We start from the raw sequence: 72,089 nt of genomic DNA on the forward strand, positions 1-72,089 counted from the left end.
AGGTTTAGCCATTCATTCGTTTTTAAAAAGACCATTAGAGCATCCCCAAACCATTAAGCTCAGGTACTGTTACAAGATGAAACAATAAATTAATGAAATTACGTTAGATGATGTGAAATATTCTTCAAATGGGTTTTACACTGCCGTCATGCAAACATGCATTTCAGGCGTCAGACATGAGCCACTTTATTTCAAATGACTGAATGCCACAGATTAGAAAAGAGAAAATCTGAGATCAGATCAACAAATATAAATATCTCATTTCCATGTTTATACCACAGGACCCTCATTAGGCAGATCTCTCAGATTTCTTTGTTTGTGCTGCCACATTATGATCAGCAGCAGCCATTTTGAAAGGTTTATGGAATCTGATAACAACTTCAGAACAAAAATGTTCCTCTCACCCACATTGTTCAAGTGCTGCAACACAATGGTAGCCCAGGGACATTATTTGCATATCGTCAGAGTGTGAATGCGGCTTAGGAGATGAGAAATTACATCAGCCACAAAGAAAAGCAATGGTCTGTGACCAAATGCTCCATCTTCTGTGCATATCCTATCTGAAATTGAGGGGTTTTGTCATCGTATAAATGCAAATGCTAAACTCGTGCATAAGATGTAATGCACAATTATCGTTAAAATAAGCAAATGTACTGATACTGCTCCACTTTGGTGTTCTGTAAAGTATGAGCTTCAGTGGATGGTTTCATGGAAATCCCATAAATGTGAGTTGAGATCATTCACAAAATGTTTGATTGCTTTTTCAGGATTTGTTGAAGGTGGTTTATCTCCTTGAAAAACAGCAAATATTCCTGATTAGAAGTAAATCGTGGCTAAAAAGCAAGAATGATCCTGATGTTCATTTTAATTTTTCTCTCAGTTTTCTCACTCAGAGTGGCCTGTACCTTCAGGGTGGAAACATCCTCATGACCAGTGTCAGGGAGATACACTGCAGCCCACTCTATGACCCCGAAAAGAAACAACAGTTATACTAACAAGAAGAAAGAAAGAATCTTTATATGTTAGTTTACAATGTTGTAGCTCATGGTTTAGATCTGCAAGGAAAAAAAGTGCAAAGACTTGTAATAAAGTAAAGTTACCTCTGGGTGGTGCAGTTTCTCTTTCAGTCTTTTTCCTACTAACAAGCATCATGAATTACACATGTTCACAGACACCCAAATGGAAAATAAGTCATTCATCTCATTGCCGTTATCAGATTTGTATTTACTTAAACACCAAAATGCAGTGCAGGAATATTGTACTTTATAAAGAAATTTCAGAACTGACTGGATATGTGCGGTGTTGATGATACTGTGAAAGTCACATGTGGGGTGGACTTTCTGTTTGGCAGCAAAATCTTTCTGTTGATTTTGTCTTTATTGTAAAACAAGCAGCCATGTACATAAAGAGTGTATCTGTCCCCTTCATTTCTGTTTTCTTTGTTTTCTACTCATTGGTTCTGCAATGGACTCGTGACCTCTCCAGATTGTACTCTGCCTATAAGCTCAACCCACTGGGACCCTGAAAAGGGTTAAAAGTGTAAATAGAAATATTGGACATAAAAGTGTAATTATAGCTTTTCTATGGATACCGGTTTAACTGGAAGACAAACAAAGACCAGTCTTTCAAATGACCCTTATTGGAGTTGTGGTTATGAGAGTTCAACAGAAGTGTTACACTGGTGTAAATTTAGTCGGCAGTGAAAAGAACTCATGATTAATGATGGATGCAGCAATTACTTTAGACTGGAGCACAATAAATCAGTAAATCCTTCTCAACTCTCTAAAGGTCTCCCAACATTGTAAATGAATATCTTCGAAGTCACCAGTTTTTGCAATATAAGATGAACTGGGCTCACCAAACAGAATGTGCCACATCATGATGAAAGTTTACTCAACCATTTTTCAGGTTTACTGACATCCGTTAAAAGTTATATGACCCAGTTATGTAGTTACCAAACAGCTTACATCTTGTCTGAGCTATTTTGTACCGTAAAAACAAGATATTAAGAGAAAGGGAAAGCGGTTTTGTGCATGAAGAACTTGATTTTCAATAAACTGAATGATTGACTTTAGAACATGTGGACCTTAAATAAGTCATACATATTAAAAGAAATTCTTGGGAAATACAGTTATCTCATCTTGGGGAAAGGCAGATGGATGATGGTGAAGTGGAGTTTCATATCCAGGAGCTCTGAGACAAAGCTACTTGGATTGGTACATGACAGTATATTACAAAGTGAGTCCTCCCTTCTCCCCAGATAACAACTACTTTATTCAGATAAGGCAAGTTTATTTGTAAAACACGTACAAGACAATTCAAAGTGCTTTACTTAAAACATTTAACTCATTACAGCAGGGTGCAGAAGGAGCATTGAAAAGTACAGTTTGAGGACTCAGCAGCTGTTTTTCACTTCTGTTAGACCCCTGTTGGTGCCAGGCCTTCTGTTTTCACTACACACCTTCTCACTCCGTGCAGTCGTTAGCTCTCATGGCTTCTCCTACCACTGCAATGGAGATGCCACACAGTTTTTCCTTTCCTTCCCACCTGATGATACAACCATCTCAATGTGAATATCAGCATGCCTTGCTGATGTCTCTGCATGGATGACGAATCACTCCCTTCGGCGAAATCTGTCCAATTCTGAGCTTATTGTCTGTCCAGCCAATCCTTCCTTACCTCTGCAAATAAGCAAATAACAAGAATGTTGAATTTATCACACTTGTGTCTACATCTTCTACCAGGAATGTTGGTGTCATGGTAGACAACCAGCTGACCTTTGACGTCCTTGTTGCCTCAGTTGCCCGGTCTTTGTTTTGATTTCTTCAACCGTAGAAGCCAACTCAACCTGACAGAACACACAACATAGCTCTTGGTTCAGGTTTTAGTCATTCCACAAGTTGACTACTGCGATTCCTTACTGGTGAGCCTGCCTGGTCAGTTAAACCCCTGCAGATGATTGAGAATGCAGCAGCACGTTTGGTCTTCAACCAGCTGAAAAGAGCTCATGTCACTCTGCCGCTGATCACACTTCACTGGCCTCAGTTGCAGCATGCATCACATTCAAAGCTCTGCTTCTGGTTTACAAAATATTAACCTAAACGTCAGGCAGCAAGGTGACATAGTGGTTAGCACACAACACCACATCAAGAAGGTTGCTGGTTCGATCTTTGGCTGGGGCGAGGCTTGGACAGGGGGCCTTTCAGTGTGGAATTGGCATGTTCTCCCCCGTGTGGGGGTTCCTCCCACCATCCAAAGAATGTCCAAAGACATGCATGTTAGGTTAATTGGTTTCTATAGATTGTCCCTGTGAGTGAGTGGTTGCTTGTCTCTATGTGGTCCTGCAATGGACTGGCAAGCCAATTAGGATATACCCTGCCTTTCACCCAAAGACTGCTGGGATAGGCTCTAGCTTCCCCGCGACCCTTCATTGGACTAAGCGGTTAGATAATGAATGAGTGTTAACCTAAACATCTTCTGTCTGCCTTCACTCCTAACAAAAGAAAATGCACAGCATTGCAGCACCTTTGTCCAATTGGACTAACAGTAGTTTGACTACCACTTATCATAATAAGTGATAGTCAACTTACCCCCCCCCCCCTTGAGTTTGTCTCACTCAGATGTAAAATGTTGTGGGGAAGGCATGTGCTAAATGAAAGTGTAGGATAAATGTCAGCAAATATGAATGTAGTCTCTTCATGTTTAGTTTCAGACTCTGGAACAGAAAGTGGGCCTGACCCTGATGACCTGAGGGAGTTGGTTGGTTTAATAATAAACTTAAAGATCCTGAAAGGGGTTTTCCTCTAAAAAAAAAAAAAAAAAAAAACATTGAAAATTAGCAGCAGTATTTTGAAGTAAATCCTTAGAAAAACAAGAAGATCTGAGGACTTGACTTGTAATCCACTCTCTTGGTCTTAGTCCACATCTGCTCCCAGATTTCTGGCTTGGTTGTTGTTTTTGAACATTATTGTTTGAAGTTGACTTTTATTCTATCTCCAAAAAAAACTCTTTCATTTTTTTCCCATTTTTCCAGATATACAATATTTCTTCCACCTAGTTACAAAATTCTGCAGGTTGTGCTGGGTGTCGGGGAAAGAAATCCAGAAACTGTGTTTGTCAGTGCAAATACTGTGATGTGATGCTTCTATGTTAGATTTTAAAATGTGTTTAAGGAGTTTGGGACTCTTAGACACCAAACGCTGGAAAATCTATTAATGTGAAGATCATGTTTCTAAAGGCGGATGGCAGCAAGTACCGGAAATATGCAAGTCATCAATACTGCATTGGTATCTCCCTGCAATATGAGCATAATGAAATGCAGTCTGTCTGCCTTGTGTTCCATTTTCCTCTATCGTAAACTGTGTTGTATTTTCACCATAAGGTCTAAGAAATCAGGAACAATGTTCACAGTTCTAGATGATCTAACAGCACTGGCAAACTTCAGCTTCACCATGGAAAAGAAAACGTCTTATAGCAAAAAACAATGTCATCAAAAGGTTGTTTCGGAGCTGCAGTAGTTTCTTAGACTAACATAAACACACAAAAGGATTTCTTATTAAATATATCCTTTGTTATTCTTTTTGGAGCTTCTAAATAAGCACAAAATAAACATTATCCAGTCATCACAAGTAGATCAAGAGGATTAGCATCCAGCAAATTGGAATAACAGTCAAAAATAGCAACAATGTCTGCCAAAATTTGAAAATGAACAGCCTTTACAGAAATGTAATATTGTTTATTTGCTTTGTTTATTGTGTTTCTTTTAGTGTCATGAGCTATTGGGGACCACAGTCTAACAATGTCCTTTAAACTACACATGCCACAGCTGTTGTTGCAGGCAGCTGGAGACACTGACCGCTGTTTAGAAACAGAAATGATGATGTTGAAAGATGGCAAAGATTTGTCCATTAAAACTAACTAGTAAAGTCATTTCCCACCTTTTAGTCCATTCAGCTCAATCTCCAAAAGAAAAAAAGTTTTCAAGTCTGAATAAGTAATTTCATGGGCTGTAGGTAACACGAGTTATGGTGTGTTTTTTGTTCTACTACACTTTGTATTAAAGATAAGAAATCTTAGAATGTACCTTCTGTCAACCATGTTACTGTGAAATAAAAGTCTGGAAATGAAACTTTTTTAAATGAGTCTTTCCAGGTGGAACTACACACAATGTTTCCCTCATTGGCCAATTACGCTACTTTTCATAAAGTTCAGAAACATCCCTAATCAATTTTGTACAAGTACTCTGAGATGTATTGTTAAATGATACCAAATGACAGTCTACATGTGGCACAGTGCTCTGTGCTACTTGCTCTTGCACAGAGGTCTGAATGACCTCAACTCAATATCCGGTTTCCTATCAATGAGATTAAGCAGGTATGTTAACAACAGGAAATTTGCCCTCACAGGGATTGACCAACAGTCATCTATAGTAACGCATGACTCAGAGGTAAGTCATTGCAGCGCCTCTTCCAGCTGCACTGTTAGACAAACATGGATTCTAAATTCAGTCAGCCGATTATCACCAAGACTGTCTTTCACATGGTGAGTCACAGTTCAAGTGGAGATAAACGTAACACTGCAGCTACTAAAGTTAAATTCACTGGACTGTAAAAGGAGAGAGAAAACACCTATCTTGTTGTGAGTTATGTGCTGGGTTCCCTCATGTGAGCTCATGTTGTATCACCGAGAAGGAATATCAGCAAAGTCACATTGTGTTGATGAGCAAGAAACATATGACTGAACTGTACCAGTCTGTGGCAAAAAGAGTCAAAATAATCCTCAAGAAAGAAAACAAGGGGAGAAAAAAGAAGAATACTGACTGTGACAGATTTTTAATGTCCGTCCCACTGCAAAATTCAGGTTTTTTGTTTTTTTTCCCATAAATTACAATACAATTAAACAATAAGCACTAAGTATTAGATTTATTTTTTTTTTTTTTTAAATCGGTTTTTAAATTTCACTTACTTAAGGTCCAAAAAGATCCCAATGATTGATGGGATAGGCTCCAGCTTCCTGCAACTTATAATTGAACTAAGGCCCAAAAAGAACTAAATTAGCACTGAGCAAAAGTTCCCAACAAGGACAATAGAGCAGTAAAATGAATAGATTAACAGAATTAAAGGAAAATCAAATGATTAAACATTAAAAGAACATTAAGATTCTCCCAATCCAAACAGATTTCTCTTTGTTGCCAGTATACTTTGAGTACATTGAGCCAGCAGCATACAGTAGTATAAAACTGAGCTAATTTCTTACTCTAAATCAAAACCTAACATTTAACATGTCTTTAAAAAAGATGAGTTGCACTATCAGGGCCCAAAATGAGAACAAGTCTTTACAAGATGACTGTGTAAACGAATACATGTCACCGCAATATGAGTCATACAAGTGCAGACGTATGTACATAACACAGAGTCATGAACACAGACATAAAAGAGCATAAACACCCATCCATGGTCACAATGACCTGAGAGAGAAAAGCAGTTCCAAATTCTCCTAGTTAATCTTCTTGATTATTTTTCATTTTTTAAAAAAGAAAAAAATGGGACATGAAATTATGAGGAAGTGTTTCCCCAGTGTTACTAAGTGCTTGCTGACAAGGAGTTGCCCAGTTTTTACTTTACAAAAAGTGGCCTCGGATAATTTTTGTTGAGAATATAAATGACATATGACAGAAAATGAACCCAACTAAAGACATATGTGTCACTTTGTAGCCCTATCATTGCTGAATGCATCCCTCCAACAATCACTCACTGGAACATGTAACTATGAGAGTCGGCCGTTCAGAATGACACCTGACTGTTGGGAAGTTGTGCCAACATATCATAGCTTTTATTTTTCTCACTACTTACTTCTCTGTTTTAAATTTAGTGAATGAGATTTAGCAAGGCTAATTATATTATCATGAAAACAGTTGCAAAAACCTCAAAACTGAACTGACCCTGATGTAGGCTGTTTCATAAAACACAGTCTGCATGACACACTTTCACAACAAATTTAAAATAAATTCAATTAGATTAAATTAAATCAACCTGTAACCCTGAACTGGAATAAGTGGTAAAATGGATGAAAATGGAGAGAGGGATGGATTGAAGGATGGATTAAATTAAAAACACATTATTAATCCCCAAATCATTAACTGTCAAAGAAATAATTTCAGTATTGTCAGATAAATGTGTTAATATTAGATCAGCTGACAAATAAATTGCTAATCTCTAAATGCATAGGTCATAAAATCAAAACGGGGCTATGTGTCTTATTTCTTTATTACTTACTGGTATTGTCTGTTGGTATGCAGCGTGTAGGATATTTGAGCATAGGATATTTTCCATTAAAATTCATTTCCAAAGATTAGAATTTGAAAAAAAAAGAAAAAGAAAAGATAGCAAAAAAATGTAATTGATTACAGAATTTCTCATCAATGCATATTCAGGAAGTCTTGAATTAAAGAAGCCTCTGCCTTTGCAGAGTTTTCTGGGTGACATGTAGTTAGACTGAGATGAAAAATAGCTGTCTTCCTGTTATTCATAACACAGCGAGTTGTGCAACAGCATGAAGTTTCAAAGGATTTGCTACAAAAGGCTTGAACCAAGAACAGTTTTCTCTGCATAAGTGGATTATCAGGTGTGAGCAATGGTCGCAGACTCATTTCCAGAGGTATATTTGAAAAGAAAAAAGTGTTTGTGAAGGGAGCATAAACAAAAGCGAAAGAGCAGGAAGGGAAAATAAACTGTCATCTATAGGGGACAGAAATGAGAAAGGAGGGGCTGGTTGCTTGTGGAAGAGTGTGTTTTGTGTGTGTGCGTGTGCATGCATGTATATGTGTGTGAGAAGAATGGTTACGATGTTGAGCCTCTGGTACACCATGTACTCTAACATCGCTGGAGGAGCTGTCAGGAGCTGTTGAGCGATTGATGGCTGTCTTCGAGAGAAAGCACAGTATTTTGTTATTGCCAAGCAGCTCAGTGAAAACACTTTTACATGGTTGTCAGCAGTTTGCCCTGAGCTCCGTTTGCTCATAAAACGGTGTAGTGCAAGCACACACAAACACATGCATGCATGCAAACCCATTTACACGCTGAACCTGAAGCAAGATATTCACAATATATCTACATTTTTTATGGTACCATTTGAATGTTAGCTTTAGTATTATTGTGGGATTCATATCTTCAAACCAGAATGTATTTAAGCATACTTTTGTAGCAGTGGTGGTTTATTTTAATGTCTCAAATAGCAACATTATTTTTGATCAGGATACTACACCATGATATTAATGTTGCTATTTTCACTTTTATTTAAGCAGAAGGACATGTTATTGAGATTAAAAATCTATTTCGCAAGAGTCCTGATAAACAGCAGAAAAATAAGCAACAGCCAACGACCAGTGATGAAAACGGTAATGTTATTCTAAGTTAATGAATATATGATTCTGTAATAATAAATTAACAACAAAAACTGTAATCATTATAAAGAAACATAACAGACAATGATTAATTTGAATAAAAAATTATCTGAATGTTCTTGGTTTTGAGCCTGATTACCAAGCAGAAGGGGCATTAAAATGTTCTCTTTTTTACAGAGATTATAGGTTAATAGGCAGAACAAGGAGTAAAGAAAGTAACTTTATGTACCTCTCTGTAGGGTATAGGTCTGCAGAATGGAAGCAGATCAAGAACAGCTTTAAAAACTGCTTTACTTTTAAGACTCAAAAGTCTGCAGGAGAGCACAGTGAACCATTCATACACAATATTCAACATTTCTTTTATATCAATCATTACTGATTGCTTTACAGTTATTGTTTCTCTACCCGAACATTTAATCTTATCAAAAAATGTTAAGCTTTGCTGCTAAAATTAACTGTGAGATCTCATGAAGATTAGATTTTTGCTTCACATAAGCAGCTACACTTAAGTACTGAACGTTTAACATCACTGACATACTTAATCAGTGCTTTTGTATTCAGGTATTTTGGTGTACTTTCTCAAAAGCCTTTGCATACTGTGTAATTAGTTTTTAAACAGATGAAGTCTGCAAAGGTTCTTTGTAGCGCTCTCTCTTGAACGAAGGGGGAGTGAGAGGTTGTCTGCCAAGCAAATGTCTGTTTTAATCCAAATGGTAAACGGACAGTATGTTGGGCAGCTGCTGCTCAGGTTTGTTTAGCAAACAAAAGGTCAGTGATTCAATCTCTGGCCTCCCTAGTGCATACACTGAAGCATCCTTGATGCTTTGTAAGACACTGAATCCCACTTTGCCTCTGACATGTTCATTCATGTGTTAGTACCTGATTGAAAGTGAAAAAACACTTTGTGTTTTCTTTGAGACTGCACAGTCTAAGAAGTGTTGTGTGAATGAGTAACTTTGGCTTGCAGTGAAAAGTGCTCTGACTGATATTTAAAAGTAGAAAAGTGTTATAAATCAGTGTTCCTTTAACTTCAGTCACTGTCTGAGATTAACTGTTTCTAATAAAGACCTGTTAAATCTCCCAGTTGAAAGTAAATTGTGAAACATTTGTCATATTTGCTTTCATACACATTTGAAGAAAAATAAAAAATTTTAAATCAAGGTTTGATGTGAATTAAAGTGCTTGAATGTAAAAAAAAGTTAAAGGCAGTGTCTGGAACATATTTTTATTATAGTTTAAGTTTGGACTTTTATATATGTTGAAATTAAGTCGCAAAATATTCAGTTTACTCAGCATAATTTCATACACTGGTCATCTGCTTCCTTATCAGAATCATGCAGAGACTCGTGATTTCTGTGCTTTGTGTCTTCTCCACTGGGACACCAGCTGACTTTGTGCACATGCACAAATACGCACACACACATACACACAGTCACACACTCTGGCCTAAGTCCCCTGAGGTTCAAGTAAGCACAATCTCATTATCATCCATCGGATTGTACATGGTCATTGCATTCAGTGCCTTTTGTGCTCAGTAATTCTTCTCACAGAAGCACCCCCGCTCCCCCTAAACTCTGTCTAACCCCCCATCTATTGCAGCCCATCTGTAATCCCTTCCCCCACGCTGCTACCCTACATCCACCCTGTCTCGCTCTGCACTTCTCCAAAACAAACCAGCTGTCTTGGCCGGTCGTGTCCCTGGGGGCGTAAACAGGTGTCGAGAGGGCCGTAGGGTCTCAACATGTGACACATGGCAGCACGCTCCTGCAGCCTTCTCTTCCAACCTGCCAACACACTACAGAGGCAGAGACTGGTGTGTTTTACTGCTGGAGACTTGATTATTGCTGCAGACAGGGAGCTGCTGGTAATTTATAGTGCAAAAACTTCTGCAATTAAGCTGTCTCACTGGATTCAAGCTTTCATTTACATTAATATATGTGATGGAGCTTGTTTAAATATATATATTTTCGAATGCCCTAATCTAAAAGGAAATTCCACAACAATTAGCTGCCAAATTGATTAGTGGCCTTTTATTAAAGCTGATTACATTCTGCATATGAAGAAAGAACTGTGACATGCTTTTAGTAGGAATAAAAACTGCACTGCAATGTAACCAAAATAGATGAAAGGAAGGCGTTTGTCCTGCTGAACCCAAAGCCACCTGTATTTTTAGCACACACTACACACTGTGCACTGTGAGGATAGCTGCTGGATGCAGGTCAATGTGCCTGCACACATATACCAAATTGGTAACCACAAATCAATGATACTGTTCTAATGTGACTATGAGCTGTCAGTGGAGGCTTTGACTGCAGGTCTGCACTAAGTCACAATCCAGTTTCTGACTGTGGGCAATTTAACCATGGAAGTCATTCCTTTTTTCTTTCCTTTTTTTACTCTAAGTAGTGCAGTGGAAATCCCAGGGAGTGCAGCAGCTACTCTGTGCAGAGCATTAACAACATTTACAACTCTTTCAAGAACTTGCTAATAAGACACCCACTTTTGCTCTCGAATGCAATAAAGTCTTTCTTTTGAACCCTGAAGAACAAAAGTAACTTCACACCCCACACCAGCCCACCTTCACTCTCTCTGTGGTGAACTCAGCAGTACTGCACACTCCATTGTACATCTGGCACTTGACTCTTTGACACTTGGTGCATATTAACTCGTGTGTGCGTGCGTGTGTGTGTGTGTGTGTGTGTGTGTGTGTGTGTGTGTGTGTGTGTATGTACCCGTGTGTGTGTGTGAAGGAAGGAGTCTGCATAAATATATGAGAGGGTGAACATATGCCTGCTTATAGTTGTTGTTTAGATGCTAAGGCAAGCCACAAACTCAATTGCCACCTTGTTAAGTAGCAGTGCTCTGTTTGTGTCTCAGGCAGGCTGAGGCAAGTTAGTGGCTCATCTTTGCGTGCATGCAGTGACTTCCAGCACCTTCCATCTTACAGCACCTTCCATTATTCACTTATGAGGAGACAAACGATTCAGGAGAAATTACTGGAAAGGTTTTGTTCTGGATATGCCTACACCTCAAGTCTGTATACAACAAACATATGCAAGTGTTATTCTTATGCAACTGCAGCCATCTGAATGCTAAGAAGACCATTGGGAATATATAGATATCTAAAAATAAGAAATACAGAAAAAAGTGTGTTCCTGTACTTTATCACATGGTGGAGTGAAAAAACAACTTAATGGCACTCTGTGAACGTTACATGTGTTACATATATAAACAAAAAGTGACTAATTTGGAATACAATTATAACACCATGTGCTTGTAGAACTAAACCTTTTGCATGTTTTCAACATCCCATCCATACTGTGTATACCCTATCTATTTATACAAAGATAAATCAGCTCAAGACCACAGTTTTATCAAACTTTCTAAATGGCCAGTGTTACATAACGAGTCAAATGATTTGTGTATGTGTCTGACTGTGACAGCTCATTTAGACAACCATGTGCATGTTTATGAGCAAGTAGAGAAAAGGCACTGCTTGTGCAATATCAGCACAGCCCATTTGGCCAGCTGCTAACACTGGACTGCCACAAGTCTGCTGCACAGTCTGAAGCCTGAATGGAGAGTCTCAGCAGCAGCTCCTGCATTTGCATTTGATGCAGACTTCAGTCGGCGGACCACCACACGGCGGACGATTCTGAACTTCACTAAACTTTGCAATTCGTGGATTACGTTATCCTAAAAAAGAAAACGCAATCATATTCGCAGTAATTTCAGTGTTAGCTTAATGAACAAATTCTGAATGTGTCTCGAAGCAGAATTATTTGAAATAGCCCCGGCTTGATTAAATCCAGACAGAACTAGATTTTCTGGCGGAGTAGCACCAAATCCTCCGCACAACACACACTACTGGTGCTCAGTCCAACGCTTAGCTCGAACCAAGCGGACCGAGTGCGCTAAAACTGGAGTGTTTGACCTCGAGATGCTCGTGCGTGGCGTTTAATAAACAACAACAACAACAACTATTTTTAAAACAAACAACGCATTAGGTTTAGCTGTTTGGACCTCAGAGGGGGAGTTATTTTGGGGTATTTTCTTCTTTACTCGCGGACTTTTCGACACTGGACGGACTTAAGTGAACTCAAGATGTCAATTTTGCCTTTCACTCCCCCCATTGTCAAAAGACTTTTGGGCTGGAAGAAGGGAGAACAGAACGGCCAGGAGGAGAAGTGGTGTGAAAAAGCGGTGAAAAGTCTGGTGAAAAAGCTGAAGAAGACGGGGCAGTTAGATGAATTGGAGAAAGCAATCACCACCCAGAATATCAACACAAAATGCATCACTATACCGAGGTAAGGAGAGTTTGAGGTTGTTGATGTTGACCGTGTGGTCAGCATCTTAGTCAGCTCAAGTTGTGTCTCTGTCTTTTTTTTTATCTGTTATTTGTTTCCACACGTATTACAGCTTTGTTACAAAGAGCTTCGTCGTCTTTGCTATCTGTTGCACCTTAAGGCATCATTACTTGACAGAAGTTGACATTTCCAGTTCCTCTCTTGCGTCAAAGTGTGAAACTGATTTCCTTCACGTTTAGTTTGCTGAAACGTGGTGGGTAACGTGATGCTTATTGAGCTAGCAGACATTTGTGACCAAGGCTAGCAAATCGTCTTGTCGATTAGCTACCTTGCCATCCACCAGATGTACACAGTACTTTAAGTAGACTGAAACAGCTCTTATCAGCTTGTAATGACCGAAGTCAAGATGTGGAAAACATTTTACAGGTTGTGCATTAACTAGCATACCGTACACATGCAATGCAAAAGCACCAATGTAGTCCAAGTTATATAACTTGGCCTTAATCTGAGACGCTTTCAAGCGTTGTTAGTGCGTAGGCGAGTGTGTGGAGCTAGTCTCTCTTCTTCCACTGCCTCCATGCAGACTATTTGTCTATCAACTAATCATTTATAATAAATAATCAACATTGACGTTTGACATTAAATTACTGCTGAAATCTTTCAGTTATTCTGCTCTGTAAGGGGCAATAACTCTCCTTCCCTGATCAAAGGCTGTCACAGACACACTTATGGGCTGGATGATTGCACTCATGAGTTGCAAACACACACACACACACACACACACACACACACACACACACACACACACACACACACACACATGTGCAAAAATAAAAAAAGAAGGCAGGTGTGATGACAATAGATTAAAATGACAAAAACAGATGCTGTACACACTAGATGCATTTACATTAGCTCCAAAAGACTCACTTAAGTGGCCATATGACCACAGTGTACCTTGTATTAAAGTTTTACTTAATCCTGTTGCAGCATTTATGTCAAAATGATCAAGCAAACATGGTTACATGGATTAGAAAATATTCTTTTGTGATATGAAATAAGGTTTGTAAAGAAATGTACAACCCAGCTACAGAAATATACATAGTGAATGTTTTTTCTTACTGCTGATGGGCACACTGCATCTGGTGCTGAAGGCATAGCTATAAAAGGAGCAACTGATTGTAAAATCATGATATTACTAAGCTTTTTAAAACAAAATGTGTTTCCCAGTTTCATAAAATGCGTGATTGGAAAATTTATGGGCTTTCAGTTTGGACATGAACCTAAAGGACCAAACATCACATTGACTATGTGAATTTTTTAATATAATCTTAAGCATTTAAAATGCTGATCAGATGTTGCTTAAGTCATTACGACATAATTGGCAGAATAGAGTATAAAATAATTTTTAAAAAGGAAAAGATAAACTAAATTAGAAACAAAATAACAAAATGCTTTTCGGTTTTTCTTTTGCCTATTGAAAATGACAGTAAAGTTGGATGACCACCATTATGTGGTTTGACCTTCTCAGTCAGGTGTAACTCATCTAATTTAGTTAGCTGTTTTCTCAAAGTCTCTTTTATTTTTACATATTGTGTAAGATGACAAATGAAAGCCCCAGAATGTTTGGTCACATCCACCATATCTTACATGCATGGGTGGGCCATTCAAATTTAATAGCATGCTGTGTTAGATGAAAGCTGAACCCCTAACAGGGCACACCCACATTCTTGATTGACACAAGTGTGCATATCACAACTTGCACAAGCCAGGGCCAGCATTTAGAGCTAAGCCTACCTGGGAAGTTAAATAATGTTTGCCATGATCCAGGTTTCATATTTCTCACCACTAATGCCAAAGGGAAGAGACAGAGCGCATTAAGATGACCCCAGAACTCAGAACTGGTTGTCAGTATGGGCTACCAGTGTCCCTGGAGAGCTGCTGTTTCTATTAATTCCCCTACTCTCTGGCTTGCTGACAGCAGCTGCCTGCATGTTCAGGCCTGTCCATGGGGAGGTCAGTTCCTACCTACTCTGACACATGAAGTTTCTGATGAGGCTTATTGCTACCACTCTTGATGATGTTTTGCATTGATACTGAGTGAGGAAGGAAGCCAGTGCTGTATATTGATTGAGTCCATTGTTGCTTCTTGTGGTGGGATAGTTGGTATACTGCATCATATCATGTATCACTGTAGAGTTATTGGAAAAATGGAAAATGGATGTCTTAAAGAGCCAAATACCACAAAATCATACAGAAATGTGAAATACAAGATGTTTTGGGCCACACAAAGTCATTAGTGTAATCTGTCTGTCCCTTTTGTACAACCATAGCTTTGGAAAGGGTTTTTAAAGAACTGTGACTTGCTACAATAACTGAAGTAATTCTGGCTACAAAGATGTAGTATTGCAACATATGAGTTTGCTTTGAGCATTATTTTTAAGTATGAGTATTTGTTCTGTGCAGTGGTGCTGTGAATTTGTGTGTGTTTGTATTGTATGTCCAAATAGGTTCACACTAAAGATAAACTTCAGATGCCTTGAAAAACCATCAGTAACAACCCCTTTGACTTGGATTTCAATTTGAGGCCCAAACAAGGTTTACCACCCTTTTACTATCACTTGGGCAGGGCAGTTGCTTTACTTGCCTGACAGTTCATTGTGGTTTTGGCAATGAGCAGTTTAACTTTTTAAAGACATAATAGGCAGAGTGAAAGCTTTATATCCTGGACCAATTCAAATCTTACTCACTCAACAACAAGTTATTTGGGTATTGTGGTATTGACCTTCCCTCATTCGCTCGCTATGTTTCTGTCTATAAAATCCCCTCTTCCTGTGAGCTGCAAAGTTGGGTTAGTCACAAACATTGGCTTGCAAAGTTTATAGTGATCTACCAGCTTGTGATGTTCATAAAATGACTCAGACATGCTTTCTCTCTGTTATATGTATAAATATAAGTAAACTGTGTTGTTATGTTTGTAAATTCAAAGCAAAGTGGGTAAAAGTCAAAAAGTCACTAGAGGGAAAAAGGTTCGGTTGGTTGTAAGAGTCAACAAACAAACAAATATTTGGTTAGAGACGACTGGTATTCAGTTCCTGCTCCCTAACACAACAGTTAAGGTTGTTTCTCTTTACCATGGCCATGATTTGTTACCCAAGTTTGATTAAGTTCATGAGTTTCCTCTAACAATAAGGATGATGATGGTGATTATGCTTCCATGAACATTTCTCTTATCTTGACCAAGCCAGTTGTTGCCTAGACCTGCCCAAGCATTAAACTATAGTGGTGTCTGATCAAGATATGGTTGAATTTTTATTTTCTGAAGGATTTTTTTTGGGAATGGCTTACATTTAATGTTTCCCTGCCGACAACAAAATGCTTAATTACAATCATCATGTTTCTACAAACATTGTTCGGCTTTCATCCATTGATCGTAACTGGTTAATCAGATTCAGAGTCACAAGGGGGAGCTGAAGCCTACCTAGCTTCCTTTGCTTGAGAAGAAAAGTACAACCTGGGCAGGTTGCCAGTCCATCACAGAGTCATGGAGATCCTCTGTGTCAGGGAAGCAGCGCCTGTTTGACTGACAGGGTCTTTGTGGCAGGAGTCATCCTGGTGGGGGTGTTGGTAGGGGTTCTACACTGCAGCCATATGGCTGTGGTGTGGACCCTGGCCTGCCCCGGCCTGGGCGTTCCTGGTGGCTGTCTCTCAGTTGGTCACTCCTGGGGAGACTCCTGACATGGACAGATTCATTTGGTAGTAATAATGATTGAAATAAATTGTAAATTATTTGATTTTCTGTTGTATATACATCCATTATGCTCATTCTAGTTTATTATAGATGAATATTATTGGTACCTTGCTAGTTATTGGAGTTAACAGGGAAAGTTTGCAGACAAGTTGTTACAGAAAAAAATCACAAGTATGTGTTGCATTTTTGTTGTCTATGAGTCTTGTGCTATTTCTCAGAACTTAGGGGAGTGAATTCCTCACACCGGCCTATCTTAACTCACTCTGGGTTTGGGCCAGTGCTGAAGTGTGAATTTATTTGTCCAACTTGGCGGTATGAGTGTACACTGATTCATACTTTTGCATGTCAGGACAGGAAAGTGTTCAGAAAAATGAATGAAGTGAGAATATCAGGAAAAATAATAGAGTAAGGGGCTGCACGGTGGCGCAGTGGTTAGCACTGTGGCCTCACAGCAAGAAGGTCGCTGGTTCGAGTGAATTCCTCACACCGGCCTATCTTAACTCACTCTGGGTTTGGGCCAGTGCTGAAGTGTGAATTTATTTGTCCAACTTGGCGGTATGAGTGTACACTGATTCATACTTTTGCATGTCAGGACAGGAAAGTGTTCAGAAAAATGAATGAAGTGAGAATATCAGGAAAAATAATAGAGTAAGGGGCTGCACGGTGGCGCAGTGGTTAGCACTGTGGCCTCACAGCAAGAAGGTCACTGGTTCGATCCTTGGCTGGTTTGGTCAGTGGCCTTTCTGTGTGGAGTTTGCATGTTCTCCCCGTGTATGCATGGGTTCTCTCCAGGTACTCCGGCTTCCTCCCACCATCCAAAGACATGCATGATAGGTTAATTGGTCACTCTAAATTGCCCCTAGTGTGAGTGTGGTTGTTTGTCTCTCTGTGTGTGGCCCTGCGATGGACTGGCGAGCTGTCCAGGGTGTACCCTGCCTGTCGCCCAAAGCCGGCTGGGATAGGCTCCAGCTTCCCCACGACCCTGAATTGCGGTTTGGAAAATGAATGAATGAATGAATAATAGAGTAAGAATGAGAGCACTGGTAAAAGTGTTTATAAGAAAGAATGAACACAGAAAGGAGTACTTTATAAGAGTGACTTTATACACAATAAAATGTTACTTTTCATTAGACAAGATCTAAAACTCGACATTTTAGTGTTAAACAGATTAGCTTGTTTGCTGATTTGTTGCAGATTCTGCTGATAATTTGGTTTAAATTTGGATTTTTTTTCCTCCAAATTTATGGATGTGTTTTGTCATGTATATTGAGTGTGTCTTTGTGATCCAGACAAAATTTTGTGAAAACACTAAAATCTGTATAAATATATTGAAAATTTGTTTTGTTGAGACTCCTTACCATAACCAAACAACTTGTTTTTCATGTTTATGTTGTATGATTGAGTCATAGGTGTAATTAGGGAAAGTATGCACAAGATAAAAGAGGATTACTGACTTCTGAAGACGAATGGGGAATTCCCAGTTTTATGTCTGGTGCTGGAAGGAAATTTGTGATCTTATGATGGAAGAATGTGCTTTAGTAGTGGGTTATGAGATGTGAACAACCTAAAAGAAGAAAAAGAAATTAATTAAAAAACACACATGCAAAAAGATTAATGTGTGATTAAGAAAAAGAAAGTTAAAGCTGAACCAGAAAGCTAAGGTTTCGATTTGTGTGTTTTGCATGAAGAAAACAAATACTAATTGCTTCAGAAAGAACTGGTTTGTTTTCAGTCAAGACAGCAGGTCAGCATCAAAAGAAGTGTGTCAGCATGTGTCTGGGTGACATACTACATAAAATACACACACTAACACACTGCAGCTGCTCTGCCAAGGACACACTTCAGATACCCGCACAGCTTCACACTCCAAATGCTTAAATGGCAGATATATTTAAGCAGAACAGTTTGCACTGTGATCTTATAAATTGATTATAGGATGATGATTATGATTGATTATGATTGCGTGTGAACTCTCATTGTCATGTCGCTTAGCACTTTGTTGGAAACGTTTAGATAGATCATGATTTGATTTGACTACGTTTCAGATGGTTGTTGTGTTTGTAAAATAATAATTGATTAATCTTTGTCTTCCTGTGTCTAGACTGGTACTTCTTTCTAAATGGTGATGTGTTTTATAGTTTTCTCATATTTGTCAAGAAAAACAACAGAAGAAAACTCCATCAACTATTCAGAAATGCAGGACAACTTTAGTTTCCAAAACAAAACATTAAAACATGGAGGTACATTAGATCCTGGTGGTTTTTGGTTCTACAGAATTCCTCCATGTCTGGCTTTGAACTGCTTATTGTCCCACATATGTATATGTTTTGGTTGTGTTGAACCCACTGTGTCCTTTGCTTTGTAGTCCGCTTAGATGGACCAGAGTTCATCTCTTTGTTTTGCATCAGATTTCGTTTGTGCATTCACGCCTCCCCAAACAAACCAAACTTTCTGAGCAAATTAGGCTGCATACATATGCTAAAGTACTCATAACCCAGCTTTAAAGCAAATGGCTTCTGTCATATTTCATGTTCTGCAATGAAGTTATTTGCACTTCAGCAGTTTTCCGCTTTTTTGTGTTCCTCAATATTACATTAACAGTTTAGTCATTTCATTTTTTTTTTATAAACGTTTACACAAATTACAAATTGTCCACATCTGCATGTGTATATAAACCTGAATTAGAATGTGCACTAAACATGCTTAGGTTCCTGGTGACACCAGTTAACAACATGGGTCTGATACTGTTTTAATATTTTAGAGATGCTGTTGTGATCATTTTAACCCTTCAGCAAGTGATTACTGTCATGATGTGTTAATCTGTCAAGTAAATACGGACACAATAAATAAGATGTTTGGCATTTTTATTTTAGACTATTCAAATGCTTATAGCAAATCCTCATTCTATCTTATGAAAGCCAAACTAAACTCAAGTTTCTTTAAACTGTAGAAAAAAACCAGCAGGTCATTACTTTTTAGGAGCTAAGTCTATTAAATGTTTTACATATTAGCTTAAAAATGGCAGAAAACAACAAATCCTGATCAATTATCAGTGCAACCAGTGGATCACCATTTAATTTACATCAGTTTCAATGATAAGCAGCATACGAGAGGTGAGGCATTGATCTATTAATGGAGCCGTTAGTATATCCATGAAAACACTCCAGTTCACTAGTTGGCAATAGTGCTTCTCTGAGCTGATTTATAACTTCCAAAAAAGCCTAAAATGTGGGAAATACTGTACCTCACCACAAAAATAATGACTTCCAGGCAGACTGAGTAAAGAAACTGAGTGGAAACATTGGGGTGAATGTGTGTAGATAAGATTAAAACTAAACTTACATTATTTTCCCAAATTATCAAAGTAGTTGACAGAAAAGTCCAACTAGGTGATGCCATTTGTGGTCTTTGTTATTGTACTTTTGAAAGTGACACTATTAACAAACTTTATATCATGAACAAGATCAAGATTAATAAAATACAGTAAATAATATTGTAATATAATATTTTTGCGGGCTGCACATTGGCATAGTGGTTCACACTGTGGTCTCACAGCAAGAAGGTTGCTGGTTCAATCCTTAAATGGGGTGAGGTGAGGACAGTGGCCTTTCTGTGTGGCGTTTGCATGTTCTCTCCGGATACTCCAGCTTCCTCCCACTGTCCAAAGACATGCATGTTAGGTTGATTGGTTACTCTAAATTACCCATAGGAGTGAGCGTGAGTGGTTGTTTGTCTCTGTGTGGACCTGCAACAGACTGGCGAGCTCTCCAGGGTGTACCCTGCCTTTTGCCCAAAGACTGCTGAGATAGGCTCCAGTTCCCTCGTGACCCTTCATAGGATTAAGCGGTTAGGTTAGGTAAATGAATGAATAATTTTTGCTTTGTGAACTGGAGTGTACTGAGAGATACACAGAAGTTGTAGTATCTTAATCACACTTCCAGAGTCACCTCCATGTTGCATCTTAAATGAAGAGAATACTAATTTTTCAGAACATGCACAGCTTAAGCTTCAACAAATGCAGAAGTAGCCATCATAAATACATAAACGCTTTTAGTCAGGCCCCGATAGGCTTTTCATTTTTAATGGCAAGTTTCTCATACCTGCTTGTAATGAAGAATGTAGAGGTCCTTCTGTTGGGTGCACTTTAAAGTCCAGTACTTCTTTGACATTTATAAAAGAATGACTTCATTATGTCAAGCAGCTGAAATGACTTTTGAGAAATGAAATTCTTATTTTGAGACGTTGTTTACTTCAATAAAGTTTCTTCTTAGGAGATTCTTGCTGGTTCCCTTTTAATTTTCTCACCTTTAGTTTAACTATGCATGCTTGGGTGTGTTCAGTTTGTCATTTTCTTCTTACACAGGCAGTCTTTATCACTTAGGCAGACTTTATGTCAAGAATCACACCTGAGTCATCCGAGACAGCGTTGTTCAACAAGGACGAGGTGCAAGACAGGTCAAAGAAAGTTTATGTATATTGTCTGTCTGTTTGTGTCTCCCGGCTCTAATGACGGTAATTATTTGCCCTCTTCATTTTCGTTGCTGTCACAGTTTGATTTGCTTGAAAGACGTGAGTCATAAGACATATATGTATATATAAACTGTGTGTCTGTGTGTGTTTGCTTGTTTGAAGACTGTATTATTGTGTTTATTACTTCATTCTGACTAAATGAATCACACTTTAGCATCCTCATTTACTGAATACTACTGGACACTTATTTCACACAGCGATCATAGCATTACAACTATTTTGCTGCAGAAACAACAAAATGATATGCAAAACTGCCAGTGGATAGATAAATTCACTTAAAAGAAAAATACAGTGAGGATTTTATGTAATTGTACTTGTGTTTGTACTTGTGGTTAGTCAACTCTGAGGAATGCTACTTCTGCCTGCCAGGGCTTTGAGGAGGGCGTGGGCTGCTGTTTGGTTTGTGGCTTCCACCACAGGTGGAGGGGTTAGAGACAACTCTGCCTCGACTTGGTCCTGGCCGTCTAACTATCTGCGGGGGAGTGCACATGCACAAGGAAAAAACACACACACAGTCACACGCACACACAGACACATTCACCAGACAACAAATGCTCCTTTGTGCTGTGCTGGCTGCTACTGCTGCCGCTTGTGCTTGTGCTTAACTACAGCTGGGTAAAAACAACTGGATATGAAAGAGCAGGAGTTTAAAAGTAAAGAGGGACATTAGTTTTCAGAAATGATTTCAAGGACAGTTCTAGTATAGAAAATAAATGACAAATTGCCAGAGAAGCTGGTGATATATTGAGGATCAGAAACATCCCACACTGAGTAAATGAAACAGGGCTCCAGAACTCATTGAAAACCATGTTGGATGAGTCAGTGAAGGTCTATTAATATGACTATTCAAAGAAGCACCAAAGAAGAAAGAACTCCTTTAGTCTCAGGAAAAAGAAACAGAAACTGGTGGTGCTAAGAGATCCTCATGCACATGTAATCATAGCAAAATAGACCACAAGGTCACATATGGGAAGATTTTGATTAGAGGGTTTTCTGGGATTTTTTTTTTTTTTTGTATGTTATGTAATCAGTATTCAAGGTTCATCTTGATTCTTTCAGCAAGCCAGTGCTTTGTGTGCTTGATTTAGTCTTATTTTTCTGGACTGCAAGGAACCCCCAGATGCTCTGGTTCCCTCCCACATTTCCAAAGCCTGTGAGCTGGGTGGAGTGGAGAGGGTTATCAGATTGCATTAGATTCATACCTTTAGTTCCTTTGTTTTTGATGAACTGGGTGATTATTTCAATCTAAAAATTGTTTTAGATCTTTAAATTGATGGCCACTAGTATTAGGAAAGTTTCATTACTAGATATGAAAAAATATATCTCACAACAAACAAAATTTAAACTTAAATTTGTGTCATTGTGAGTTATGATAACTATGAAGTAGTTAATGTAGTTTGTCGTACTCAACTGTCAATTTGAAAAACTAGGTTTTCTTTCATATTTTTATTTTTTTATTCTTTGTGAAATATAGTATAACAGTACTGACTGATTCACCCATTCTTTCAGCAGGCCTGTCTACAGTCCATCTGACTGTCGGAAGAAAGTTTGACTGGACATCAGACTGCACAGAGAAAATTTATTGATCATCATATTTTGAATATTGTCAAACATCATCATTCTTTACACAGAGACAAGCGGCTCAGCTCATGGACTAATGGTAAAATAAATGGTTCCCAGTTGGCCATTTTCTCCCCAGTTTTCAAATCCAGACTGTTATATGTCATCTAGCTCCACTGATCGTCTGTCTTCTGGTTTCACATTTCACATAAGGCCTTCCTTCCTTGGTCCCAGCACACTCCGACCCTGTATGATCTCACCTACAGTATGTGTCACAGTCAGACTTTCTTTTCTCTCACATTGTATGGTCGGTCGGCCCAGTCCCCCTTCCCCAGCTCCACCTTTGTTAGAAAAAGAGAAGTCTGATGGCTTTTCCAGAGAGTGTGAGTGATGTATGTGGAATATGTTTCTCTGCTTGAGCCTCACCACTGCTGGAATGCAATCACAAGCCAACATTTGTGCAAGTTTTTCTATGATTAAGATGATTGCAGCTGGTGGTTAAAAAAAGAAGAAAAAAAAAACCCAGAAAAAACAAGATGTAACACAAAACCTTTACAAGCTTCTTTTTTATGATACTGATTTGTCTCTGGAATATTTTCATAATCAGTGTATTGCATGTTGTATGAATCTTTTTTTTTTTTTTTTACATCATTCAGTTTGTTAGAAGATTAAAACCCCTCTAAATAGATTTAAAACCTCATAATTTTGTGTCTGAATATCAGACTTTTTGTGAACTATAAATGGAAACCATTGCCTAATATGATGAGGTTAGAAGCAATTATTATATTTAGAAAAATATTTCATTCCTGCATGATTTTGTCTTTGAGATTTTATGACTTTGAAATATTCCAAGACCATTGCTGACCTTGTTTGCTGATAAAATCCCCACTTATCATGTACTGAGCTTGATCTTGCATCATTAATTTCTCGTATGATACACATTACCACTCTTGAGGTAACCCTGATCCTAAAATGCAGTAAAGGCAAATACACCATTTCCTAGTAACTGATGGATCTGACACTATTCTCGCTATACTGCTTAATTTTCTCAGGACTATAAACCACAACATGCTCTTCTTTTTAATAAATCAGTGATGTAATTAAGTCTGACTGATACCGCAGTTCCAGATTATATGAAAAGTGGCAGAACAAGGGATTAAGATGTGATAACAAGTCATTTGCATCTGACTTACTTGTTTCTCTATGCTTAGGGAAGCAGAAATAACCATTTGTTGGGAAAGCCCTGAAATCATTTGAATTTCAGTATTAGATCAGTAGCCATGTGTCAAACCTAGATAACTATGGCACTCCCTTCTCCAACAATTAACAAATTTTTGACTCTTCACAATTAGCAGAAATCCTCTGGTAAATATCAGTGCTGTGAAGACCTCTCAGTCATGGCGTGACCAACTGGCCACAGACTTTATGAAAAGCACAAAGGCTATTTCAGCCCTCTCCCTCCCACTTCCACCACCCTCACCCCCTCTCCTAGAGCTGGAGGCTGGGATGGTGGGACAGACGAAGGGGGGTGTTTGGGGGCTCAGTCACAGACACTCTGAGCTGAGTGAGCTGTTCAGACTTATTGTCCAGCAGCACCCTCCTTTCTTTGTCCGTCACCCAGTCTCCTCTACAATTTTTGCTCTGAGAGGACAGATTGTGACCTGTGATCCTGATGTTTATGTATACTTAAAGTAGCTCCAAATATTTTTTTTTTTACTCTTTTGAGGAAAAGACACGTTATCTTCTGAACGTAGATGTTAGCTGTCAACATTGGTTGACATAAAAGTAGACTGAAAGGCACTATGGTTTTCACTGTGCGTTCAAGCATCTTTTTAAATGGCATTTGCGTGTGAAGCTTTGCAAAGAGTTGTAAAAAAGTCCATGTCATGATATCCAAGCTCACGTGGAGGAAGTATGTATTCTTAGCCTTATTCGGACCGTTGCCAGCCTGAATACACAAACACAGTGTATATGTTTGTGTCTGTGAGTGTAACTAAGCATGCTTGGTAGTATTTACTTTGCCCCCCTCCTCCTCAGCTTAGTGAAGCTCAATCTGCTCTGTCTGAGGATGTTTAGTGTGTCAGCCAAAAGCATACTGGATCAAAATTAATGTATCTGCTAATCTTCACCATCACTCTTCCTTTTTCTTATTTCATAAAAAAAATCACTTTATAGGGAAAAATACAAAATTTGTCAGTACTTCTAATGTGTACTTTTTTCATCCCTCCTGCTTCTTCATGTTTGTTTGCGCACACAAAATGCACTGCCTGCTTTTTGCACAAGCATACATGTTTGGTTGTAAGGTCAGACTAAGCATCAGCTTCGGGTCATAGAGCACAATGACAATGACACAATTTTCCATGTTGCAAAAAATCTATACTAATTTGTTCTTTTCTGTTTTTGTACATCAATTTCTTTTTTTTTTTTTTTTTTTTTTGTCTTGTCCAGCATTTAAGCAAGCAGACTGATGTTCTGGATGCTGTGTTCTGCTGAGCAAATTTATTTTGCCAAGGGGAACTTTTATAGATGTAATGATCCCCTTGTATTTCTTGATTCTTATTTTATTTTTCTATTTGCTTTGGCTAATAGTTAACTATTATTAACTATTATTATTAACTAACTATTAAATAGTTAATAGTTAGTTACAGAGTTTATGCTGCTGGACCTGACCAGAAAGGACATCAATTTGTACATCAATTTCACTCTAACTCCTCATAAAAACATCAGTGTTTTGTTCTTTGTACCTGATCAGGAATAGTTTCAAGGTGCCCTAAAGACAAACTGAAACTAGGGTTTTACCAAACCTAATTTTTTGTTAGATCGGAGTAGAAGAAAAAAAATTGAAGTTTGAACATTTATGTCCAGCTTTGTCAGTGTATAAATTGTTTTTTGATCAAGTCCTTTGTCAAAGCTAATTCTTTATTCTGAACATCAGTATAAACTTACAAGTAAAGATATGTTGTAATGCTACAATGCAGAACTTTGGCAGATTTACCCATTTCTGTTATTTCTCATTTTGTCACTTTTCTCCAATCTGAGGTTATTTTCTAAACCATATAGTGATGTAATTCATTTTCACTCTCCTTTTCAACACTGTGTGGTAATCTCTGAGCTGCATGAGTTTATAAGCCTTTTTTTCTTTGGGTGGTTCAGTTCTCTTTCATCACTGTCACAGAGATCTTGCACTGTCACAACAATCTGTTCCTCCTCATCTGTATCCATGTAAATTATTTGTGCAAGTTATAATTAAGTCAATAATCTTAAGTGATACTGGAAATTGTTTTTGACTTGTTACTGATACTGAAGACGGAGGCTGGGGACTGTGAACTACTTGTTTGAATTAGTGGACAGATTAAGACCTATGCACTTTAAATTTTAAGTCAGGACTTGTACACAGTTGAGAAAGTAGTTCACTCATTCTCCTAACCAATAGTCTGATGAAGGGCCGCAGGAAAGCTGGAGCCTAACCCAGCAGTCTTTGGGTGAAAGGCAGAGTACACCCTGGACAGCTCACCAGTCCACCGCAGGGCCACACAGAGACAAACAACCACTCACGCTCACACTCACAGGAAATTTGGATTAACCAATCAACCTAACATGCATGTCTTTGGACGGATGGGGAGAACATGCAAACTCCACACAGAAAGCCCACTGTCCCAGCCAAGGGATCTGAGATTAAATGTTGTTTTTACAACGAACAACTACTCTCGTAGTACAGCTTAAAGTTAATAGACATCATGAGCTGTTGAACCTGAGATGGCCAAACTGAAGGAGAAAAACAATGCTGCCATTACTTAAATAGGATTTAATGCTGCAATCATATCTCAGTCGGTTCATGTTTATTTCAAAAGTAATGCCTCTCTCTCTGGACTTTTTACAGAAGGGACTTTAGTCTCCAACAACTGTTTAGCACTGGTTCCTGCAGTCAATAATAATAATAATAATAATTTATAATATTTTATAATAATATTTATAATGCTCTTTCCGTTTGATACCAAACCTCAAAGTGCTACAAAGTAAAAAGCAGATTAAAAAGAAACAATAAACAATAATAAAATACAGAAAAGTTGAAAAGGAAGTGGGTGAGGTAAGGACCTTGTAAAGGCCTTGGTTCCTGGAAGAGGTTCCTGCGGTTTAGTTGGCCCCAAAGTGCCCATACAGTTACTACCTGAGCCCACACAGCCTCATTAAAAAGTCATTCCTCAGCATAGTCCTAACAGACATGTCAGTGACATCAGATAAGCTTACTCTGAATACTTCTTCTATACTACAAGGGATCACCTTGCATTATGACTCAATAAATATCTCCCCCTCTTTTTTATTTTTTCTTTCTCATTTTGGAGATACTATCAGAAGGTTTTGATTCAGATTTGATTTTATAGTCAGTTGTATTTAAGTAAACCAAAGGTTTTTGAATCACATAGGATTATGTTTTTTTTTCTGCATGTGTCTGTGCACTTAATGTGTTTTCCTTTACTGAAAGGTTAGAATCCCTTTGCAAACAGTCATAAATGGTGCATAATTGTGAAATGACGTAAGAGGAAACAGCCACAATCAATCATAATGAAATATGTCAAAAACAGAAAACCTTAATAGAAAAAAGAAAAAGTGGTTACAAATGGTCCTACACAATAAATAACCAAAATACAAAATCTTTTTTGCTGTCACGAGTGTTTCAGTTGTTCACATAGTAAAGAAAACTGTTTTTGCCACAGTTGTTTGCTGAATGTCTTTAAACATGACTGCATAATACCTAAAGTAGTGTCTGTTTATAAGTTCTGTGTAGGTGTACAGAATTTACTTTTTAACTTAAGCAAAAAGTACAATTTCTTGTTAAATGTCTAATCTGAACACTTGAATGCAAAAAGCTTTGCACTGGGATTTGTTGATGTTCAGTGATCAGACACCAGCCATTTACACCAGGCACTGTTATCTATCGCATGGGAGATAGAGGAAGCCTGGCTCCAAACTTATTATCACCTCCAGTGTTCCTGGACAGACTGAGATACCTAAGAGAGATACCTTATCTGCTTTTTTGTGAATTTATTAAGTAAAACATTTGTTTTGTGTTATTTCAAAGCTGAAGGCAAAGTTGAAAGTTGAAATGGCAAACTTTAATTTTACAATTGGTGGGAGACGTCATTATCTTCAGATTTTTATTGAGTGGTTTCCTTTTCGTTTTCATGCCTCACTATGTTACTAAATTTAATAATATGAAGTTTAATAGGTTGTTTCCTCTGAATTATATTATTCTTTTAAGAGTTTTAACAGTTTATTTGTTTTATGCTTTATATACCTTTCTCGCTAAGGACATTCAACCACAGTTTCTACATGCATGTGTGTATCCAGAATTCCAGCTTCACCAGCTTTTCTCTAGAGATGTCTTGTTTCTTTAATTATGTGCTTTTATAAGCTTAAATGCTTATAACCTACTCAGACAGCATTTGTAAATTTAACTATCCAGCCCCCCACTAACATGCAGCCAGTCACTGTGAAAAAAGCCCAGATGGTAGCCCAGAGTAGAAGCTCTGCCATGAAAAATTAAAACACAACTTGCAGGATGTGCCATGTTTGACCCAGATTGGGTACAACTGGGCTTTCGGTAGTTTGATGGTAGATGGTCTTGTTTTATTTGGCTCTTTAAACGGCTTTAGCTTAAGCCTTTGACCTTTATTCTGTATTTGTGTTGAAAAGTGAGTGGGTAAAGCAGGGAGGAAAAGGGGCATATGGGGTTGTTGACTCTTGCATAACATGATGATCTGTTTTTTTTTTAATTCTTTTTTTGTCTGTCATGGGTCATTATGCTCTGAGATTAGAGGCTACAACCCCATTATGTCAATCTGCAACGTCAAAGGGACGCTCATTACTATTTGCCGACCTAAATTGTTCTGCCAGGAGCATTGTATGCCAGATGAGTACAGATGTTACACAACACAATGAAATTCCTGTTTCACATACTGTAATCTCATTTCTGGTTGTTTATTATTAGACATGAAATCATAACCAACATGCTCACAGCTGCTCCCCTCATCAGCAGGAGGTTCAAGAGGCCTGATTTAACAAAAACAATAAACACATGGAATAGTGCTATATGCTTTGGAGAACAGACTGATATTTGCTGAATTCTAATCTGATGAAGAGTTTAAATATGTAAATTTGGGAGCCCAGGAGATTTAATAAGGCTTAGAAAAAGGTAATTATCTGGTTAAGAATGATTTTGTACACATTGCGTAAGAAAACATATCACATAGGGCATAATAATGTATAATATAACTATATTGCACATTGTCAGTCCCTCACCATAAATCCAATGTAACTGACCTTCATTAGGTGTCAGATTCACAGTGACAAATATCTCTTAAAAATCTCTTTATAAATGTTTTTGAGGACCAACATCTGGATTTATGTTAAGTTTTTTTTTACAGGAAAACTAAGACAAAAAACTACTCTGAAGGGAGCCATTATAAGAGGAATTTATTTTCCCCATCAGGAGAGGAATTGTTTTTCCCTATTTTGAGTACCAACAATTGAACCTTGCAAAAATGTACTTTTTAAACACTACATTGTCGATTATTACCCTCCATGACTTTTACATTTGATGGTTAAAAGCACCTGTGAGTCACGATACATTGTAAAACAGATGGACAACAGTTGAAAAAGTGAAGTTAAAGAAATAAACAACTATCGGATGCAAATGTGATGCTATGTAAATAACCATGTAGCCATGCTCAAACTGCAGTGAAATGAGTCGGACTCAATGGTGCTGCTTCATACTTGGCTTGCACCCTGTTTTGTACATTAAGATTAATTTCTGTTTCTCCAAATTAAGAGCACTTAAAATTCATAAAAGACACCCCCCCCCCCCCCCCCCCCCCCCCCACACACACACACACACACACACACACACACACAGTATGTCATTTAAATTAATCCAACAGTGCAATAACGTGCAGTGCAAAATTTATATTACATCTATACATTACATGTACAAAACGATACTAAGATCACATCATTATAAGGGTTTCAGACAAGATGTCACAAATTGCTGACAGACTTTCCCGTCTTCGGCTTCTTTCTGCAGGTCTTTGGATGGCCGTCTGCAGGTTTCCCACAGGAAAGGCCTGCCCCACGTCATCTACTGTCGGCTGTGGCGCTGGCCCGACCTGCAGTCTCACCATGAATTGCGGGCGGTGGAGCTGTGCGAGTACGCCTTCCACACAAAGAAGGATGAAGTATGTGTCAACCCATACCACTACCAGAGAGTAGAAACACCAGGTATGCCTGTGTTTATATGTTCTTTATACAGTCTGTTTTAGGAAAAAAAAGTTTCCATTCATTTAAGTGAATATATTTTACTGTTTTTTCTGGATGCATTTGATTTTATTTCACTTCAGGGAACATAAGATTTTCTCTGCATTTTTCATAGTTTTATTTTCATCCAGAAGGTTTAGTAATTTTTTTGTTCCAACGATTTATTGCAGAGGTTTCATTTTGTTGCTGAATTTTATTGTAAATCTTTGTTCCATTACATATTTAATTTTCTACTTTATCCAGATATTAAACCAGTCGCTGTTACCACAGTTTATTCATAACTGCTTTTTGTAAGTGTTTGACATTTTGTCCATCTTTTAGTCCTCCCTCCTGTACTGGTGCCAAGACACACAGAAATCCCCAGTGAGTTCCCACCTCTGGATGACTACAGCCATTCAATCCCTGAAAACACCAACTTTCCCGCTGGCATTGAGCCTCAGAGCAACTACATACCAGGTAGGACCTTCCTAAGACGGCTCACAGTTTTTAGTTTTTCAACATAGGTTTGTTGCTGTTTGAGAACTTATAACTCATTCCAAAAACCACATTACTGGGTTTGATTAAAATACATTCTCATTTTAAATGAGGATAATATTTTTGTACAACCTCTTTCTGAAGGCCTCTGCGGTGTTTTACTCTCAATTTTAAAAGCGCTTTAAGCTGTTGCATAACATATTAAGAAAGAAATGATTGTATTGTTGTGGACAGCTCTTTGCTCATCTTAACTGTAAATGTTTATTACAAAGTGACATTGGGAAATATAAAACCATTAAGTAAGCATAAGAATTTATACCACTGTCCACAAATGAAGCTGACAGCAATACACATGGACTTGGGTTTGACCTTTGTTTCGGACAGATTTCTTACACAAAAAAAACCAGTACGATTATGTGAACCAGTTCTTCACATAATAAAGAGGAAGCCTATTGATTAGTACAAGGCTTCCTTTGATTAAAATGTCGTTCTTTTATTAGTTTAGTTTTGATTGTATTTAAAGTCTCTTTAAAATCATTAACAGTGGTTCTAAGCAAGCATAGCAGGAACACAAACCTTTTTTTTAAGACTGTCAGCCAGTGTTTTGTAAGCCAGCAGTTACATATATACCACAGAGATTTTCATCATTGAAATTTGTGGGATTTTTTTTTTTTTTTGCCACAAATGTGGTCAGTTTTTGTATTTTTGTGTGTAACATGGCCTTTCATACTTCTCAGAAACACCGCCACCCGGCTACCTCAGTGAGGATGGAGAGACCAGTGATCACCAGATGACTCACAGCATGGACACAAGCTCCCCAAACCTGTCACCTAACCCTGTTTCACCTACACACAGTAACTTAGGTAAGAACTGTGTGTTTTCAGCAGAGCCTGAAATTCACTGCGGGATTCCAGGAATCAATCAATTTCAGCAAACTTAGATCTTACAATGAGGGAAATTCCCACGTACAATGACAGCAGTGCTAAACATGTGCAGTGACGATTTGCATTAGAACCAAAAAACAAAAAGGAGGACTTCCAGTATGGATCCTTTTCTCTCTAAGCTGCAAGCTTCATCTGATGTTGCAGCATCAGTCCCGCTCTGCAGCCAGGACCCGCTCCTCCTGCTGGAAAACTAAACGTAGTCACCAGATTTCCCGGGCAAGATGATCCATTCACAGCCTGCTGGTTAAAAGGAAGGTCTACCCTTACAACATCTGAAGAGAAAAACACTAAAACAAAAGATCAGGGTTAGTAACGATGCTGGTCGGAAATTATGTCGGAAATTACCCAAATTCTCCGGGTCCTCAGGTAGCAGGTAACATTAGGAAGCAGACAAAAGAAAAGTTTCGGCTAACTGGATGGATTCAGCTTACAGAAGAAGATGAAGATACAATTCAGAAATTCACTGAATTACACAAATCTCACCAGTGTGATGCTCAAGACAAGCTGGATTTTAGCACAACTCTTTTTTTTTATAATGGAAAGTGATGAAATAGAGGAGACAAAGAGGACAGAATAGCACCTGGAAGGAAGAGACTAAAATGGCTTATTACTCTGACACATCTCAAAGAATCCACAATTTACAGAAACAAATATATTTTTTTATACCGATTCGGTAAAGACTGATGTCTGAGCAGGTAAAAGACACATTACGTAACTTTCTGATCTTAAAATTTTGCATTCTAGACTTGTTGGATCCCACAGTGACGTCTTCATGTGCATTTCTGAAGACGCTTCTGGGCAGTAGCGTCCCGAGACTGAGTTAACGCACAAAACGACTTTTTCATCTGGGACACTTCATGACTTTGCAGCAGAGTTTCGCTTCACACGCTAGAACGTATATAAACTGGCTGTTTTGAACGTGAGCCGTTGCTGATTCAACAAAGAAACGCAAGCCAATTAAAAAGAGAAATGGACCAAAGAAGAGTCATTGTAAGATTGTTTGTTTGATCAGGTAGGATGCAAGATGCTGAATTGGCCTTCGATAGGGGGTGCATCACTGGAAACATGGCAAAAGTTCTGTAGTGTCTTTAGGAGCATGGTGATGAGACAGAAAAAGATCTGTCTGAGATTAAAACTTAGAACAGAGAAAGAGACAAGAAAGAAGCTGCATAATGATGTGAGGTATGAGGAGGACACTGCCAAACTTCTATTAAAACTCACTGTCTATGTGTGATTTTTATGTCTGTCTGACTCCAGTTACAGACAGATGTTTCAGTGCTGTATCTCCCCAGTGGGAATTCTCTGTTTAGCTTAACTCCATTTTTGTAAGGGGAAACTAGGTGATGAAAGAAGTCTTTGTCTTCCTCACTCAGCATGAGAGCTGTTAAACAGACCAAGACACCATTCAGACACACTAACATCAATAACAATATCCTATGTTTATTCAATCAGGATGGGAAAACGCCAGGAGACTCAGCCAGAACAGCACCGGTGAAAAAACAAAAAGAAATCCGTTTTACTTGGCAACATTGTCCAGTTCTTTTGTGGACTTCAAAGGAAGAACATTGAAGTTGTTAGAGAGTTTCCGTGTTGAGCAGTAAAAGAGAAAATTACAAGAACTAGTTGAATTTACTGAAAACAATCATGGATGGGTCTGTAATTTGACCATTTTGGCTCTGGCAGCTCATCAGTGAGGGTTGAGTTTCCACAGTTTGTCTGGTGAAAGCTTCTGGGAAACAGTGGATGGGTTTGGCATTTTGTGACGCAAGCTCTCGCTGTAAAGTGTTTTTTCTTCCCCCACTACAGCCACCTCAGCCCATTTTCTCCCCATATTTTGCCTCCTCTTTGTTCTCATTGCTCTTCATTTATATTTTCTCCCATCTGTGTTGCTGTCTGCCAGGTATTTTTGTGATTTGCACCCAATTATTATTCCCCCATGTAATCCAATGTATTCTTACAAGAATCCTACAAGCTACTGTGTTAAACTTCATTCACAAGTCTTTCTGTCTCCCTTCTCTTCTGACGTGATGCTAACCAGCTGTAACTTTCTCCGTCTCAGACCTCCAGCCAGTGACATACTGTGAGCCGGCCTTCTGGTGCTCTATTTCATACTATGAGCTGAACCAGCGAGTAGGAGAGACCTTCCATGCCTCACAACCCTCACTGACAGTGGATGGCTTCACAGACCCTTCCAACTCGGAGCGTTTCTGCCTTGGCCTGTTGTCCAACGTCAACCGCAATGCAGCCGTGGAGTTAACACGCAGACATATTGGTAGGGTTCCTTATTTTGCTCAGATAAAAACGTTCTTGCAAGTTAAGAATGACACATAATTACAGCTACTGCTTTTGTAGTTGCGGTGTGTCTCGTCTGAAGTGTCTATTGTTCTGTCTTTATTCCCTCACAGGCCGTGGCGTGCGACTGTACTACATCGGAGGAGAGGTGTTTGCGGAGTGTCTAAGTGACAGTGCTATCTTTGTCCAGAGCCCCAACTGTAATCAGCGTTATGGTTGGCACCCTGCCACAGTCTGCAAGATCCCTCCAGGTATGTGTCTACCCGGCAGAGACTGCAGAAAAGCATAGAGAAAGAGAGAACAGACCAAGAGAGGAAATCAAAGGATGCAGTGAATGTTTAGAAAAAGAGAGGTGGTAGGAAAGTTTTCACATCACTGGATTGGCAATTTGATTTCCAGTTTTTTAGGTCTACATGTCTAAATAGTCCTGAGTGAAATTCTCACGACAGATTTGTAGAATTTAGCCTTTTATAGTGAATACCTTTAATGTGTGATTGTCAAGCTTTTCGAAATGATCAAGACATTAACCAACAAACAGGTAGAGGCCAAGGTTTAGAAAACAAATTGGTTGCCTGTCTCTATTTTTATTTATGTATATCCAATTAGCTTGGTTCATCCCTAACTTAAACAGCTGATCTTTAGTAAAATACATCTGTATCTGATAAAGCTGGCAACACTGCAGGACTTTTTAAACAAAAAGTAATAAATCAAAGTTAATAAAATAAATTGAATGATTCAGAGTAGATGTTTGGTCACATCACTTAACCTACTGCCAGCCCAGGGATCTGTTCTCTCAGGAGAATACTCATTGATTAAAATGAACATTTTCCTTTCCAGTGGTCCATTTTCATTTCCCAGTGCTACATGTTTCCCTGAATACATTTTCAGTCATAAACTTTTCTTGTAAGAGGCAATATGCTTGACACAGATGTGTTTTGTCTGAGTTTTTAACCCACTTTAGATATACATAAATGTAATGGCACTTTGAATTAGCTCCTGAGACATTTACACAAACTGGAGTTTTATTAAGTTAAACCTCAGAGTAGTTTAAATTCACAACACAACTTAATTCTGTCAGATTATCAGAGATCTAAATGTTAAAGGGAAAGAGAACTTTAAGTAATTTATTCTGTTAAAATGCTCTATGCTCAATCCAGGATGTAACCTGAAGATCTTCAACAACCAGGAGTTTGCTGCTCTTCTGGCCCAGTCAGTCAACCAGGGCTTTGAGGCTGTGTATCAGCTTACCAGGATGTGCACCATCCGCATGAGCTTTGTCAAAGGATGGGGAGCTGAATACAGGTAAGCTGTGGCTGCAGATCAGGTTTAGATTAATAAGCCACTCACTGCTTGTGTAGATGAAGCATCTATAAGGGTTTCTGTTGAAAGTTTTTAACACATCTGGAGTTTCTGTGTTGCAGACTCGCGTAACAGTTTAAGTGTAGTTGAATTCTCTGTGCTGTGGGGGTGTCTTTTATAACATTCAGACCATTTGTTCCTACCAGGAGCATCTTTCCTTAACCATAAGATCAAGAAAAAGAGCTTAGGAAAACATAATAAGAGTATTTTTTTTCTTTCGACTACTTGGCTATATTATAAGTCTCCTGAAGAGCAAGTCTTTAAGCATATACACACAATGGAAATCACATCCCACAATCCAGCTGCCCCACTCAAACATCTGCTCACACTCTGGTGAATCCGGTCTATGACATCTCTCTTCAATGGGCTGGCCCCAGTTGGTACGGCTGTCTATTTTTAAACATACACACATGTGCCGTGTCAAAAAGAGATGTCAGACTTTCCCTCCACAATTCCTCTCTGTTTTCCACACAGTCTGACTCACTGATAGTGGGAAAGGAGGAGACAGAATTAACGGGGAGCAGAGGATTGGCTGAAAGCTGGCTCTGCTCACGAGATTTCCACAGGGGAGAAAAGTCTGGAGTGTTAGAGACTGCTTACCACTTCTGTCCAGACCAAACGCTTACATGTGGAGACACTTAACAGGATTCAGGTTACATGATCAGACAGGCTCCTTCCTCGCCACCTCCATCTCGCCATCTCTCCTTCCACCACTGCTTTAGGTTTTTTTAAAAGTGCTTTTGTTTTTTACACTTTTTTTTATTTCTTAAGAAAAGACCGCTATATAAACAGAAATGTGAAAATGCATGTAAGGCAGATTAATGAAAGAGCCTGCAGACGTGCTCATACATATCACATGACAAAGTTTAGATCAAAAAGTCTTTCTAATTTAAATAATGAAGTATAACACTGACCAAATGTTGTATGTCAGGCACCTTAGTACTGCCTAACAAATTAGAAAGGAACATAACAGAATTAGGGTTATGTAGCAACCCGGCCTGATCATTTTCTGATCATTTTCTTTGTTCAGATATGTAAATGCAAGGAGGGCTGTTACTCAATCCATCTTGTTTAATTTATAGTATACTTCTTTAATCACTGTTCTTTACGGAAAATTAGATTTTTTATGAGAGTCTCAGGGAGTAAGGCAAAAGCTGGAAGAGTTGGATATTAAGACCTTATTTGCCAATAAATTCTCCTCTTTTTCTTTTCAAAGCTAAAACATAAAACATCCAAAATGCTGTAAAATCCTTCGAAATACCTGAGCATGGCTTTGTACATATCAATTTTTTTTGTAGGAGTCTAGAACTTTTGACAAATGCTTTTAGTTTCAGTATAACACATTCAAATTGCCATTTCTCTAGGAAGTAAAAGAGGGGGCAGGTTTTAACTCAGCTAATTAAATAAGCTCTATTTAGATGAGGCAGATTCTATTGTTGTAGAAGTAGATACAGTAGAACATAGATAACAAAAATGTTTTTCATTTCCTCTTGTCCAACAATTTTGGATAACAACATGTGGTATGAATCAGATTAAAAAATTTGCAGTGAGAGCAAAGGTGAGTTCTGCAACAACAGGTTTGATATATAAACTTATTCGACACTTGAATACTCGGAGCCAGTCACAAATGTTCACACTGCTATAGTTCCTTTAACATGCAGAAACTTTTTATAGCGTATCAAAGCACTTCTACAGGGTGTTGCTGCTGTGATAATTAGCTAAAACCAACCTCAGTGAGTGGGAAAAAACATCAAATCTTGTCTCTTTCAACTATACCATGCAATGAAACAAAGCCACAGGTGTTTTTCACATCAGCACTATAAAACGTAAAAGTATTTTGCTTTTTGCTGCCAGTTATTGATGTCAGGACTGAAATGAGAGAAGGTTGTATTGTCTCCACTGTAACTCAACTTTCCGAGTTTACTTACACTTCAAACAGCTGGTTCTGTGCATTTAACATCTGTTTGTGCTTTCTTTGTGTTTCACAGGCGACAGACAGTGACCAGCACCCCCTGCTGGATCGAGCTGCATCTGAATGGCCCGCTGCAGTGGCTCGACAAGGTGCTCACACAGATGGGTTCCCCAAGCATCCGCTGCTCCAGCGTCTCCTAAAACGCTCCTCCATGCTCAAACGGTCTGTGTACCAGAGTACCAGACCCCCGTCAGAGACTTTAAACACACAAGAACTGCAACACAAGTACTGAATGACGACGAGCTCCTCTTATTTAGCCGCTGTTTGTCCCTCCGCTGCACCAGCTGTCAGTAGCACTTTTTTATGTATGTGTCTGTGTGTGTGTGTGTGTGTGTGTGTGTATATATTGTATATATATATATATATATATATATATATATATATATATATATATATATATATATACACACACACACACACACATGCTGTTTGTTGAAAAAAGGGGACAAGTGCATTAATGCAGTATGTTAGTAGGATCCAAAATATTTTCGATTGTAGCTTTTACCTTTTGCATGTAAAGGCCAGAGAGGCTATAGCGATGGGATTTCATTTTCCAGCTATGATTGTCTTGTTTATTTTCTTCTTTGATTGAAATTTCTGTTTATATTTTTGTTTTGTACAGATTTGAAATTGAACAATGAATTTAATTTTTTTTTAAATGAGAAATTTTTATGCATTAGTCTCAAACATGTAAGGTCATGTTAGAAGCATTTTACTTGATTTTGTGTCTGCCTTTGGGCCCTTGATTGGTTATTAAGTCATCTACAAATGTAACACAGTGAGCTGGACTGAAAGTGATTCATATAATGGAAATGGTAAAATGGCACTTGTAGACACTGTGAAGGAAAACCCTCCAAGTCTTGCAGGGATTTTTTGTTCAGCTTTTCGTTATGAATTTATGCAACCAATAAGCAAATAACATGAGGTTGAAATGAATTTTAAATGTCAAATGGCTACATTGTGGCATAGTTGTCAGCACAGTGGCGTCACGACAAGAAGGTTGGTGTTTCAAGCCTCGGTTTGGAGGGGGTTTGAACAGTTGCCTTTCTGTATGCAGTTTACATGTTCTCCCCATGTACACGTGGCTTCCTCCCATACATGTGAGGTTAATTGATCACTTCTTACATGTAAGTTGCTTTGGATAAAAGCATCTGCCAAATGACTGTAGAAACAGAATCAAATGAAAATGCTAAGGATATGTCAAATTTATTATTTAAATTGTTCCTCTTTGTGAGTAGAAAATCATGCAGTGTCTATCAGAAAACTGATAGATCAGTTTCATACTGGAGGATCCAGGAAGGACAGCCAGGTGATACAAGTCTAGAAAACTTTACATGAGTACTAAAAGACAGTGGAATTAATTATCACCAGGTGATGCACTCTTGTAAAAAGGTGATATTTCAGTATAGTGATGTTGACAAGGCCCTTAAGATGGCAGCTGTCAGCTGTAATAGTGCTTGTCAGAGTTTGATGTGAATTACATCCTGCATTAATTTCAGGAAGCTTCGCAAATTTGCAAAATACTTTTGCAGCATTTTAAGCTGTAGTATTAAATATAATGTATGTATCTACATAGGACTTGAAAACATCCCACATCCTCTACTATTTTGCAAATATTTAGTTAAATGATAAATGTATGTGAATACTTGTGTGTGATAAAAATACTCTGCAGTGGGCTTTGACATATGAAGACAGCAGGACCTGTTCACTGCAGTCCATAACATCAGTCTTATTTTTAGCCATGCTGACTTTTCACACACTGCAGGACCTGCAGAAAAAAAAGAGGGAAAAAAGCCTAAATAATAAAAGCAGTAAACAGGGCAGGTTATGACTCTTGAGTCTTTAAAATCTATTTTACTACCGATTATTTTTGTAGGATGTTCACAATATGCATGGCATGATAGGAAACACTGCTGGCAGGTATGTTAACATGAGACTGTGTGAATGCAAAGGACAGCTTTTTACAAAGGGAAGTTTAGGCGTGTAAATAACAATAGTGTCTCAAAATACAATGGGTTTTTTTTTCAGGTCTATGTGTAGTACATACATGTGTATTGATTCAACCATCAACCTTTATAATGTTGATGGTTTTTAAAGCAGAAAAACAAAAAAAAAAAAAGGAGATTAAAAATTTTTTAAAATGTATTGCTGAAAAATAAAGGCATAGTCGTAGCTTTGGTCCCATTTCCTTTCAACCACCCACTCCAGTGGAAGTGGATCAATTTCCTTCTGGTTCTTTTACGCTAGACAAAGACTCTGTGGGTGAGCATGAACAATACTCTGAATCTTTTGTTCTGTTTATTTACATTAACCCAGCTCTTGATGTCAGTGAAAAACCAGTGGTGCTAACCTGTAACATTTTAGGGACTCAAGAGTAAACAGCAAAGCCATAAGATTTTACTATTAATGCTGGCCGGCTTATTGATCTCTCTTTAATGATTACGTGTTTAAACCTGCAAACTAAACATGGACTTGTTTCAGAAACAGTAGCATCTACCAGTCTGAGTTCTCTGTAGAGCTTTTACACCACAGTCCTCATTCTGATGGGATCTTTAACCCTTCTGTTTCTGTAATTACCCTGTAGGGAATATTTTTAAAGCAGATTTGTTGTTTTTATACACTGCAAGTTATAGTACTTATCCTTCTTTTTCCTTGTATTTCAATTGTTATGTAATCATTAGTTGTGATTTACGCTCCTCTGCTCTGAATTGGTCTTTTTAGATTTTTCTGTGTAAAATTATACCTTTTATTTTTTTCTGCTCAAACAAAAGTGGATTGTGATGCTTTATATTTTTGTGTATTACTGTTGGTCAACAAATAAAATATGTAACTTGTGGTGAAAGTGGAGCTGGTGAGTCTTAACAAGGAAGAAACAAAAAGATGGTTTGCATAGTGGCTAAGCTGTATTTTACACTTTTATGAGATGAGTTTTATTAGTTTAATGGGATGATGAGAACTTCCAGCTACTAACTTCATTTTATATCTTAAACTTTACTGTCATTTAATGTACTTGAAAGTTAATGAAAACAAGTATCTGTGGAAACATTTCATGTTTTAGATCATGTTACTTTCCTGATACTTTAGGCCTTTCCCCTCTGTTATAGATAAATCAACCCTTAGAAATGTTAATTACAAGCCAAAAGCAGACACTATTGTGTGTGTACCTGTTGCTACAGTACAAGCCATTCAAGTCATGGGCATAGCTGCTGTCACAAAGGTATGACATGGCTTTGAAAGTGATGGCAGACTTTGCTTTGATGCTCTCCAGGTAAAAACATTAGACACTGCTGGAAGTGTGTGGCTGTGTGGCAGAGGTCACATGCACAAGATATAAGATGATTTATTGTGGGAAGAGGAAAAAACACCAGAAATCTGGATGGATTAAAAACAAAAGAATTCATTGTGGGCTGTTTTGCTTCATTAAACTTGGAGCAGTGACTGTGTGCTGTCAGCCTCTAACAGAGTCTCATCGATGACTTCTGCTTGAACTTCACTCCAGACAAGCCTTCAATAATTAACTCTTGTCTGCAGGAGAGTCAAACAAAGGCCAAATATGAATCATTCACTGTGAGGGTTCAGTCAAGAGCTACTTTAACAAATACAGAGAGGTATACTTCATTTTCACAAGAAGCTTAGGCAGTTTTTATTTAAGAGTATGCAGTATTTTCAACTATAAACAATTATCAAGTGTTTTATTTATGAATGAAGTCAGATACATTTGGTATCTTTCTGTATCAGATACAGAAACAAAAACAAAATTTATGTCAGTTTGGTAGATTTTCAAACTGAAATCTGGCAGAAATAGTCCTTAATCAACTTGATTATTTTGCTTTTATCTTACATGAGGGATAACTGTTTTGAATCATGTCTGGATGACAGATAAGTGAACAATTTAACTTGTTTTATTTTATCTATTAATCTCCTCATAAGGCCATCCTTAAACCTGCATGTTCAACTAAACAGACACAGGCTAAGTCATGTCACAAGACCTGCACAAATCCAGCATTTAATACATGTCTAGATTATATCATGAGTCAAATATAACCTGTTTTATAGCCAATAAGTTTGATCAGACATGTTTTAGCTCAACACTGCCATCTATTGACAAGAGAGATTAATGGCGGGCCAGATGAAAAGTGTTTTTTCCCCCCCCAATTTCTCTCAACCCTTTTGACTCACTTCTCAAATAAGAAAAAGTAGTTATATATTTTCATTTTCTCATGGCTCATGTAAATTGGACATACTAATATACTCAACATGAAACCCTAGGATGCATGATGCGTGAATATGACAGTATCAGTTTGAGATACCCACTTCCTATCCCGGTTACTGCCTTGCATGAAACCGAGCATTCAGTGAGCGTAATTGTGGAAAGGAAAAGTGAATAATTTATTTTTAGCATTTTAGGTTAGGCAAAACTAATACAGTTGTGTAATAAAGTAGGCATTCTATAAATTCTATAAAAACAAACTTTGTAACCAGTGTAACCAGACTTCTGTACTAAAAACACTAAAAATGTTGTGTTGGCGGTGACAACATGTCCTATACATTTAAACCAATCATTTTGCATGTTGTTTATAATCATCAAAAGGTTTACATTGATGTAAGCCATATGCAAAATGTACCAGATAATGATGTGCTGTTTAAACACTCTACGGCCTTACTGATAAACAAACAAGGTTCTTGGAGCAAGACAAGTTTTTCTTATCTTTTTCTAATTTATTTTCTTTTCTATTTATGTTTTCAAACATTTCCTTTGGTAATATTGTTTTGTTGTTTGCCACAAGAAAAGAGACAGTAAGAAAAGTAATGCAAGAAGGAGGGAAATGCAACAAAGATTGTAGTGTGGCAGCAATTGGGGGTCAACACCGGAGCTTGTCAGCTTTAGTGAAGCAGAAAACAATTGTTTGTGCTCGTCTCTATCCTCAAAAGGTGGCTGAACCAACATAAAGCAATTAACAAGTTTTTAAAGTTTTGGATAAATCTACAGCTGGCCCATAAAGCAAAGCAAGTTCAAGTAAAATCCACCTTTCAACAATGGTTAGTTTGATATCTGCCCAATACTGATGTCAGAATATATATGTGATATTGAGGAGGAAAGATTCGTATTTTAATTATTCAGAAGTGTTTGTTGCATTTATCTTTATATTCCAGTCGGACTCACATACAGCTGATAGTGATTAAATTAATATGGTTGCATACAGTGGAATGAAAGGGCTCCATGCATTAACATATGGGCAGAAACATCCATTCTGTTGTTTGACGTACAGATAGGACTTGGCGAGCGGGTGTGAAGATGAACAGATGAGAGCCGTCAGCCCAGTCTCCATGTGAAGGTCACTCTGAAGCAGGTGCTGACAGCAAGAACATTTGTTGGTAAACAAATCCATCTTTGCAAAGGTCACTGTGTGTTTTGTGGTATTTTTCTCCTGCTCTGTCTCTTTATATGCTCTCTTTATCTCCTCATCTCCCCTTCTGACATCTCTCTTCCTGCTCTCTGTTTACTTCTTTGGCTCCAGCATGACTTACTTTACAGAGAAATGCCTCGTGTCTATATTTGCCAGGCAGAGAGAGGCACAGATTGCAGCATTAGTAGCATTCAGCAGCAACTGACTTGACTGCACAGCCGCGGGTGGATACATTACAGCTGTCTCTGGACAGCAGCGGGTACGCAGCCCAGCATGCCAACAAAGATGGGCACCCACTAACTCCAACTGGCTGCTGTTGGCGGGCTGCCTGTGCATCACACTCCTACCCAAAATGCATCCTTAATGCCAGCCAAAAAATCCTCCTAACATGGGCTGCACAAGCCATGCAGAAGAGGAGGTGTCACAGATTGAGTAGATATTTTCCAATTAGATTTATAAGCAACTGGCCAGCATTTAATTTTTGTGCAAAAAATAGAAACAAAAAAAATATGCATTCAAATGTGTTGATGCAAGGTGGTTGTAAATAAATGTTTTATGTTGCAGGAATCAAGCTAAAGAGTTTATTTTTGCCCCTTGTGACAATTTTATGCTCCAGTATTCTGTCAATATGCTTCAATACCATCCATAGTAGGAATAAATTGTCGCCTATCTATCTTGCAACTTCTCTGTCTGAAGTTTGATATTAATATTGAAGTTCAACGAGCAGGTCAACAGTACACCCCAAAGAAGGAAAAAGAACAATGATGAAATCTGAAGAAAAAGTGGGAAAGAAAAGTGTTGTTGAAAAGAGGCAGTGAAGGAAACATATTTACTGACATCCATGGGCTGTCACCGCTCTGATTAATGGCGGCTGGAATCCCTGCCTGGTGAAAAGGTGTTGTTGGGGTGTAGAGAAAGCCCAGGCGCTGACCCAGAACTAATAGCATTCGACTTGAACAAGCTGTCCAACCTGGGAGAGAGAATTTCTGCTGCCACCGGTACAGCAGTAGGTTGGAAAGAATGGAAAATAAAAGTTTTAAAATGGGGAACAATGTAGGTTTTTTGCCACCACAACCTTTGAACTTGGTGTACCTGGCCTGACTCCATGGCATAAAATCACTTTGTTCGCTCATCACACTCTTTAATGCGCACATGACAGTTATTTAACTTTTAAGCCGTAAATTAACATCTGGAACAACAAAACTACTTTTTATTTTCCGTACAATTGTACGTATTGTACATTGTATTTGTCATACAATGTGTTCAAAAGTCAACATAGAGTCTCAATAACTTCAAATTCTGTCATATTAAGGAATAAAAAGTAAGAAACATGATGCCTGTTGCATCTCATGTATTATTCATCCATTCATCTTCTTAACCGCTTGGTCCAATTAAGGGTAGCGGGGAGGCTGGAGCCTATCGCAGCAGTTGTTGGCGAGAGGAAGGGTAAACCCTAGACATGTCCATCTCAGGGCTGCTTGGGTTATTTATTCCCTAAATGCTAAACCTTTTGTACATTAAAATAATCACTGGGTTGCATGGAGGGTTGCATGGACCAATCATGTATGGAATAATGGGAGTGCCAAACACACAAAAAGAAGAAATCCACAAGAAAAAAAAATTGACAAAAAATTGAGTGATAATATTTAAAAAAATAAATAAATATGAACATTACATTGTGTAAATAAAATGCATAATAGGAAATAAATGTAGATTTTTTTTTAAAACTTTCTACTATTTAATTATGTGTGCATGTTGCTTTGAAAAAGCAACAAAAGAAAGAAAAACATAGGCTAAGCACACACAGAGTAGAGACTCTAACTAATGCCCGGCATTGAGAATTGGCCTTGACTAAAATGCTGTAGTGTGTGACATGACTCATGAACCATACTTGTCCCTATGAAATAAATGAAAATGAATTAAATAGTTAAATAAAAATCCTCCATCAAAACTGCCACCTGTGTCACAGGTGTGTTTTATAAGATTGTATTGAATCTTGTTGCTGAGACTACTATATAAAAGGATGAATGTGTGCAAGATTTGATGACCAAACTCAGTGAGGAAATCACAAATCGGACTGTGTGTCAACAAAGAAAAGTTATGAGAAAAATGTAAAACAAATCATAAGTAATACTTCCAATTTTAAAGAATTTATAGAATCGTTCTGTCTTTCCATCCTTCCTTCTTCCCTCCCTCCCATAGGTTCTGTATGGTATTTAGATCAGGCCACTGTCATGGCCATTGGAACCCAGTGACATCAATGTGATGCTGAAGAAGCGAGGTGATTTAAGCTTTATGACATGGTGCATTATCCTACTGCAGGCACACATCACAAAATGGGTGCTCTGGTTATGAAGGCATGGAGATTGTTTATTCAGGTAGGCTGTTAAAACTATTCTTGTTTAAGGGGCCCAAAATATGCAAAAACAATCCCCCACACCAATAAACCACTGCCAGTCTTTTGTTATCTTCAACCAGACTGTCCTTTTCCTTCAAACCTTCAAATAATTATGCATTTTGGTCCAGTAATGCTCATTAGATATTTTCTCTTTTTTGATAATTCCCTGTTAACCTGGAAATGGTTTTTTTTTTGTGAAAATCCATGTAAAGTAGCTTCTGAAAAAGTCAGACCAGCCGATCTGGTCCTAACCAACCATGTCACATCCAAATCCCCTTTCTTCCTCACTCTAATGCTCAGGTTGAACCTTAGCAAGGCATCTTGGCATGACTATATGACCAAATGCTTTAAGTTTCTGCCTTGTAACTGGCTACTGTATTAGTGGAACAGGTGTGCCTAATAAAGTGCCTGCACCCAAACTCAACATTTGCTTGTTTTGATTACTGATATTTTTTTTCATTTATAATTTGTAGATTATATTCTTGGCACATAGAAGCATATTTCACCCGATGCCATGATGCATGCTCAAGAAAAATGAGCTCCTCCTAACAAGTCACAAAGTGCTTGTGGATGTTCATTTTGGCTTGTATTCCCAAATTTCATTGTTTGTAAAATGAACAATAAATATAGTCACTTCCTGTCTTTTCTGGCTATATAATTCAAACTTCTGTTCTCTTTTTTATTATCTTTCACAAATTGTATGTATGGATAAACAAGATGTCAGGATAATATTTTCCTTCTTTAATGGCCATTAAGGTGTTCCACAAACTCCTCCTTGTTTTTTTCCCCCACAAACCCCCAGAAAAAGAAAAAAAAGATAGAAAAAGGACTTGCTTCAAATAATCTGCACTACTGCTTGCCAGGAACATCATCCTGCTGAGGTTGTTTTTGCTGAGGGCAACAGAAAGCCCAACAGCTGGGACATAATGAAGCTTTCAGGCACTTGTTCTCCCATCATGTAGCGCCAGCCCCTGTCTGCTTCCACCAGATGTTCCCTGTTTTCCCTCCAAAAGTCTCTGCTGCCAAAATGAGGACAATCGCAAGCAATGCGGGAACCAGCTAACTCCACAGTCAATTCACGATTATAGGGTGATAGCTGGGTTAATTGCTTGTTTCGTGTTTACTGGGTGATGCCCTGTCACTTGGTTGTCATCTTTTGTGTGATGGAGAAAATCACAATGACAATAACTAGAGCTGTTATCAGTCTTGCTGGTCTACAGTCAGGGAGTAGATAAATCTGAGGTTGCTGATTTATTTCTGAAGGTAAAATTAGTTCTTAGAAAACAATGTGTCATTTAAATGTTGATGTTGATAAATTAAAGGTAAAATCATAAATCAATGTGTTACCTTAAATCTGCAGAAAAGTCATGAAATTATAAAATGATCTAAATCTGACAAATGTTAAAGTTTTTGAACAGCAAGTTTGTAACTTTTCATTGTTGACTGGAAGTATCCATGGCAACAGTTAGCCACTGTAACTCATAAATGCTAACTTCCTATTTTTGGTAAACTAAAGTTATAAAATGTGCATTCAGCTTTGTCTTCAGTAAATGTCTGAAAATCAAGTTTATTTTGCAGTATACCCCCTATGGTTTTTTATCAGTTATAAATCTTTTAGACATGGTTTTTGGCTCAATATGGCTGCCACCAGTCATACAAACAAACACAAAAAGCTATACAAACATTAACCATTTGAACCCTAAGCCGATTATGCTCAAAACTGCATTCTTTTAGAAAATGACTACATCTTAGCAACCACAAGGCGCATTTGATTTCATATTAAAGGGGACAATTTTGAGATTTGGCAAAATGCATAAAATACTGTATGTTAGTGAAAAAAGCTCCAACTTTGAGTCCTTCGGAGCTCCAAGGGTTAATAAGCCAATACTTTTAGTTTGGTAAATAAAGATAAGATAAATTCTGCATCTTTCATTTTCTATTGAGTATTCCTTTATAAATTCAGTTCTTACATAGTCAATGAAAACAGATATATTTGACAAATTCCTATCATGGTGAAAACCATCAGAGCGATTTGATCAACTTACAGTGGCATTCACAGGAAATCTTTGTATTATGAATTGACTACAGATCTACAAGTTACCAAAATCAGCTAGTCACTCTGGGGCCGTGTTCTTTTTGTAGTCCCAGAATATCATCATTATAGTTTGAAAGCTGGAGCAAAAGTGCAGAAAAGTTTGGAATACCTTACTTTGCTTGACAGCTCATTTACAGATTGGTTTAGGTTTAGTCTTTGAGAACAAAAGGTTAATGGTGTGGTTAAAACATATATTTCTTCACAAAGTTCACTATTTCCCAATCCTGAGTGTGGAAAACTGAAATGAAAAGATTTTTTCCGCCATGATTTGCGGGATCATGACAAAGCAGCAGAATATGACGAAGCTTCTTCATACACTAGAGGGAGTGGGGAGGGCTGTGTGGTATTTGCCATAATTGTGTAATTGTGTGACTATTTCTGTGTAAGTGTGAGTACACATACCCTGTTGTGATGCGTTTTCTGTTAATTACATCCTCTAATCTACCCCTTGCCTGTGGAATCATGTCGCACACTAACTGATTTAACTGAGACTACATGTTTTTACATATGTGATTAATTGATATCATATCATGCGTGCTTCATTCAGTTTTTGCTAAACTGGTAGTAGTCAAACCCCATTTTCTTTGGGCAAATGAAGAAATCTCTATGGGCCATCTTGTCACTGATCAATGCACTTTTAGATGTTTAACATCTGGCAAGCCACTTGAAATGGGCTACTACGGCAACATTGTGTTGCCATCATCCTCCCGTCATTAGCTTCCACCATTGCCCCGGGGTTCATAATGCTGTTAGCTTACATAGAAATGCAGTAAAGTGGTTGTACATGACATTTCCTGGCTCCTGCTATGCAGCCTGCTTGCCCTATTTCATGGACACCGCAGGAAAATAAGACACGATAAGCGCAGAGGCTTGATGACATGAGCTTGAACATTTCTTAGATCAAACATAATTTAATTTGGGAATTTGGCAAATGTAAAGAATCACATATGCTCAGAGGAAAAGCTTTATATACCATTGCTGCAATATGTTTTCATAGGATTTGATATATTGCAAGTTTGTCTACATAAGAATTTATACATTTCAAGTCTTTCTTTTGTAGATTAATTCAGTGATTTCTCTTTTAACATCTGTATGAGGAACAAAATGTTTGAATTGAAACTTGCACTATTGCTGCATTAGTTTTAATCGAATGTGCAGTCAAAATGATCAGCCACAATGACAGAAATTATGTAGTTGTAATTACAAACAGATGGGAGGCTTTATTTCCACTTAAGGCAACAGTGTGCATGGGCAATGCAGTGTGAATAAGAATAATTAAGAAGTTAAAGTCTTTTTTTTTTCCAAGTTGTGTTTAAATAATCAAGAGTTTACATTTGTTTAAAAATAACCATACAAATTCTTTGCCAATAGCAGTCATTACCTTAGAGCCCTGAGGTTATCAGGATAAGGATTTTTTTCATTTTTTGTTTATTTTTTCAATTTGTTTTCCTTTTTTGTGTTTTTTATGTACTGAAATCAGTTTGTTGTCAGGAAGCAGCATAAAAAGATAACAACAGTAATCAGCTGGTTGGACAGATTTGTTTTATTTCTTACAAGCAAACAGAACTTTTATTTCCTGTTATACTATTGAAATTGGTGTTTATCACGGGGTAAAATATATGCAATATTTATGAGTTGATATTGCCAATGATTTTATTGATTATTTTTGCAAGAAAAAATATCAAATCATGTCCATCTAACTATAGCTGGTTTACTAACTTTTACTTGGACTAATGTGTGCATGAGAAACTGGGAGCTGAATCCACATGATTGTGGTTTTATTCCTCTTCAGTCCACAACAGATAAAGTAGTTTGCTGTTCACGTTTTGTACAACAGGGGTCACTAGAAGCTGCTCTTGCATGAAGGTGGCCCATCCTCTTCATCAGTGCCCTCTCCCACCGAGTACTGTGAGCTGAAGCTGAAGACAAAATATGCTGCAGTTGTGAAAGCCTTTCTTTAAGCAATCATTAACAAACAGCCTGTGCCTTATTTCCACCCTTTCCGATTCAGCAAACTGCAAGCACTAGCATGCTTTATTTATGCTGCTGGATTTAAGGGATGACAGTTTTGCTGAGAAGAAAAAAAGTTTCTCCTCGCCATCATCCCCATGTTTCCCCTATTGATTTTGCCACTGCTTTGAAGTGAAACTGCACCAGAAGTGTCACTTAGATAAATCACTGTTGGTTGAAGCTGGCATAGCTCTGCATTGGGGATGGGGGAGGGAGAGGGATAATTCCACGCGGATCAAATAAATACAGATGTGAAGTAATTAGTTGTATTCCCAAGGAACCTATTGTGGGTATGTTAAAGATGCCAGGGATCAGCTGGCTTGCCCACAAGCAGCTCTTGTCAATTTGGACATGAACAGAAACTAGGTGGGTCACAGCCCATGTAGCTTTTTTGGTGAGTCATGAAGCATCCAACATGCATGTTAGACACAGTGAAATATTTGTTGTTTAAACATTTCCCATTGTGATTTACCAAAAACTAAAATATATTCTTTGCATTATGCTGTTAAATATTTATTGATATTTCCAGGTATTCTCAAAGCATCATTAATATAAAGTACATGCTACTGAACTATTAAACAAGCTTTGTTGAGTTTCCTCTCCATGTTTGCCATAAGTAGTACTGGTGACCTGGCCAGCCTGTGACTTGCCTCTTGCCTGATAGCAGCTGGGACAGGCTCCAGCCATTCCATGACCCTTTGTACTAATAAGCAAATAGAGCTGATGGGTGGATGGTGATCAGTTTCATTCCTTTTGCATTAAATTGACACTAAAATTTTAAATTTTCCCCCTGAGACATTAAAGTTCTTAATTTGATTCATTTATTTAATATCCAAAACACACAAAACATGTTGTAGAAACAGCCTTCTGAAATGTATTTAAAAGCAATGAAGGATGTGCTGTGTGTAATAAAAAAGTCATGCACATCACATTGCATTTGTTATGGATTTTTTTTTTTTTTTTTTACTTATTTCACAATTTACCATTGGACCAGGCTGTGTAAAACATGCTTTGATCTTGCACCCAGAAACACATTTAAGCAAAGCACTGCCTAAAGTGCATCATCTTTTAAAATAAAAAAGAGTGTATTTGCCACACAATGCAGCAATTACAATTAATGCAGCATCCTTGTGATATTGAAACCCACTTTTTTTTCTCTCGCAATTACAGGCCCCTTCAGTCGGGGACATATTTATGTCCAGCAGTTAGCAATGCATTGATTTAATATGTTTCTAATCAGGATGTACAGCTTCAGGGCCTAAAATGTTAATTTTTCCTGCTGCTTACAAAGTAGCCTTTGATTTTCTGTCATGGCACTAATTACAGTGTTTTGCCACTAGATAGGCAGAGAGCTTTGTCTCGTCTAATTATGAGGTAATCATTGCTGTAGAGCCAGCGTGTTGTTCTCACCTCTTTGTTAATACTATTTTCATTTTGTTTCAGCAGCTTCCCACTAAAACCCTTCCTCTTAGTTTACACTGTGACAGTTAAGACTGCATGCATGTGCGATAGTGTCAGAGTGTATATCTGGAGTGTAGCAGCCTAGTGACTGTAATTGTTGTGGTATGGGTGCTGTTAATTACTGGAGTAAACTGGTTGAATCACAGCCAGGGCCCTTTGTGGGTGCAGAGTGGCGGGCAGCAGAGGAGAGAGACAGAGGGTTGGAAAATAGTTTTTACCATCTGGGGACCGTGGGAGAGAGGGGGGGTGAAGCAGAGAGGAGAAAGAGAGAACAGCAGCAGACAGAAAGGTCCAATTGGTGGCCAGAGCCTGAGGGTTCAGGGGTCCATATGGAAGGCAACACTTTGCCTTGCGCTTTATTGCACACCTTGCTGTTTTAATCAATGGCAAGCCTGTTCACAGAGCCTAAAGCTGCAGTGTGTTTTTTTTCTCATTGTCTCGGTGCTGCTTCAACTTTTCCTGCTCCACTACACTCCAGCACTTCTCACCAAATCTCTGAAGAGCTGAGCAGCACTTCCAGGTCTCTCTGGAGGGCGTGGAAATGTTTGCACTGCTTGTGAAGTACAAGCTCCTGTTTGGTAATGATGATTTGATACGCTTTTGGCTCCTGCCTGCGCTTTTCTAATTTTGCAACAAAGGATGAGATAAGAGCGTGGACGCCTGCTGTGTTTGGAAATGTTTCTTAAAATGGAGGACACTATTCCATCTGAATTCCATTTGAGCGTTGAAAGCAATGGGATTTGGCTACAAAAAGTGGGAAGACGGTGGGATATGTGCTAATAACACCATTAAAGTGCCTGTCAGCAGTGGTCCAACTCCTTTGTAACCCCACTGAGGGATAAAAGGCCTTGTCTATGTGGGAGGTTGAGTGTTTGATATTGTGTGACAAAACACACATCAATATATTATTAAATTAGATCAATTTAGTAAAGAACACACAAAACGAGTAAAAGTGTCTTGTTTGAAATGGGTCACCTGCTGTTTTCATTTCTAATGGTCATTTCATCGACAAGATTTCAGATAGGATGTGAAACAAAAGCAATCAGTGGAGTGCTATTATCTATGTCTTCTTATGGTCATGACCAAGAACTATTCTATTCAAATGCCTTTCAACATGGGCAGCTACATAACTGAGTGTGTGTCATTAGACAATGCAATCCAGGAAACCCCAAATAATGAGTCATTTTATTTAGTAACATTTCCTGTCATCAGACTTTTACTTCCTTTTTTTCTGTTTACATCTGAATTTATGAACATATGTGAATAGAATAACACCTCAACAAAGATGATAAAAATAACACATTAACTCTTATTCAAAACATAAAACCTCCAAGCTGTTGAGTTTTTTGGATATTTTCTTTGTCACTTTAACATGCGATTGTGATGTAACAGTGACCATTTTTAAGTTTTTTTTTAGGTTGGATAGTTGGTGAAAAAGTAATTAAGCAAGTGTGAGATATTAAGTCAGAGATTAACAGGCAACTAATGTAAAACAATTACAGATTACTCTGTTTTATTTATATGTACATATATATATACATATATATACATATATATATATGTATATATATATATTAACATACTACAAATTCAATATGGTTTGAGCCTTTTTTCAGCTATTTAACTTTTCTACCTGTAGTAATTTCCTTCACACTGACATTACAAATCTTCTAACCTTGGATTGTAGAACCACCATCATTTTGAGAAGGAATATATCTTTTTTAAACTGGGCTGGATATCCCCACAATGCAATATAGAACTGCTCCACAGAAACATTATCCGGTATCATGTGTACTTTCCAGAGGTCACGCTGCAACAGGCTCCACCGTCTCACCTCCGTATAAACTAACGCTGCCATTGTCATTTGGCTCCTTGTATTACAGCCTCCGCCATTACTTGGATTTGTGATTAAATTTAGCAAAGTGCTGCCGATAGCCGAATTGTCCAGCCACTCTCAATTACCGTCTAGGGAGGGTACCTGAGAAAGCTTAACACAGCAATTAACAACTTAATTAAGTGCCACGGCCATTGTGCCATTTCTGGAGCCACGCAACAAGGCCCGTATTGATTGTAGGGGATTGCCAGTTGGTCCCCCATTGATCACCCAATTGATTGGCTTGGATAGGCATTCCTCAATGACTCAAGGAGGGAGTTGATGTGTGTTCTGTGTTTTGTCTCAGAGGAAGTAGCCGTCATGCTGCTGTGTGACACACTGATAATGACCTGCCAGACTGGCTGCTCGGCCTCTACCTATCCCCCCGGGTGTGACACACGTGTCTAGTGTCAATCACTCACTCACGTTTCTGCCTCATTCTGTCACACAAACAGAGAAACAGACACACACACACACACACACACACACACACACACACACACACACACACACACACACACACACACACACACAACAACGGCCTCAGGACTCTGCTTGAATCCCAAGTAACATCTGCAGTCTATTCGTTCTAAATACACCTGACAGGGATGCAGTAATAAATACACACAAGTGCACAAAGAATACACTGCAAGTACTCGACATACAGGCACAACTGATGCCTAAAAATGACTTTTTTTTTGCTTCTTTAATCTCTACATGATTACAGAGAAGTTACGTCTGGCAGACAGGCATTTCTAGAAAGGATTGGAGGCACACAAACTTATAGACAAACAAACAGAAGGATGTACAAAAACACATGCACTCACACAGATCCGGTATTCCCTGGGGAGCAGTTAGGATGCAGGGCAGGTTTGAATGTAGGAGGGGAGCAAAGTGGTGGTAAGACATCAAATAAAATGTCATCTCTTATTGTGTCAATGAAGTAATTCCCTTTTAAAGGCTTGACCCTTAACCCAGAAAGAGCTCGGCCAATTGCACCGAACAGCCATGAGGTGATAACAAATGACTCAACTAAGAGGGGGTGGGTGCTGCTCTGAACTCAGCCCGGATCCGTTACGGCAGGTAAAAGACGTGTCCAAACCAATGAAAATCATCTCAACTTGAGACAGCATTTGGTCCGATTTTGTATTATTTTGCATGTAATGCAATGTAATATTAGCTCATATACAAATGTTTGTATAACTGATTAAGCATTGCGTGTAAATTTTATTTCTAGGCCTTTTTATTTTATTTTGTTGAATTTTATTACTAGGCCATTATGGTCCTACTGGGCAATGTGTTGAAATTAAACCTCATCATGCTTTGTACCATGGTTTATTCTTATACCACTAGGGGGTAGTATTATATGGACGGACTTGAGGATATCTCTTGCATCGCACCATGCAGCTATGATTAAAAATGCTTTAAGCTCAAAGATTTGCATCTTTGCAAGTGACCATACAGTGGACTGTGCAATGATATGTCAATCAAGGGGAAAAAATCATGATTTATGAATGTCTGCTTGTACAGTATAAGTGCATGTCAAGGCGTTTGACACTCCCTGTGTCTGCAATGTACTGAGGTGTTCAACTTATGACCTGTAATTACATTGTGACTTGCTCTCAAATCTCACCAGAGCAGGTTAGCCACAGACACTTCAATTACTTCACCTCGGTACCTCTGTTGCTCTCTCATATCCAGGAAAACAATAATGACTGTCCGGGGAATACTGCTTCATAACAAAATTCACCAAATGAAATTCCTTTCAGGCTAAATGTGTACAAGTAAACCGCAAATCAATTAAGAATATATATCTGGAGTTAATTTTGTATAGATTTTTTAAAAAAAAATCATTAAGATGCAATAAAAAGCTGAAGCATTACAAATGACAGCCCTGCACAATCTTGTACAGACACCAATATGCAGACTTTCAATTCTTAAACAAGGGGAGCTTGTGAAAACAGCACAGCAAGGCCAACAACAATGCCCCACACACACACTCTTTTTAAAATAGTCTGCATCAATTTGCATTCAAGCTTGTTGTAAAATAGAGGAGCAAAAGATCTATCTATTGGGGCATATTTGAAGGTTGGGTCCAGGTCGCATATGTTTGCCCTTGTATAGTCCTGTCACATTGTGGTGTAACGGAGCCTCAGCTGCAGAATTGCAATTTTTAATGAAAAAGTGGGGGCTGCCACATCCAGGTAAGACCCCTGGAGGTTGTGTTTCTAGGGCATTGTTACATCCCACAATGAGGCAGTGGGGACAAATGTGTGCACAAACAGGCAAGCACACAGAAATACACACCCACAACATTTTTAACCCAGCAATTATGACTGTAGCTGATAAACACTCATGTATTTCCTTGTAGAGAGCAAATATTTTGGTGTATCCTTGATAATCTAAAAGACCCGCCATCACGCAGTGGACATTAAAAAGCATTGAAATCTCCAATGAATATGTGATGAAACATTTGATACACAGGAACTCTGAGCAAGAGAGATTATCTAAGTTTATCTTGTTAGAGAAAATAAGACAAAAAAAAAAAAAAAAGAATCAACCAAATGAAAGACATTTTGAACAAATCAGTTCCAACCTTTTAAAGTCTCATTGCCATGAACTGAAATGCCTTTAAATGCTACAATTTTCTCATCTGAAATATTTCTTGTCTCGTTTACAACAAGTTAAGTATTAAATGCAATCAGTAGTTATTAGTGATAATGGCAAATTCCTCTTATGTCCTACAAAATTTTCTGGTTAATTCTTTTAATAGCAATGCCTACAAAATTATGATTTCTGTCATACAAATCATACAAAAAAAAACAAACAATTTAGCTTGGTTGGGTTTTGCTGCCCGCATGTATCCAAACAACACCTTTAATTTTGACCAAAAACACCTTCAGGGGTCTCATCAGTCAATGATCCAATTAAATGTTTGCTCAGCAGTTCAGAAACTAATCTGTGCCATACACAGACTTAAAATGCACAAGCGACAGGCTCATGATTACATACTTGACAAGTCCAAAATGGGAAATTATTGGCAAGTGTAACATTGTCTAATCTGTCCTGCATTTTATATGAAATTCAAATCTGTACTCCCATCTCCAGACCAGCTGTTTATTACCCTGCTGGACACAAACAAGTGGATATCATCATAATAGAAAGATGGTGTGTCTCCACAGCCAGTTTTTGTACCATGAAGTTCCATCAAAAGTTGTCATGATTCATCTATCTGCAGGTAAGAAAGTTATCATGTCGATTTTTCTCATGAGTCCAGACTGCACTCATATGTGGTTAACACAGGTGTGTAAAAAGTGTTTATTTATTTATTTATTTTTCCATTTATTTATTTATCACGAATTAGAATTCCTGATTTTTACACTAGAACATTGTGCTGATTGAGGAGTTTGCTCATTTTAAGCTCAAATCTGCAAGTTCATTTTAAGCTGGAATTTATCCTGATTTTAATAGTTTTTATGTCATGCTGTTTCCTTTTCCTTGCTTTTTTGTTTTAACTTTAAATCATGCTTCCTATTTTTGTAATGTTTCTTGTCCCTGTAAAGCACTTTGAATCACCCAGTTGTCAAGTTATGCTTTAAATAAACTTGTCTTATCAAGACAGAGACCATAATATGCCAAAAAAACCATAAGAAAGCTTGTTAAAAGTTGATCATTACACACTTAAACTAAATATCAAGATTGTTTGGAGTCACTTTTTTTCAACTAGTGGAAAAAGACTGAGAGTGTTTTGTAACTATTACACAATAAGTGTAATAATGAGTTAGTAAAATTTGAGAATGTGAAAACTGAACTCCGGCCATGTTTTAAAAGAGAGTCTGTTGTTGGTTATACCTGCACAGCAGTCTCACAGAGGCTGTGATACATCATCTATTTACTCATGTCTCAAGAATAACTTCACTCTTGGAAAACAGCCTAACGCTGTTTTGCAAAATGGCCACCAAAAGGAGAAATTAGAGTCTTTTTGTGAAGCATGGAGGGATTTAGTGATGAAGTAACACAGATGACTTTGTTTTCTTCCTCATTCCCATACATAGGCTTGAGCTCTGTAATGTAATTGATTGCATTTAGTTAATAAGGTTGGGTTCGGGACAACATTTTGTGATGCAGAAATTTTATGTGCTGGCTCCTTCAACCCTGCTAATGACAAGATATGTATAACAGATTTAAACTGAAATACATTCAAAGGTGAACTTAGCTTTACAGAAAATATTAAACACTTTGTTTCACTAGCAGCATGAATACAGATGCCATGACCGTGTCATGTTTTGCTGCTCTGTACTTTATGGATTTTATATATTTATATATATATATATATATATATATATATATATATATATATATATATATATATATATATATATATATATATATATATATATATATATATATATACCTACATATATGAAGTTTGTCTTTGTGATGTGTGAAAGGAAATGCGCATGACATGAGAGTAACGGTAATGTTTAAATCCAGTACATTCTGCAGCTGCCACAGAAAAAACTACTTCATACTGTAGAAATGTTCGACATCTGCAAATGGCTGGTCTGAGCTAAAGCCTAAAAAACAATAAGAAGGCTTTAAAAAAGATTTGAAGATTTTTGAAGTTTCATCAGACAAATTTGACCGACGCACCTCAACTTCACCACAATTTTTACTGACTCATTACAGTTTTAGACACAGTATGTTATAAATTAAAACCAAGAACACATATAATGGGACAACGGCCTATAATTAACCGCAGCTTATTCACTGAATAATTCATTATTATTGCCACATACTAACATCCAAATGGAATTTTTCTGTTTAGGTTATGAATACTTTTTTTTCTGGCGGCAGAGTTAATTTTCTTTCAGCTGCTGCATTATGTCAAATTGTAATCACTTAATAGGTTAATTAAAAATAGAACACTGATACACATCAGATAAGGCACAAAAAGTACAGTATTTAATCCTAACATGAACTCACTGTTAACTTTCACTGTTTGGCTTATTATATTGGTCTTTAGATGACATGTGAGCACTGACCATAATGAGCTCTTTCACACAGCAAAGGTCAGAGGCATCGCTTACAGAAAGAGATGGACCAAAACACTCACTAAGTCATTTACCTCATCCTCTATCAATTATTGATATGCAATTGCCAGCTGAAAAGCCAGCCAGACTTTCCGTTGATCTGTTTGATGAATATTTCAGCTGACAAACAGGCCACCCGACACTCTGCACCAGAGCTATGTGTGGTTGAAGAGAGGTCAGGCGTCTTGACCACAGTCGGGCAAATATACACACATGAATACGATTATAGTGGTGTTGTTGTGCCGATGCTCTTCTGCATGCCTTTAGTTACTGTTATGTACAGTGTTTTCACTCTGAGCTGTGTTTTGTATTTATAGATACAGACTTGTAAATGTCAGAGTGATTTATTGGACTTTTTAGGTCCCAGCAATTATACAGCAAATATAGCAGCAATTAGTTTTTCAGTCTTAAAGTGATAAAGTACAACATTTGTAGATGAGATAGATCAACATTTATTCATGTTGTTACAAGCAAAGTTCCACCTACATGACAGACTCACACAATATAACTGTTTTATTCTAATTTTTTATTTAAATGTTTAAATCAACTTTATTCATAAAGTCCTTTAAAACAACCAGAGTTGAAACAAAGTGCTGTACACAATCATCCAAAATAATAACAGAATAAAACAGAGTAATGACAAATAAACAACACAAATTTAGGAAATGAAGGATTGTGTCCCTCTCCACTGCCCCTCACATGTCCCAAAACTGACACTCCTTCAGCTACAGGTTTCTGCATCTACGGCTTGAAGGAGTCTTTGCAGCTCGGCTCTCAGTAAAATCCAGACGAATTTCTTAAGGCACATACTTCATTTTTTGAATTTTTATAAATCATATATATATCAACAAGTAGGTTATTGGGGGGAACCTGTGTGCAATTTCTTTCAGGGATAAATATTTTTTATTTCATTCATTCAGTTTAATTTTATAATTCATCTGGATGTTAAAGGCTTTGTTGTTAGTCATTTCTCATCAGAATCAGAAACAGTTTTATTGTCATTGTCAGTGAGTGGTTTCACAAACAAAGAATATTTCCTGGTGTAATGGTGCAACACGGAACATAGCAGTTAGTAAAAATGAAATAAATAATACAGACTTTAAGATAAAGCTATAAGGCATGCATTAAAATAATAAAACTAAAATAGAAAAGCACTCTTACTGTATAAAAAACAAAATATACATGTAACAACAACCAGTAGTTTGGCACGTATCATTGGTATTGATGATTAGCAGCAGCCAGGTGTGGAACAAACCACATAGTGCAGGTATCGCGCAAATGACAGATGGTAATTGGTGTCCATGAGTTACAGAGTTGTGTTGCGTTCATAAGTCTGATGGCAGAGGGGAGAAAAGCTGTGTGTTTTGTTTAAATTTCTAATGTTTACTTAAGCTGTTGTAGACCTGGGCAACATTTAAAAAATGTCATAGTGGTGCAGAAGCTCTGCATTTGCAGGGGATATTTAACCGGTCACCACATTCATGTTGTCTAGACCTGTTGCCTCGTGCATGCTCAGGATGGGAGATTTGATCAACTTCCGAAGATTCGAAGATTTGATGGAATCCATTCTTTTTTCTTAACCAGGCTATTTATTATGAATTGTCCTCATATTGATGTGTCTGTAAAAGTACTCTGAGATGATATTGTTGTGAAGTGGCACTCAATATAATACTGTAATATATATATATAATACTACAAATAAAGTTGTGTGGATACTAAAAGGATAAAGGGGCTTTCTCCAATAGTTATATGAATCAATAAAAGGTTGCTGCACACCAAAGTACCAATAGAAGTGAAGCAAACCTAAAGGAGAGAATCCTTTCTGCCAATTGGTCTGCCTGTTGAGGCAGAAAATTTTCATTAATTTATGTTTTGTTTATGGGCTCCTTTTTTTCAGCGGTTGAATAGTGATGTTATAGTTTACACTATTGCTTCACAGCAAGAAAGTCCCAGTTTTAATCATGGGGGTCTTTCTGTGTGGAGTGTACATGTTCTCCCTGCGTATGGCACTCTCCAGGTACCACAACTTCTTCCCACAGACCAAAAGCAAGCATGTTAGATGAACTGATGCCTTTAAACTGACTGCATCCGTGAGCATGCATGGACGTTTGTCTCCCCTGTCTCTGTGATGGACAGCTCTGTGACGGGCTGGCAACCTGTCCAGGGTGTGCTCTGGTTCTCATCCAATGAGAGCTAGGACAGGCTCCAGCCCCTTTGTGAAACCTAAATAGGACAAAGTAGGAATGGAAAATGAATGACTGATTGGTTTTATCAGCCAGTTTAAGCAGAACAGAACTGAATAAATCTGTGACACAGAGTGGAACTTATAAATGTCTCTGTATTTGGTGAAGAGTTTATAATCTGTGCAGAAAGCAGATATCTTGTGGACTGTAAAAGTGAAGGGAAGGAGATGGCAAATGAAGTAAAGACAATATTACTTTCACATGGTTTCCACATAAGTGATTAAACAGGAGTAGCATGACGAGTATAGCAAGCATAAATGGTAAAGGCTTTCCATGTGTGTCGTGGCATTCATAAGCACAGTTGGAACCTGAATTTACAACAAATTTTTATAGTCCTATGGTTCAACTCTTTAGTAGTATAATACTTGGATGTGCCATCCATCCATCCATCCATCCATCTTCTGCCGCTTATCCGGGGTCGGGTCGCGGGGGCAGCAGCCTAAGCAGGGAAGCCCAGACTTCCCTCTCCCCAGCCACATTTGCCAACTCTGCGGGGGGGATCCCGAGGCGTTCCCAGGCCAGCCGAGAGATGTAATCCCTCCAGCGTGTCCTGGGTCTTCCCCGGGGTCTCCTCCCCGAGGGACGTGCCTGGAACACCTCACCAGGGAGGCGTCCCGGAGGCATCCTGACCAGATGCCCGAGCCACCTCAACTGGTTCCTCTCGATGCGGAGGAGAAGCGGCTCTACTCTGAGCCCCTCCCGGATGACCGAGCTCCTCACCCTATCTCTAAGGGTGAGCCCGGCCACTCTGTGGAGGAAACCCATTTCAGCCGCCTGTATACGAGATCTTGTTCTTTCGGTCACAACCCACAGCTCATGACCATAGGTGAGGGTAGGAACGTAGATCGACTGGTAAATCGAGAGCTTCGCCTTCTGGCTCAGCTCCTTCTTCACCACGACAGATCGGCGCAGAGCCCGCATTACTGCAGACGCCGCACCGATCCGTCTGTCGATCTCACGCTCCATCCTTCCCTCACTCGTGAACAAGACCCCGAGATATTTAAACTCCTCCACTTGAGGCAGGACCTGACTCCCGACCCGGAGAGGGCAATCCACCCTATTCCGGCTGAGGACCATGGTCTCAGATTTTGAGGTGCTGATTCTCATCCCAGCCGCTTCACACTCGGCCGCGAATCGCTCAAGCGAGAGCTGGAGATCACGACCAGATGAAGCCAACAGGACCATGTCATCCGCAAAAAGCAGGGACCCAATCCTGAGGCCACCAAGTCGGATCCCCTCAACCCCTCGGCTGCGCCTAGAAATTCTGTCCATATAAGTTATGAACAGAATCGGTGATAAAGGGCAGCCTTGGGGGAGTCCAACCCTCACCGGAAACGAATCCGACTTACTACCGGCAATGCGGACCAAGCTCTGACACCTGTCGTACAGGGACCGGACAGCTCGTACAAGGGGGTCCGGTACCCCATACTCCCGGAGTATCCCCCACAGGAGCCCCCGGGGGACACGGTCGAATGCCTTCTCCAGGTCCACAAAGCACATGTAGACTGGTTGGGCAAACTCCCATGCCCCCTCCAGGACCCCAGAGAGGGTATAGAGCTGGTCCACTGTTCCGCGACCAGGACGAAAACCACACTACTCCTCCTCAATCCGGGATTCGACTATCCGGCGGACCCTCCTCTCCAGGACCCCTGAATAGACCTTACCAGGGAGGCTGAGGAGTGTGATTCCCCTGTAATTGGAACACACCCTCCGGTCCCCCTTCTTAAAAAGGGGGACCACCACCCCAGTCTGCCAATCCAGCGGTACTGCCCCCGATGTCCACGCGATGCTGCAGAGGCGTGTCAGCCAGGACAGCCCCACAGCATCCAGAGTCTTAAGGAACTCCGGGCAGATCTCATCCACCCCCGGGGCCTTGCCGCCAAGGAGCTTTTTGACCACCTCAGCGACTTCAGCCCCAGAGATAGGAGAGTCCACCCCTGAATCCACCAGCTCTGCTCCCTCATGGGAAGACGTGTTGGTAGGATTGAGGAGGTCTTCGAAGTATTCCCTCCACCGACCCACAACGTCCCGAGTTGAGGTCAGCAGCTCCCCATCTCCACTGTACACAGTATTGATGGAGCACTGCTTCCCCCCCCCTGAGCCGCCGGATGGTGGACCAGAATCTCCTCGAAGCCGTCCGGAAGTCTTTCTCCATGGCCTCGCCGAACTCCTCCCATGCCCGAGTTTTTGCCTCGGCAACGGCTGAAGCCGCATGCTGCTTAGCCCGTCGGTACCCATCAGCTGCCTCCAGAGTCCCACAGGCCAAGAAGGCCCGATAGGACACCTTCTTCAGCTTGACGGCATCCCTCACTGCTGGTGTCCACCAACGAGTCCTGGGATTACCACCACGACAGGCACCAACGACCTTGCAGCCACAGCTCCGGCTGGCCGCCTCAGCAATAGAGGCACGGAACACAGCCCATTCGGACTCAATGTCCCCCGCCTCACCCGGGACATGTTCGAAGCTCTGCTGAAGGTGGGAGTTGAAGCTCGCTCTGACAGGGGACTCAGCCAGACGTTCCCAGCAGACCCTCACAACACGTTTGGGCCTGCCAGCTCTGACCGGCTTCCTCCCCCACCATCTGAGCCAACTCACCACCAGGTGGTGATCAGTTGACAGCTCCGCCCCCCTCTTCACCCGAGTGTCCAAGGCATGTGGCTGCAGGTCCGACGATACGACTACAAAGTCGATCATTGAACTGCGGCCCAGGGAATCCTGATGCCAGGTGTACATATGGACACTCTTATGCTGGAACATGGTGTTCGTTATAGACAATCCATGACGAGCACAGAAGTCCAATAACAAAACACCATTTGGGTTCAGAGGGGGGGGACCATGCCTCCCAATCACTCCCCTCCAGGTCTCACTGTCATTGCCCACGTGAGCATTGAAGTCCCCCAGCAGAACAATGGAGTCCCCAGAAGGAGCACCCTCCAGCACTCCCTCCAAGGACCCCAGAAAGGGTGGGTACTCTGAACTGCTGTTCGGTGCATAAGCACAGACAACAGTCAGGACCCGTCCCCCCACCCGGAGGCGAAGGGAAACTACCCTTTCATCCACCGGGGTAAACCCCAACGTGCAGGCACCAAGCTGGGGGCTGATGAGAATGCCCACACCTGCTCGGCGCCTCTCACCATGAGCAACTCCAGAGTGGAAGAAGGTCCAGCCCCTCCCGAGGGTACTGGTTCCAGAGCCCAAGCCATGCGTCGAGGTGAGTCCAACTATATCTAGTCGGAACCGCTCAACCTCGCGCACAAGCTCAGGCTCCTTCCCCACCAGAGAGGTGACGTTCCACGTCCCTAGAGCCAGCTTCTGCAGCCGGGGATCGGACCGCCAGGGTCCCCGCCCCTTGCTGCCGCCCAGCTCACATTGCACCCGACCCCTACGGCTCCTCCCGCAGATGGTGAGCCCACGGGAGGTGGGGCCCATGTAACCCTTTCGGGCTGAGCCCGACCGGGCCCCATGGGCGAAGGCCCGGCCACCAGACGCTCGCTCTCGTACCCCGCCTCCAGGCCTGGCTCCAGAGGGGGGTCCCGGTAACCCGCGTCCGGGCAAGGGAACATTCATGCCCAGGTTGGTCGTCATCATAGGGGTCTATGAGCCGTGCTTGGTCTGGTCCCTCCCCTAGACACCTGTTTGCCATGGGTGACCCTACCAGGGGCATAAAGCCCCCGACAACATAGCTGCTAGGATCTTCGGGACGCACAAACCCCTCCACCACGATAAGGTGACGGCTCAGGGATGGATGTGGCTAAATTAATTTGTTGAATGTTATAGCTACAAATGGATTGTTTATTTAAAGCAAAAGAGAAAAACAGTTAAATCTCAAATTCAATAAAGTCACTTGACTACATGAAAACCAAACCAATTGAGCTTAGGTGAACCTGTGATGTGTTATTTATGCCCAGCTTTGTTCAAAAGCAGCCTCAATGGAGGGGACATACCCCATAAATTTTTCTATGGCCCCTGTGAGCAGGTCAGGAAGGCGCCAATATTTCCTCTTTATTAGAAACAACATGAGGCCATAAAGGGGACCTTTGAGGTGAATTTGAAACACTGGAAATGGCAATGAAAGCGTGCTGCTCAGAGACCTGAGAGTTAGTCACACAATCCATTTCTTTTCAGCCAACTTGTTCGTGAACTGGTGCATTTCCTCATAACTCTCATGTCAGTGACTCAGAAACTCCCCGTGCTTCATCACAGGTCAAGTTTGAGATGAACTTTAAAGGAAGAAGTAACGAATGATTGTCCCTGCTCGGGTAGTTCATATCTGCTGAAGTGCTATAACCCTCTACATATCCTGACCTCAATTTGAAGCCTGGGCCCATCTGAGGGAGATAGTATCGATCTGAGCAGGGACTCTGGCAGCACCAATAAACAATGGACTGCAGGCTTCAAGGCTGTGGAGACACATCTCTAATTCAGCAGGAGGGTTTGCATCTGGAGACCTGAGCTGGGACATGGCCCTGCACACATTGTGGGACACGTTTTTCTTACTGACCTCACTGCAGATCCAATACCGTCTCAAGACATGAAGCCACTGATACCTTCCCTGTTAAGAAGTGAAGGAGTCCCCAAACTACAAGTTCATGTATTTGTACTTGAATAATTACTGTAAATGGTAAGAAGCATGACAGAAAGAAAGCTCAAAGGCAGGAATCACTATGTGAGAGAATGATCAATGCTTAACAAGCAGACAAATAGCATTTCAAGATCGTCTATATCAGCATTACAGTGGAAGAAGAGGGTGCTGACTTTGGCTCATTAATCAATAGACACAACAAGCCAACCAATACATTTGACATCCACTAATGAAATAATAATCATCTGCAGAAGAAAAGGAGGAGGGAGCAGAAATAAACAACTCCATTTGTAAAACACAATAAACACCCATAAACAAAAATAAAAGTGAAGTGAAAGGGGCAACCTTGCTGGACAAAATTATTGCTGTCTTGCTTACTTGCTTTTCCCTTTTTGCTGAGAAAGTTAAATAAGTGTGCCTCATATATTTAGAGTCAAACTGAGCTCACTTTGTGCTAAGCAGCTTGTCAATAACAAGAAAAAAGGCACAGAGCAAGAGAGAAGGTCTGATAAAATGGCTCTTAATTACCAGAAAGTGAATGCTGGCCCTCCTTTTCCACTTTCTCCTCCCAGCTAAGTCAGGAGTTTGATTTCTGATAATGTGGATTGCTGACTGGGCTTCATCCCGGTTGCCCCTGAAGCAGAAGGACCTAACGTCAAGTCCTGGGAGAGTATGTTTGACAAAGTGCCATATAGATCCTCTGCTTTTCATCAGAGGGCAGTGCTGGTGGAGGCATTAATGTGAATGCTTCGCAGCCTTGCTTTGTTTCCCCTTTACTCTCCTGTAACAATTAGGCAAAGTAATAATTTCAAGCATTACATGGAACTCAATGGGTCTTTAACACAGCTACAGGTACACGTGTAAGTGATGGAAATCAGCTCAGAAAGGATCGATAAATGAACTTGTAACCTTTGTGTGTCTGTTCGAGACTATAGATAATAGGCAGATAGAAGATATATGGTTCATTTACATTTTGAATGTTTTGCTGAGATGCAAACAACTCCTGGAAAAGTTCATCCTTAGGCCAAGCAGGGGTGGGGATTGTTGTTCTGTAAGCTAGTGAAACCCAACCCAGTGTACTGGCTGGTATAGCAAACACCCAGTAGTTATTGTTTTCAAGTACTGCATGTCTGCCAGATCTAGGCCAGGGGGACACAGAACAAGCTTTAACAGCTTCTTATCAATACACATAACCTTGGTCAAACAGAAGGGTATCAGCTCTTTGAGCAGTGTGCTGTAAATTAGCAGAAAACGAGACTTCACTAGAGATCAATGTCTTGTTCTTAGAACTGCAATCATAGCTGTGCAGAGCAGAGAGATTTAAGCAGCTCCTCAATCATAAGGCCATAGACAAGAACAGTTTTAAGTGCTTCTTTGGTTTACACTCAATTATGCATTAAACACTCATGCCAAGTGGAAACCTTTAAATACTCATCCTGGGTTAATGTCCAGTACAAGTAGTGGAAAGAATTTTTCTGGTGCAGTTTTCTACTCAACAGCATTTTGTTCTCTGAAAGTTTCCTCCATTCATTTATTTAATCAACTTTGTTTTTCTTTTATGAAACATTGCTAAAAGTTTTTCACTAAAGAATATCTACCCCATGGTTTTCTCGTCATTGTACCTTCTCAAAACAGTTTTTCTTTGTAATTTTACTCAGTTTATCAGATTTAATCTCAGTGTTGTGCATAACAAGGTGTATTTTTTTTTCTTTTGGGGGATTAAGTTATTCTACTTCAGCACAGAAGTGGAGTTATTGTGTGGACACCCTTAAAAGTGTCACACCGTGTTGCTTTCAAGCAGAGCTTTACGAGACATTTACTGTAAAAGTTAACACTTTCCATGCTGTTAGAGAAGGTTGTGACCAGTGGTATAGTGGTCTCTTGAGAAGAGGGTATACTCGTTTAGGAAGAGTTATGAAACGACTGAACCAGTACCGGCACACAGACGAGTGAGAGACAGGCTCATAGACATATATACATGTATCCTTATTATGTCTATGTTCAGGCTAAAGTTACTGCAGCTGATGGCTAACTGCACCAGTGTAGCATTGGTAACCTTAGCTGAGCTGCTGGTTGACGTAAGTACATGTGTGAGGATGTGGTAATTGTAAAAGCAGCATCACAGGGGGGTTAGAAGTGGAAATACTCAATGCTGACTGAAAAAAAGTGGGTACACTCTGTATACCCGCATATACCCTGGACTACACTACTGGTTGTGACAAGAATGACACCTTGGTTTTGTCAGAAACTGAGAATATTTGGCACCTGAAAAATAGAAGAGACAGTATTTTATCTAGATCAAATCACACCATATACAACCCCTTTACATTCATTGAATGACTGAATGAATGTTTAGTCATTATACTAAAAAAAAAAACACAACACAACAATGTTTAAAACATTCGGTCCAATACTAATTACTCCCACACACATCCTCACACACATTAAGATAAAAATAATATTTGAAAGTGGATTAAAAAGTGCTGAATCAAAAATAAACACACAAATACTAATGTTCAAACTATCATTAAAATTTACCCCAAAACTTTCAAAACTAGTTGGCTATTCAGTTTTATATATTATAAGACAATATTTCATTCCCAGCAGAAACACGGTTCACCGTTTCCCTCAGTGGAAAAAGTAACACACACATGTGATCCAGGAATACTCTTGTGTTCTCCATCCAGCTTATTATCAGCGCAAATTCAAGTCTGCATCTGTCATGGCACAGGTGCACGTGGTGTGGGCAGTTTTTAACATCCGTGAAAGCTCCATCGGTATCTTTAATGCAGTGTTTTTCAACCACTGTGCCGTGGTACACGAGTGTGCTATGAGAGATCATCAGGTGTGCCCTGAGAAATTATCCAATTTCACCTGATTGGTCTAAAAAGAAGCTCTGTGTTCATCTAAAGAGGCCCAGGTGAAAGATCGTGAAATTCCTTTTTCTTGTGTTTATCTTATTTCTGTTCAAGACACTTTGACAAGGTGACTTTATATTAATAATATGGGCTTTTTAGAAAAAAAGAGAAAAAAAACCATTTTGGTTTGTGGTGTGCATTGGCTAAAAAAAAAAGGTTGAAAAACACTGCTTTAATGTGATATTTGCAAAATGCTCAAGTTTTAATTCAGCATACCCTATACAGTTCATTTCCAAAGTTTGAACATGCTCAATCCTATGACTGCTATATTCATTCATTCATTCATTCATTCATTCATTCATAATCCTTTTTATAATGAAGTATGTTGGAGTGAAGCTCTTAATGTTATGGTTGATATTGAACGGCTCTTACTTTGACATTCCCTAACCGGATGTTGATTCGGAAACGCTGTTGAGGCAGTTTCCTCAAAACTAGCTATTAGGCTAAAATCTCATATGACACAATCGAAACTTTACCTGACAAAGCCGAAAAATTCCACTTTTGTCCGCTCAATGTGAATCTTTCAGCCGGCTATGACGTGACAACATTGTTGGTGGTGACTGAGCTCTCAAGTTGATGTTTTTACATCTTCGCATCACTTAAATCAAGTGTCTGAAGTGAGCAGGATGCTAGCATGTGTCGTTAGCAAACAACTGTAGGAAGTTAGCTTGTTAGCCTCCAGAGACATCCGTGTGTTATGAGTCTTAATTTTCTTTCCCTATGCTTATTCTAAATAAAATCTGCGAAATGGATGCCGAGCCCATAGTGATCCGCATAAAGACGCCATCAGGGGACATGGACTCGTCTGTGGACTATCCATCTCTTCTGAACTTCAATGACTTATTGGTGAGTCTTCTGAAAGCCTGATGGACAGCTTAAAAAATTTTTTTTTAAAAACATATAATACTGTACATAGTCTGAACCTGAGGTATCTGACTCAAAATGTCCTAGTATAAGGAACATCAATAATAAGAATCACACTCACCAAAAGCATATAAAAGCATCTCTGAAGTTTTTGCCTTTGCTGTTTCTGTTTTTGTGCATAACTTTTATAAATATTTCAGGTCGCAATCAGAGATGTGATGCCTGAAGCCACTGTCACTGCCTTTGAATGTAAGTTCCTTTTGTATTGCTTTAATTTGCATCACAAGCTGTACTGATCTATCCTGTTTACTAGGGGTGTGACGATATGCTTTTGCCCGATTCCGATTTTTAGGGGGGCCGATTCGATTTAAATTGCGATTCTCACAATTCTCAGATATAGCTGATTTTGTAGATTAAAAACAAAAAAAAAATGTATAAAACTTTTTTTTTTGCTTGTCATTTTTCTTGATTTTAATTGGGAAAAACAACACAGTAGCCAGACCATGATTCTCCTGCTATAATGCCCAGAAACACAAGTAAAAAGATCAATAAAAATGACAAAAATTTTATAGTGCATTCATTTTATTTATTTGGAGAAAAAAAAAAAATCTATTTTTTTATTTAAAAATTGTGAAGAAAAAAATCCAGATTTCCGATTTTTTTATTCGATTTTCCAACCCGTACTGTTTAGGATTGTCAGGATTACTTTTAGGGACAACTACATACCAAAGCATTGAATGAACAGTGCTCTGTTATGTGGACAGTAAGGAAATAAGGAGTTATTTAAGTTTGTTTTCTTTTTGATATATATTAAGTAAAATAGCAAAAACATTTTATTGTTGGTTATCATATTTAGCAAAATCAAACTATTTTTCATATAATTATAAGGATCACAATATACATTCAGGTTTTGTTTGATATTCAAATTTAAGATGATGATTTATAAGGTACACTTAGGCTGAGTAGCTTTTCAGTGACAATTATGGCGGTTGTATTAATAAAAGTAATAAATATAGAATTTCTTTTAATGCCTTTTGATGTATTGTATCAACTGGCAGTTGTGTTACCTATTAAGTTTATTTTGATTTAATAGTTGATTATTAAATAAGTTTTTTCTTTATTGTCACATAACAAGTTGTTGATTTGGTTAGTATTTCAGTTTAATGTCTGAATACTGTAACTACTTATTTTTTGCATTTTAGTGTTGACAAATTGTGCATACTAGAAGTTTATTAGAAAATCTTGCCATATCTCTCCTAGTCATGAGTATTTAAGAGAAAAGATGTGTGATTATCTTGTTTTATAGTTCAAATAATGTTGTCTTTGTTATTTTGTTTCAGATGAAGATGAGGTCGGAGACAGAATCACCGTAAGAAGTGATGAAGAACTCAAAGCCATGTTGTCGTATGTGAGTACATAAATAAGTGCTTTATTTTTATTTAATCATGTCTGGTTTTCATGGTATAACATGTCAGTGTTTTTATGGGGACGTTCCCTTCAGTGGAAAGTAGGTCTGATAAAAAAACTGTTCATGCCGAGGTCAGACATCACTGCAGCCTTTTACAGTTTACTGACCGCCATGCTTTCTGATGCTAATTTGTGATTTTGGTGGATGTAAATAAAATATGACTGACCAAACTGGACATTGTTTTGAATATTCCATATATTTAGGTGCATTGGGCAGCAAAGCGAAAGAGACTGCCAAATTATTATCAGCTGAAAGGATATTTGAGACATAGCTAGTCTCACCTAAGCTAAAGTTTTAACAGTTAATACTATAAAGTAGGTTAGGAAGTACAATTAGCATTGCAGAAAATAATTTTAAAAAGGAGGAAAGTAGATTCTATCTGACAGTCTTCACCCTCTATCCCCACATCTCTCCTGGATTAAAGAATTTGGAGTTCACAATGCCATATCTAGTTGTATGGTGAACTGAAAACTAATTTGTTGGCAGTGTTCAGCAGCACACATTCACACATATTCACACAAACACAGACACAGTTCCTACCACCCATTCAGTTACACCACCTAGTACAGTGTGTTTTCTTATTCCCCCATACTTACTGATCATGCCGTGGACAGTAAGAGTAATGGCATGTAATGAGTTTCTGTATGAGGTACACTGAAAGCTAAATGAACTGTCAATTTTTATTATTTATTATTCAGTACTTAAAGTTTTGCCTCATTAAAGCACAGCCCCCCTGGGCGGCAGAATTGTTCAAAATCTACTTTCATCTGTGGATGTCTTTTACCCCCCATCAACTCACAATGATGCCACTGGTGCCACAGGCACAATTTACAGTCCCCATTTTTTGTCCATTTTTATCACTTGTGGTTGCTTTTTAATCATTAAGTAGCATAGGGTAGCAGTGTGATTAAGCAAGAAGAGGCAGCTGTTGTGAAACTGAGATTGAGAAAAGCCATTGACCTCAGCCACTTTTTATTTTTCAGGGATGCAACTGAGATATTTTCAGCTCTTCTATCATTTCACCCTGCTGTGCAGCGTTGCCTGTTTGAAGAGGTGTCAGTTATACTCTCATACAGTAACGGAAATCTCGATGTTTTTAGGTGAAACCACAAAACAGTCTCAGTTTGGATGTAAACTAATAGATGTCGACTGGTTTATTGACTGGTGTTTTCTTACTCTTAATTATAGTTTTTTTTTCTAAGACAACGGAGTGCTTATATCATAATGCTTATTTTGGTGCACTATCAGACATGTGTTGTACTACTAACCATATATGGCACAATTTAAACTTTTGAAAATTAGCTTTAAAAGAATCAACTATATAAAATGTGCAAGCTACAAATTGGAGAAGTTAGTATTATAACCTCTGCTTTTTGTGCCATTTTTGTGGAAGACTCATTTGCCCCCCTCCCCCTCCCATTGCTTATGCCAGCTATTCAGAGAACAAGGCAACCCAACAGTTTTCCTGCACTTGGTTATTCAGATGATGTGACATGTTTGCAGTGCATATTAATGTATGACCCCAACCTGCGCCGCGTTCTACCAAGCACAGACATTTAATATCCACATTGCACTTATTTTCTCACAGATGTGAAAACCTATTTGTTCATGAATTTTTGGCAAATAAATCCGGAGCTCTTAATGGCTTTCTACTCATGGGACAGCCATGTGTGCAAAAAGCTGCTGATCACCTGGAAAAAAAAAACTGAAGTCACTGGAATATAATTTAAGCCAGTGGAGTATTTTTAAATGCCCTTTTTTTTCCTGTTTGTGTTGTTTGCTGTGGTTGCCACTTGGCTTCCATAGAGACCCCAATGGATTTCTGCTTTAGTGTTATTAATTCCAAGTGAGCAGACACCCATTATGTGAAATTAATAGGAATTAAGGGAAATAACATGTTAGGTGAAAGGTGGGCTAATTCATTTAGTCTGTCACTGTGTGTGTGCAGGTTTAATAATCACTTTTAAATATGCTGTCACTGCATGGTGGGTTTTTTCCCTTCTGCTGCCTTTTCTCCTTAAAAATTTATCTTTAATTTTTCATAGCAAAAAATGTACACCTCTGATTGCTGAGCAAAATTAATGCTCAAATTCAGCACTTAATTAACATGAATGTGCAGAGGGCATTTATAGTAAAAAGTCTCCCCATCAGTGAGAACATTGATTGCTACATCCTCCCGTGAGAGCCATGAGACTTCCAGGCATCTCTAATCATTGTTCGACACCTTGAAAGACAGACGCCCCTGTTCAAAGTTAAAGACCGGTGTATGTCAGGTGCTTTAAAAAAAAAAAACGTGACCACATCTCTTCCTCTTCCAGCTCCCCCTGGAGGTAGTGGCTCTAGTTCCACCATTTTTACTCTCATTTCCCCTTAGTCTGCTAATGATGATGAGACCCATGCTCTGCTCTCTTCTCTCATGTGTCCCTCAAGGCTGAGTGATGCTATCTGGGATCGGACACTGTTTAGTTATTGGCCAACAATGGAAACTGTCTTTTAATAACACACCTACTACAGATTAGGTGGTAATTGCAGCCTTAATCAATAAGCCAGCTGAGCGGAAAATTAAAGGTACGTGGAGCCCGATTCCCCTTCCACAACCACAACACACAGCACAACTTTTTTTTTTTTCTTTTTTGGTATTAGGCCCATTGTTCAGATTTGGCCTAGTGAAAGTGCCTGAGGGTGAAAGCAGAGGGCTAGGAGAGAGGAGGAGATCTGACAGTGATAAATAGGCCTTTTAATAACAGCTGTGCCACTTGGGTAGCCATTCTGATCCA

At 38.9% G+C, this 72,089-nt stretch overlaps 2 protein-coding genes across 2 annotated transcripts in view; both read left to right on the forward strand.

The window, feature by feature from the left end:
- Positions 1–12,296: 12,296 nt before the first annotated feature.
- On the forward strand, positions 12,297–39,723 carry LOC306754886 (mothers against decapentaplegic homolog 3). Its single transcript, XM_079239014.1, has 8 exons — positions 12,297–12,708; positions 29,628–29,821; positions 30,179–30,313; positions 31,069–31,194; positions 33,335–33,547; positions 33,681–33,818; positions 34,725–34,869; positions 36,915–39,723. Exons 1-8 carry the CDS (start codon positions 12,506–12,508, stop codon positions 37,036–37,038), a joined length of 1,278 nt encoding a protein of 425 aa, XP_079095140.1. The 5' UTR covers positions 12,297–12,505; the 3' UTR covers positions 37,039–39,723.
- Positions 39,724–67,671: 27,948 nt separating this feature from the next.
- Positions 67,672–72,089, forward strand: part of map2k5 (mitogen-activated protein kinase kinase 5) — a 59,368-nt gene continuing 54,950 nt past the window's right edge. The window contains exons 1-3 of the mRNA XM_079246377.1: positions 67,672–67,826; positions 68,045–68,093; positions 69,185–69,252. Of these exons, the coding sequence (XP_079102503.1) occupies positions 67,701–67,826; positions 68,045–68,093; positions 69,185–69,252 (243 nt within the window). The 5' untranslated portion in view covers positions 67,672–67,700. The remainder of the gene's footprint in view (positions 67,827–68,044; positions 68,094–69,184; positions 69,253–72,089) is intronic.

The sequence above is a fragment of the Telmatherina bonti genome (assembly GCF_933228915.1).
Source record: "Telmatherina bonti genome assembly, chromosome: 1".
NCBI lineage: Eukaryota > Metazoa > Chordata > Actinopteri > Atheriniformes > Telmatherinidae > Telmatherina > Telmatherina bonti.

What these genes read in the sequence shown, in the direction of transcription:
- LOC306754886 (XM_079239014.1), top strand. Translation starts at nt 12,506, where the DNA reads ATGTCAATTTTGCCTTTCACTCCCCCCATTGTCAAAAGACTTTTGGGC. An exon ending in CCAGAGAGTAGAAACACCAG is followed by an intron (nt 29,822 to 30,178) that starts GTATGCCTGTGT and finishes TCCATCTTTTAG; the next exon opens with TCCTCCCTCCTGTACTGGTG. An exon ending in AGTCTGCAAGATCCCTCCAG is followed by an intron (nt 33,819 to 34,724) that starts GTATGTGTCTAC and finishes TGCTCAATCCAG; the next exon opens with GATGTAACCTGAAGATCTTC.